At 37.5% G+C, this 72,089-nt stretch overlaps 1 protein-coding gene across 1 annotated transcript; it reads right to left on the bottom strand.

Moving 5' to 3' along the window:
* Positions 1-1,163: 1,163 nt before the first annotated feature.
* Positions 1,164-28,313, bottom strand: LOC145979455 (neither inactivation nor afterpotential protein G-like). The gene is made up of 9 exons (XM_083112401.1): positions 28,283-28,313; positions 24,512-24,714; positions 21,110-21,544; positions 17,023-17,199; positions 15,329-15,479; positions 13,706-13,830; positions 12,701-12,884; positions 7,591-7,819; positions 1,164-1,314 (listed from the first exon to the last, which is right to left on the bottom strand). Exons 1-9 carry the CDS (start codon positions 28,311-28,313, stop codon positions 1,164-1,166), a joined length of 1,686 nt encoding a protein of 561 aa, XP_082968527.1.
* Between the last annotated feature and the right edge of the window lie 43,776 nt (positions 28,314-72,089).

The following is a 72,089-nucleotide window of genomic DNA, read 5'->3' on the forward strand; positions in this document are numbered from 1 at the left end:
TTTTAGAAGTCAGAATATTTCTATTGCAAGAATGAGAACTGCAAGAGAATCCAATGGAAAAGAAACTCTGTTTTCGTTATTTAACTTATACATTAGGCCCAAACTAGAGTACGCATCAATACACAAAGTCCACAACATAATAAACAAATGAATCTCATTGAAAAAGTTCAAAATAACTCTGTTGCGTTAGTATTTTTTGCATGGTAGTGCATTGAAAATCTTAGGTGCCCGCTCACATTGTTTAATATTGTCACGTTATGGTTTGTTTGCGTCAGCACTACAGGCTATATGCACCCAGTGGCGATCCGAAGGCGGTGGTGGTGGGGGTCGGGTCATAATCCTTCAATTTGGCTCCATATCCCTAAAAAAAAGAAAGTCATAGGCAAGAAAGGATAGGAAAATGAAAAAGTACACGTAACCCAACACTTTCGAAAATCATGGGCACGCCATTGAGGAGGATTCTCTTACACAAACACCATGCCTAAGGCTAAACACATTAATAAGTGCAAGAATGAATAGGGATTAGCACGGAACGAACACAAACACATTAAGAATGCATTGCAAAGTATACACTGCTTACATACGGTGCAAAACACCTGTCAGAAGTACAAGGCGAAACTCGTTTTAAATCGTAGAGTATTTTATGGTAAGATGGTAGAATCGTCAAATAGCATGTAATACTTATCATTGAAGATAGGAGTATAAAATGAACACATTCGAGTAAGTTATGTTTCACACTTAAATTGGCACCCCACGGGAAATACAACATAGGATCCATCCATGCTATGGAATACAAGGGAATGGGTTATATTGGACGTGGAGTAGAAACCATAGTGGTTAGCTTTACAGTTTCCTGCATGCAATTTATTCCTTTCTTCGAGGTCTGATACCACGAACAGGAGTCATCTGGAAACAGCGAACATAATTGTCGACCATCTTTTCACAGAAATAATCGAAAACAAAATAAACCAATGCATACCTACATATTACAGTAGCATTACTTGGTGCCACTTGTTTAATCACCACGTTATCAACGCGAAAGAACTACCACTTAATCGAGACAAACTTAAGGTTTCTTTCACATACACTACAATCTTGACCTGTGGAAGAGTGGACAGTTTCTCAATGTGAAAGCAGAACAGTCTGCTACTCTTTGCAAACGATCATTTGGAGTCTCCTTTTCTTGCATAGAATGTGTTGATGAGGTGTGCAGCCTTCTCTGCAAATGCAACCACGACAGAATTAGGCGCTCCTGACACTGGCGTTGGCATGATGCTTGCATCCACCACTCGTAGATTGCTAACAGTCTTCACTCTGAAAATATATACAATAAAATAAATACAGGGTGCCCAGGCTAGAGGTATACAAAAATACACACATATATTTTAGCATCTGTAAAGTTTAGTCACTTTCTTGTCCCGATTCTGTACAAAGTAACTCAGACAATGTTTATGTACGCTGGCACACCTCAATTTGGTCACCATTTGTAGCTCGACGGATATCCAAACTACTCACGCTCGTGCCTAATGTTGACCAGCATTTGAGGCGTTATTAGCGCAAATTATCCAAATCGTGAACTTTCCTCTTGTACACAACATCTCTAATGAAGCCCCATGCAAGAAGGTCTAATGGTGACAAATCTGGCGATCTCGGTGGCCAGGAAGTTTCTGCGCATGCATGACTCAACAGCACCATTGATCGTACAAGTGAACTCTGAAATCTTGGAAAGATGGTCTATCGACTGAGCTTCTCTACGAGACAATATAAGGAGTAGTTTTCGCATTATAAGCAGTTATTTTTGTATACCTCTAGCCCGGACTCCCTGTATATGCTTAACTGATGTGAAGTGGTTCTATAAGAAATATATATACATATACATACATATATACATACTACATACATATATTTATGGGTCAAACTTATTTTCTGATTTAAGGGTATTATGGGACGCACACCATTAAATTGTTTCACTTGTGCTGATACTTAAGTGTATGTTGATGAATTTAAGAGATGTCCCAAAGACAATAAAGTTTATGAATGTAATACTCCATTTATGCGGCATATCACACTTTGTCGATGTCAGCCAAAAGGATAACATTTAATTGCCCTACATCAGCCAAAACATTTTTTATTGCTTGTTGTCATGGAGATTTTGTCTTAAAATTCAAAGTATTACAACTAATAATTGAAACAATATGACAAGAAGATAATATCGAATATGATTAGAAACACAGGAATCTCCTGAGCTAATCAGTTCATTGAAAGGAAATTTTACATTAACTTCACTTGAACGATAGTAATTTACTACCTGTAAAAAGAGCTGCTTTTGTCCTTATTCCTTAGTCAAGGAATTACTGCGTTTCTTTATTAATTTTGCACCACGCTTTGCTGCATCAATCGCGGAAAGACATGATGGCTGGGTGTATGTGTGTGTTTCCTGCTATCAGGATAACAATTTAAATGTAAGCTGAACCTTAGCATGTCGAGGAAAATTTATAGCAAGTAACGAATTGACTTCCCACCACAGGAGCTCCTCATGAGCTTCTAACCAACAGATAGGGAACGGTCACAGATATGGTGGTTACGGTTAGCCAAATAAGCAGCTCCGGAGCATGAAAGATGGATCCTTGGCCAGACCATGCAAAAACAATCCAGTGGCGGCGCTGTGGTATGGCGAAGAATTGCCACCATTAAATAACTACTCCTCCCGATACCTTATAGGTAGAGGATGGACCCTTAAAGGCTGAGTCCGGGTTCGAATCCTGGCCTGGGCATGGATGTTTGTGAGTGTCCATTCATCAATTTCATCATATCATCCCTCGTTCCCATCTTCGGAAATTAACCAAAAGTGGCACAAAAAGCGAAGTAAAATAAAGCAAATCAAATCAAAGGCTGAGGCCCGCTTTAGACAGAAGCATTTCCTTTAACATTTTTGCTAGCATAAATGATACGTAAATGCTTCCAAAAAAACTTATAGTACTTTACACGAAAGTATTTCATGGAAGATTTCGGTGCTTTTGCGATTACAGTGTATAATATACAGCACGAAAGGCACGTCGAGTTACACCATCTATGGTGAGTGCACGGTGTTTACAATTGAAACAACTAACATATTCTTCCATGGGTGTGCAGTAAATGCTATAAAGTATGTATTTAAGCAGCGCCATTGATTTATATACCTGATACCAGTGGCGGCGATTAGGGAGCCGGGGGGGGGGGCTGCCCCACTTTTTTTGCCACTTCTGTCCCTGCACTATGCTAAACCTTATATACCAAGGGAAAGTAAACTGTCCTTGCCCCCCCCCCCACCGCCAAGTTTTGGAACCCAATCGCCGCCACTGCCTGATACCTTTTCATAGAAAACGTTATTCCTCTCGGTTGAATGGTTATCGGCTTTTAAAAATGCGAAGTGATACATTGTTTACAACTTACGTACGTACATCTGCACTCGTGGCCTCCCCGATGGCGCAGTGATAGCGTCTTGGCATTGTAATCAAGGGGTCCCGGGTTCGATACCCGGTGGAGGCACATAGTGGTTCGGATCCCACTTTAAACTGCAGGTTAAGACCCAATTTGCCTTTCTGTGCATAAAGCGGTCTTAAAACACCAACTCAATAAATTTGCACTCGTGACTTAGAGGTCGCTTCTGATTGGTTATGCTACGAAAAATGCTACAGAAATATGACCGATCCTATCCTTGAGAAATACCATGATATTTGGAATGCCATAAGATTTTTCACTTTACACGGTAGCATTTTGGTCGTGGCGTAAATGTTAAGAAAAGTGCTAAGGAAAATGTTTCCACCTAAAGGGGGTCTAAGAGAAGGAAACCCAGACAGAAAAATAATGCGTTAGCAGAGGCAACGAGAGGCAGCCCTTCCACTGGTATAGGGTGCTGCGGGCTTATCATCTTCACACTTGAAAGTGTGGGAATAAAAGCATGTTAAGAGAGCAAACCAGATGCATGATAAACAGGACGAACTGTCGAGGTCATGGTATACTGAGTTTTGGAACTTGGAATGTAAGAGTTCTAACATAAGATAATTGTGAGTTAGTTACGAAGATCAAGGAAACGCAAGTAAAATGTTTAGCAGCAGAAACTGAAAAGAAGACCTCAACTATGACACCTGGTCTTAGACTATGGAGGAAGGGAGAAGACTAGGCTCACTTTTGACGTCTTCACGTTCCGATCCCAACGATAGTCAGGTTGCAAACTTATAGAAATTCAAGTTGCCAACTTCTAAGAATCCAGGTTGCCAACTCCTAAGAATTCAGGTTGCCAACTCCTAAAAATTCAGGTTGCCAACTCCTAAGAATTCAGGTTGCCAACTTCAGAATCACAATTATCTTCTTTTTGAAATCAGGTTAATTCACTGTTTCTAATCGATTTTTCTTCATTATTTTACTTTCTAGGCTTTAGGCTTCGCGTAGGTAGCCTGGAATATACGCTCCTGAGTGAAGAAGATACGAAAGAACGTGGAGAAGCAGGTGTAGCATGCATGATACATGACGACAGAAAATAAAATGTATGGGTTCGAAAGTTTTCAGCTAAAGAATATTGTTCGTAAATATAGCCGAACAAAACGAACAGATAACATTACTAATTACAGATTACAAGAAAATAACAGGTTTATGAAACATTACAAAGAAAAGAATAGAAATAGTAGATGAACAAATCAATTTGTTAGGAGATGTGAATTTTGGAGTTGGAAATAAAGTGAAGGATGCCAAGAAATAATAGGACAATATGGGGAAGATATTATCAAAAATAATAAAGTTTGTTAGAATTTCGCTTAACGAATGAGTTAGTCATTGTAAACACTATGTTTCTACATAAATGTACACATAGTTACACAATAGCCTCTCTGTGCATAAAATGGACTTAAAATAGGGTGACCAGACATACTCTTTTTAAGAGTATTATACTCTTTTAGAGGTTCATATACTTTATACTCTTTTCAATTTGCAAAAATTTTCAAATATACTCTTTTCAATTTGCAAAAATTCTCAAATATACTCTTTTCCTTGCTATTTAATTTCATTCATTAATTTACGCGTAAAAATGCGTTAAAACCCACAGAACGGAAAACGACAAGATGTCAAGAAACTGAGGTATTTACTCCTTGACTCAAGAATTTCCTATGAACAATTTCAAGAGTCATTTTCATATTCCATCAACAAGCAAAACATATTTCAAATTCATTGAAATTTAATGATAATTATATTTTTGACACTTACTGTGCAATTTCAAAATCTGTTGAAAAACCTGAAGATTGGGGGGGGGGGGGAAAGAAAAGAAACAATGTTTGGTAAGTGGAGGTCAGTGTACAAAGATTTAGTACAGGCTGGGTCAATTTTAAAAGTGATTATGCCTCTTATAAAATTCTTGTTTACTCTGCCTGGTATAAATGTTGATTGTGTGTTATGAAAACTTATTGGCGAGAGGAAAAAAGTACACTCCTGGTGTCAACACTCGAACAAGTAATGAAAGCGAAATTCAATGTGGACATGTATAGACTATACTCTTTTTGGTCAACAAGTATCTGGTCACCCTACTTAAAACAACAAATCAACAACATAGTTACACAAGAGAAGAGCCACGTAGGAATTATAATTCCATTACAAATTATATAATAGTGTAAAGAAATTTGTGACAGATGCAAGAGTTAAGAGAGGACCGGAAATAAATAGTAACCACAATGAAGGAAGTGTTCACAGAGAATAAAGAAGAAACGTGTAGAATTAAGAACGAGATAAGAAGAAAGAGGGAGGATGAACAGAATAAAGGAACTCATATGGAAAGGAGGAACAAAGGATACAACTAAAAGAATAAGATACGTATTTAAACAAGTGGAAAAATACTAGAAGATGAATTCGAGAAGTAAAAGCTTGCGAGACGGAAGGGAATTTGGTTAATGCAGATATCCAAACTTCATAAACGGCTACTATTCCTTGTAGAATGTTCTTGTGGTACAGGTCAGGTAACGTCATTGGAAGTAGGACATCAAATTTCAATACTAGCAGCATCTAGAAGAACCACAAGAAACTTGGAAGGATAGTATAGAAGACGTCCTCAGAGAAAGAAATGCCAATTTCGAACAGGCACAGAGGATGGCAAAATAGCGAAGAATAGAACTCCCTGGAACAAATTCACTTCAATCTTATTATGACACTACGTATTTCACATTCTGCCCCTGAGAAACATTTCTTATTATTGTTGTTTGAGTCATGAGAATTTCAAGGAGTAAAAAGTGCCTTGACCCCGGGTCCATGACTTCTTGAATCAGAAGTGGTAGAGTGCACTAACAAGCAGACCAGATGTCCTCTTTAACCCGGACATGTCCTCTTCTGTGTGTCTTAAAAATGGTTCGAAAAATGAGGAAATGTCATCTTTTTCTTTAGGTAGGCTATAGACAACTGCTTCAATTTCAAGATCCGTAACAAAATTTTATATTTGTAAATGCTTGTTAATATTGTTTCCGTGTTCAATTTCAACGTAAGGAAATACAACACTCTCAGTTGCAAGCGCAAAGACAAACTTTCCTTCCAACAAAGAAAAATTGTTCGATGTTTACAATGTTATTTAATAATTTACATATAAAAACCACATTAGATATTTTGATGTATGATATGTTTGTAACATGTATATGCAATAGCCTAAGTGTAAGTTTAAGAATTAATATTTGGAGAATATTGATACACCACACAACAATTCAGAGTCTAGTCTTGTGTTCTTATTTTAATAATTATTGAAATACCAAATGTTTAAATAAAAGGTGATGGAAAAACTACATATATAAATTTGAATTGCAAATTATGCAATACAGGGTGTCTCATAAGTAATAGCGCAAACTGACACAGGTGAAAGTACACGATAATAGAAGCAAAAAAGTCTCAGTAAACATGGGTCTGCAATCGAGCCGTTTTCGAGATAATCGCGAATGTGTGATTACAAGCAGCCATTGACTTCATTGTTTGTAAACGTCGTCCTAGTTGGAAAAATACTAAAAACGTCTGCGAATGTGTGGTAACAAGCCGTCACTGATTGCATTTTGTAAACACCGCTTGCTTTACTCCTTGCGCGTTCCGAGGTTTGCTCTTTTTTACAAAACAGAACATTTCCGAGAGGTGGTGTTTGTAATCAAACAGGATGGATACAATCAGTACAGATAATTATAGTACATGCTTGTGAGCAATTCCGAAATGAACCGGGGGTGTTCGAAAGCATTTTACCAACTAGGACGACGTTTACAAACAATGAAATCAGTGGCGGTTTGTAATCACACATTCGCGATTATCTCGAAAACGGCTCGTTTGGAGACCCATGTTTACTGAGACTTTTTGCTTCTATTATCCTGTACTTTCACCTGTGTCAGTTTGCGCTATTACTTTTGAGACACCCTATATATGTTGAGCCGAAACACTGCACTAATATTTCGTATTATTTTCTCGCTATGCAATTAAGAGAGTTGTCGAGTAGTGTTAGTAGCATTCATGTAAGATATTTTTGTGAGATATAAAAATATCCTCTTCTTTAAAGTTTGTTATCGGTAACCTTATCTTAAGGTAATCCTTAAAATGTAGTCGAACCTTAGATCCCAGTCTACCACATTGGTTTCGTCTTCTGGATCCCCCATTTTGCATGTTCCTCCTGGGTGGTAGCCAGTTATGGCAGCTGTTCGGACCAGGCATTCCAGGTCTGAGAAAGTAGAGCCCTTTCCCATCTTTTCCTCACATTCTTTGAACTTCGGGATGTAGAACTCTGCCCCTAGTCGTTTGAATGCTTCCGAAGATCCCAATTTCACTGCTATTTTCAGAGCTGAAATGAAACGAAATCTACAAAAAGCTTTCGATAGTTACATCATAGAGAATATCATCAGAGCCTCTACGCACTGTGCGAATTAAGCTTCTTGCTTTCGGGAGGTGGGGGTGCCCACTCAGTGGTGTATCTGTGATTACATTTTGGGGGAAGGTGCCCACTCAGTGGTGTATTTACGATTACATTTTGGGAGGGGGGTTGCAAATTTGTATACATATTAGCAGTCAGTAAACTAAACTGTTACCTTGCGGTTCTAACCTAGGTTATTAAATTGCATGATGACATTTCCACATAACTTAGAAACAAACACATGCTACATATATTTATTTTCTAAGAAAACCCAAACTCATGCACAAAAAGAGCCATCGAACTAATAACACCGAAAACTTGAACAAGTTGCCAAGTTCAAACGTAACGCCTGTCTAATTTACATACATGTTTTCTTGTGAACACTTTAATACTTGTAAAACACCAGCACTATGCCACGAAAACTTAATTTGAAAACCAGGGTTGTTAAAGGTCCAGGAATTTTAAATAAATTCAATTCCGGTCCAGGAGGGAAGATCAGCAAGCGTAAATGGGTTCTGGACCGTAAAGAACCTTTTTATCTGTAAGGTATTTCAATTCGGTCCAGGAACCTTTTTACCAAATCAATTTAAATACGATCTAGGAACATTTTTACTGGCTGAATTTAAATACGGTCCAGGAACCCTTTTTCAATGAAACAAGACGCAAATTGGACCGAATTTAAATTGTGTGAGAAAAAAGGTTCAGGTCCCGCAACGGAACCCAATAGAACCCATTGGAATTTATGGGTTCGTGGACCTTTAACAATCCTGTGAACCTCCTGTGTCTTGGCTCGGTGAGTTGTACAGTTGCAGAATGGTGTACCTCTTTTATCCACAAGGCTGAATCATTTTCGGCAGAAAAATCTTTTATGACTGGATCATTAATGAACACGAATGATTTTTCCATTGTGTTTGTTAAATAGTTAAGAAATGGTATCCTATATGCTTTCAATTTTCTTTGAAGGGGATGAAAACATCCCGTCAGGGATAAAAATAATTATCTTTTACAGGGGAAAAATTCTTCTGGGGGGGGGGTAAATCCCGCCATCCACCCGTTAATTCTTACACTGCCTCAACGTCACAACAAAATGTCGTAAATGGACCGAACAGTTGCTGTCAATCGGAGGAATCTTGTTTAGAAAGATGCTTGAATAGAACATCGTAAAACGTAGACTATCAGATCTTCTCTGGATATTGACACGGCTAGTTCTGGAAGAGTTTCAGAGCAATCCCTGAAGTTGGGAGTGAGACGTTAGCTCTCGAAAGCTCGGAAGCCTACCCGGAAATCATCTGGTTGATATCCTGAGAAAACTTCTTCATCATGTTTCTTGGTAGTCAAGGTTAATGCCAAAGTGCGAGAGAAAAAAGTGGCAAAGAGTGGGGCATCCCAAATCGTCACTATTCATTATCATAAACCTTCACCACCTCCTTCGGGAACGCCACTGTACTGGGTAACATATTTTTTTTATATAAAATTGTTAGTACAGAAATTATTTTAATCGTGACACATACACTATCACCACTCATCTAGACATATGATTGATTGATTAATTTGCTTTATTTTACTTCACTTTTGTGCCACTATTGACTAATTTGCGAAGATGGGGATGAGTGATGATATGATGAAATTGATGAATGCACACTCACAGACATCCCGGATTCGAACCCGGAACCCTTGCGTCGTAGTACGCTGTGCTAACCGCTCCGCCACGGTGGCCGGCCTCTAGACATTGAATCTTCGGATAATGTAAGAATAAAGAGTGACCAACCCCATCGTTTGACATCTATAACCAAATCTTCAATGAACATATGGCGTAGAAAAAAAGGTAACCGGCCTACACACACGACTTTTATTTGACAGTAACCGCCGTTTGGCTTCTCCGGGGCTCACCTAGCCTCAAATCAATTACATTACCTCTGGGTAACCCTGGAGGATAAAGGCAACCGGAGTGTGGTGCTGATCACATCGCCTCTAAAATGGCAGAGATAGAGAATGTGTGGGGCCCTACCCCCCACACCCCCTAAATGTACCTTCATGGGACGGTCCTATATGCACAGGGAACTTTATCTTTACCTTTTTTAAAGAACAAGACCCACAATCGCAAAAGACTGTGGGAAAAAACGTAAACAAAAATTTTAATATACGTAGTTATGCTAAGAAAGTCACTGAAACTAACTTTAGTTTCTGAATTGAATTCTCAAATTACGATTGAAATTCAAATTTCGAATAACTTTTATTACTTCCTTGTTTCATATAACCTTCGGGGAATTAAATGTTACGAATTTATTTTACTGCATTGAACGTCTAATTCATGGCATGAATTTCATGCTTTCAATATAACAGAGTTTGCGTTCATTTTATTTTATGCTTCCGAAGAATGCTATGTAATTTGAAGGGAAACAACAGAGGGTGTGCCGTATGTAAGTTCAGTGCTGCCATCTCTTATGAATTAGCGTTACTATTTGCTCCCTGAAGAGGAAGTCGATTGTAACTGCCATGCAGCGATAAAATACAGGAAACGCTTGCGTCACGGAAATCACAATAATAACTGATCACAGAAAACAGATACATTACACTTTCCCGGTTATCTGTCCGGATTGAAATTACACCAACCACAGTTGAGCAACTCATCGTAGAATTTCACAGTTCGCAACTTCACAAAGACGGATCCGTGTATGCATTGCTTCGTGCGAATGGCATCCTAGTCTCCGCTATGCGTTGAACTTCAACAGTTGAAGTTTGACATATATAAATGTATTTATGAAGTAAGGAGAAATAAAGAAAATACTTAATCAGCGATATCTGGAGATCATTCACTAAACATATCAACTGAGTAATAATATGCAAACGAAAGTTTTCCTCTGAAACATTCACAAGATAAACAACGCTGATGACATAATTTTTGGCATTTCTTACAGACTAATATGATATTTAACAGACTTTTCGCTAATATCCACTGGAGGGAAAATATCTCTCAAATCGGAAGTACACCTTGAATCAAAAGCAAGTAGGATTTAGAGGGAATTCAAAGTGTTCTGGTATGATACGTGCAGAGGCGTGCACAGGCTAGTTAATTTGGGGTGCCTTAAGGGGAGTTTCAATTGTCTATCTGAGCAATAACAGCTCTGTGCTCTGGGACACCCTGTAGTTTTCGACCTACATGACCAAGCACCAAGAAGGTGTGATACATGTAACACATGTAACAAAGCAATAACAATCACAGAACTCAAAGAAACTTGCTCTTCCTACAATACAAATAACAATCATAAAAAAATCACATAAAATCACAGTTCAAAAGGGCTGAGACTAGCAAGAAGTAATCACAGTTTAACCTACAGTCACAAAATAACAGTTTTTCGATCAATATTTTAATGTTAAAGGATCTATTCATTTACTTCGCTTTTCTGCAATTTTTGGAGGCAGATAGAATTTGAATTTGAATTTGAATTAAAATATTTGGGTGCGTCAGCACTTTGGCTCTTTCGCACCCGTCACACTATACGGGGTCCAGCCCCTTATCATAACAAAAATAAAAGCGTGTCTGAAAACTAAAATTTCCTTACCTTGGTTAAAAGCTGAGGCTAAAAAGGGCGCTCTGCACAAATAAGGACAAAACACAGGACGACACAGAATTATACTGGCCATGGGGCCAGTCGCCAGAGCCTCGTTAGTCTGCAGTCCAGGGTGTACTACGTGAAAGTGAGGTTGACTATTGGGTGCACTACGTGGAAGGAACAGCCCTTACACCCCGAGGCAGATAGGATGAAATATATGGACAATCACAAACACACGGGGACAGAACACAAATCTCAGAGAGGATTAGTCTGGTTAGTATACAAAATGCAGTCCAGGTTCTACTACATGGAAGACAGGTTGGCATTTGCGTGTCTTTGGACACCACAACCCGTAATGCAAGAGCATGATAGCGTCTAATATGACATTTTTTACATTAGTGTTTTTTTGCGAACATGTGTATTAGATATACAAAAAAGAACATCGAATTGGGAGAAATCATTTTGAGGTTTGATGTTACAAATAGACAAAAGTATCAACAGACTAATTTTGAAAATTGTTTTAAGGTTTAGCCGGCCTCTTTGGAGGAGTGGTTAGCACGTCGCGCTACGACGCCAGGGGTCCCGGGTTCGAATCCCGACTTTGGCATGGATGCTTGTGAGCAGGGTTACCCATCCCTCCCAGGGCCGTGGACGCATCCCCCCCCAAAAAATTGTTCATCACAACCTCCCCTTCATACACACATAAATATAGTTTGAAAAAAAAAACACAGAGATTGCTTTTTGTTTTAACGTCGATAATTTGATTTTTTAATTAAATTTTCGAAATTCGTAAGCTTTACACCAGAGGCGGCAACTTGAAATACATTTGGGGGGCAAGGTTGGCATAAACAATATTATATATATGTAAATATACATAATATCTGTCCCTCTCGGTGAATTTTTTGGGGGGGGGCAGAAGGTCCCATCTAATAACCAGAACTATAAATAAATAACAAGTCAATCAAACGAAACGATCCCCCTATTTTTGTGTGAAGATATGGTAACTAAACTATAAAATTTTGTCCCCTCTAAAAATTCCCATGACGCGAGCGCGTCATGAATCCCCCCCTCCCTGTGGGCGGGCACCCCCGTTCGTGAGTGTCCATTCATCTTTTTCATCACATCATCCCCATCTCGCAAATTAGCCAAAAGTGGCACAAAAAGCGAAGTAAAATAAAGCAAATTAATCAATGTCTTAAGGTTTACAGAAAAGTGACATTTTCTTATTCTGCTTGCAACATATACCTATTTATCCTACCTTCTATCATGCAAGAAATGTCATCAGGATGGGCGAGATACTGTGGATCAATGACTGGAATCCCCTGTGCATCATTGTTAATGAGCTTAATGGAACCTCTGCTTTTGGGTTTCAAGCATGATGACAGCAGAACAAACCCATGTTCCGAGTTGGTGTTGTAATTTGGAAATATGGAACGAAATACCTAAAAAGCGAAGAGCAAAGAGACATATTTTTTAGCTATTACAATTAATTAGGAATTCTTAGTATAGTATTCACATAATACATACTTCCAATTAAATCTTTAAATATGCTTGGTAATGTAACCCGTTTGTCGAACTTGTGCTTACTCTCGGATTAGAAATTATAGATACTCGAGTTTAGACTGTAATGAAAAAGTAACCAGTAGACCTACAAAAATAAGAGTTACATCAAAATTTAACTAATTTAATTCTGCGATAATCTATGCTAACCAAATTGCAAACGATCGCTCTTCTTTAAATTCTATAAATCCAAACACTGTTTGTCCGATCGTGATGAAATTTTAGTATGTTGCAGGAACAAAGGTTCTAAATCCAAATCTTAATTTTCAGATTTTTAAAATTTGTCAAAAAACCGTTATCATTAATTTTGCGAAACACCATTTTCTTAGATTTATATTAAGTAACTGTTGATCCCTTGTACAGTCACGGACACTGCTGGGTTGTAACGATTCCACTGAAAGTCAATGCATTCATTACAACACGGCAGTGTCCATGACTGTACATACGTACATAATTCTGCTGATGACCTACATTGTGTTATAGTAACATTAACGTGTTCTTTATTGCAGCATATTCATGTTTTCTCTCACCTCTTGCGGGCTTCCCAGATGGCATGGTTGCCTTGTAATCAAGGGTTTCCGGGTTCGATACCCGGTGGAAGCTCATAGTGGTTCGGATCCAACTTTAAACTGTCCAGTGCCGATTAGCATTACTGTGCATAAAGTGGATTTGAAGCAGCAAATCAATCAACCAACCAACTCACCTCCTGCTTGAAATTTGCAATTGCACTGAAGGCATCCTCGTCCGTGGAGCCCATTCCGAACAGCAAGAGACCAGTGGCAGGAGCAACATGTCCCAGTCCAAGCACACCGGATGATGATAAAGGGCCTGAAAATATTGGCATATTAAAACCCTCCGCAATCCAGTTTAATATATTAACTCGACGAACGAACCGTATTGGTTCGTCTCTGTGCGTGGAAGCTAAACAATTAAATTCAACAATCGATATATTTTCAACTTTCAAATACGTCATAAATTAATCAAGCAGTCAATTATAAATTTGATGAGGTGAATGATTTTCAATTTTGCGATATAATATTATCGATTAACTCAACAATTTGTGTTTGTAGAGAACAATTGAAAAAAATTGTTATGTAAGGTAGGTGAACAGAAAAGGGACCTAGTTAAGCTTCTAGGGCAATTTACAAATCTCTAATGATAGATAAATTTCTGGAATTAAAAGAAATAACTTCTGTAACTAATTAACAACGTGCACCAAATGGATAGCTATTTTGTAACATTGCTTGTAACTTTTTTTTTTAAAAAAGGAAGAATTACAAAACTGTTACATCTGTTCCCAAGGTGGCCCATGGGTCCCAAAAGTGGCCTGTCCGAAAGGTGCCTGACCGTACTTGAAGAGAGCATCCTCCGAGTATGATCTTATTTTTCACCTCCTCTCTCCCCCATGCCGATACGTGATGAACGGCATTGGGAGTGTCACTATTCATCTTAGCGACTCCGAAAACTATAGATTCCACAATAATATCGGTCGTTTTCGATTATTTTTACATGGCACACTCTTCTCACCCCACCCCCACTCCTAGGGGTGCCAGGGGTGTCTTACCGCCACAGTATTTCTTTCCAGATTGCAAGTGATATGTGTACCATGTTTCGTTGAAATCGCTCCAGGCATTCGAGAGTTATGCCGGAACAAACACACACACATACATTTTTTATATATTAGAATAAATCGCATAACGAGTAGGCTACTAATCTGTGTTATAAGAGTTGTTCAAAGTTGTTCAAGCGCTATCTCGGCCCAGAGCCAAAACGAACGCACTGTATTATTAGAAATACATATTAAGCCGGCCTCAGTGGTTCGAATGTCGGCCTAGGGATCGGTGTTTATGAGTGTTCCTTCATTGATTCCATTATATCGTCACTCGTCTTTATAGTCGCGATTACTCAAACGTGGTAGAGAAGCGAAGAGGATTAACAAAAATCAAATCAAATCATATCAATCCATTAATAGGTCAATCAACAAGGGAAAAAATCAGTGAAAGCTTGAACAAATTTCATTATCTTTCTAAAATGGTTCTTAACATATTCATTTTAAACCCAGGAATAATGGCGCCCAAAATAAGTTTTTTGCAAATTATCTTCCTTGGAAAGCATTTTACAGCAAAAGAGGTTTAGATAAAAAATAATGCACATAAAATACTCTACAAAAAATGTTCTGTACATTTGTCTTCTAGGATGCGTCGTTTTGGTGCTAGATGAGCGAGAAATTTAACGTTTCTTGCCGTACCGTTTTGCAAGAGCAGAACTCACGTCTTTTACATGTACATGATGTTTTGTAGTATTTCTCTTATAAGAGGAATCTTACCTTCGCTCAGAACCAAATAATCCAAAATCGTGCGGAAGCTCTTCAGTTGATTCATAGTGAAGCTAGCTGGTTCTTTGATGGTGAAATACAGAGGCACATTGAGATGATCGTGGAGGTTCTTCCCCACGGGCAGGTCAGCCACTACAGGGATCTTAAAAAAATAATTAAAGTTCATGGAAGTTGAGTTTTTGTAAAGAACACACGATTTATTGAACCAATTTGTAACATGTATTCTGAATGCCGCAGAATAAACTTTCGAAAGTGTAAATTTTTGTACTTTGTTTTCGAAGTGTCGCTTCATCAATTTCATCATAGTATCAATCATCCTCATCTTCACGATTGGCTAAAAGTGGAAAAAGGCAGAGTAAAATAAACCAAGTCAAACCAAAGTACAAATGTTGGCAGCTGTGGTAGGTTAGATATAATGTGGGGGTTGAAGAATACAGGACATAGGCAAATAGGGAATTTGAATTTGAATTTGAATTTTATTTTTCTTCCGTTGACCCTTGTTTAAAAGGGCATGGAAAACGTCAAGATACATAATGAAATAATAATTAGTTAAGTACATTATAACAAAAAGAAGAAACATTGTGTAATACATTACATCACTACACCAAAGCAAAAATGAAAAAATACACTTCATTACACTACAATAAAAATAAGAAACACATTATCATTGTTGCATGATTGAAATAACAATACAATTAAAATACATATTTTTTAGTACATTGGCCTTGTACGTATTGTCTTGTTCCATGAATTCTCCGATACTGTAGAGAGCTCTATCTGTCAAATATTTTTTTATTGTTTGTATTTGTTTATCTTTTGGAGATATCAGTTTTATGTCATGAGGCAGCTGGTTGTAGAATATTTTTCCGGCATTCATTGGTGATTGTTTTGAGATATTGAGTCTGTGTTGGTTCTGGTAATAATTATCTTTCCCCCTTGTATTGTTGTTGTGTAATTGGTTATTTTTAGTCATGCTTCCAGTATTTCAGTGGCACTGAAAACATTAGGCTTAAACCTGTAGTCTGTAGCTAAATGGTGTAGAAAATTTGAAGGAACTTGGATGACAAGAGATGTGTGGAACTTATTTGATCCAGCTTCATTGTGAATTTAACCTACCAGTAGAACAACTACAGAAGGTTCTCACATTGTCCGACAGCAATGTTTGGGGTATTAAGTGGATGGGTGCACAGAAACTATTTAGTTAACAAGCAAGAAAAAATGCTTCAATTTGTAGGGTAGGCTACTTTAAATATGCATAAAAAGTTTGGTTTAAGCCGTTAACATGGTTACTTACTTATATTTGGTATTTTGATTCTTCCAAGCTAAAAGGTTCAAAGAAGCTGAAGTTTATGTTGATTTGCCATACTTTGGTACACAGGAATTTATTGAGCTTGACAAATCTTCCTGTCTCTAAATTGATAAGCTTCAGTAAAGTAGAAATGGACTATCATAACATATTTTCTCTGCAAGGTATCTGTCTACAACAAGATCAAATTTTAAATAGCCTAAGTAAGCAAGTAGCCTAAAGTGATTCGTTTGCCAGCCCACTATTTTTTTATTGCACGACCAGTCACTACTGGTTCTCATGGATTGTTCACGATTTTTTTTGTTTTTAGAACGACAGAAATACTAAAACGGTGTGTCTCGCAATACTTCAATTGCACAAGAAAAGTTGAAGAACTTACACCGAGCTCTTGGAGATGTTCACGAGGTCCAATTCCTGATAATAGCAGCAACTTTGCAGACTCCACTGCCCCTGCACAAACCACCACTTCCTTCCTTCCTATTACCAAACGTCTTTGTGCCTCATGCAGTATCTCTACTCCGACAGATCTCATTGGAATGCCTTCTGAAAATACAATCTGAGGAGCAGGACAAAGTGACGTTCCTACCATTAGTATATAATCTATTAAATACAGTTACATTTCTTTTAAGGCACGCACACATTCAAATATGGATCAAATGTACTCTGCTGTTGATGATCTTCCCTTGAGATTCATGTACAGTTATCAGTTCTTTGTTATTTAACTTCAGCGCAGAACATCCGTACTGCTTATGTCAACTTTATGTTTAAGTTGAGCTTAACTCACGAATGGTTTATGTGATTTTGCAAAATAATAATATTAATAATGTATAAGTTTATGCTATGTATAAACTTAATGAAAAACTATAATATATACAGCGTGTTTGAAAAAGAACTCCCTAGTTTTAATGTGTCCTAGAATCTGTACAAAGTGACATACAGTATTCTAGTTTGTGGTGTTTGATTCATCAACTCTCCAAGTTTGGCACCCTTGCAGTTGGTAGGTCTGCTTGACCTTGAGACGGCACCAGTGCTGTGTTTTTCCTTTGTTCCCTCAGTTCAGTTCCGGCGTTTGTGTAGTGCAGAGCAACTCAGCAACAATGTGTACTCCGCAACAGAAAGCGCAGTGTGTTATTTGGTTTGTGAAAACTGAGTCAGTCAGTGCAACGTAATTTTAGACGTCAGTATGGTGGTGAACCACCTACAGCAAAAACTATCCGTCATTGCCTAAAGTCTTTCAAGGAAACCGGTATTGTTTTAAAAGGTAAATCACCAGGTAGACCGAGAACTTCCGAAGATGTTGTTGAACAGATCCGTGTTTCGTGTGTTCGGAGCCCGAAGAAGTCATTGGCCAGACGTAGTCTACAATTAGGAGTGCCTAAAGGTACAGTGTATGATGTTCGTAAAAGACTAAAGTTGCGCGCCTACAAATTGCAACTGTTACATGAAGTGAAACCTACTGATAAAATCCAAAGGTATGAGTTTGCTGTTGACTTTCTACACAGAATTGATGATGATGACAATTTTTTACCAAACATTCTCTTTTCTGACGAGGCTACATTTCATGTCAGTGGAACAGTTAATCGTCATAATTGTAGAATTTGGGGGGCAGAGCATCCACATGAAGTTATTCAGCATCAACGTGACTCTCCCAAACTTAATGTCTGGTGCGGTTTGATGGAAGATCGTGTGGTTGGTTCTTTCATTTTTGTAGAAAACACAATAAACGGGGACGTTTACCATGACATGTTGGCAGAGTAGGTCTTTCCCCAAATGGACGATATTGAGGCGGAAAAGGGGCTTGTGTTTTTCCAACAAGATGGCGCCCCACCTCATGACAGTAAACAGGTGCGTGCGGTTCTTAACACTCGCTTTCCAGGAAGGTGAATAGGCAGGGCTGGCCCAATAACTTGGCCACCACGAAGCCCAGACTTAACCCCACTGGACTTTTTCTTTTGGGGCCACATAAAAAATGTTGTGTACAGTGATAGGATCAGAGACATCAATCATTTACGGGAAAGAATCGTCGCTGCGGTTGGGACAGTTACACCTGAAATGTTGGTGAATACGTGGCGAGAAGTGGAATATCGTCTCGACGTGTGCAGGGCAACAAATGGATCCCACGTTGAGGTGTACTAACATTGAACAAAACTTTAAGGAATCCTCTTTCATGATATGTACTCATTGATGTAAGTTTTCATTAGTTTCCCTATTAAATTTATACTTAAAACTAGGAAGTTCTTTTTCAAACACCCTGTATTTTGGGCCTCCGCTATGGCGCAGTGGTAGTGTCCTCACTTTGTAATCAAGGAGTCCCGGGTTCATTGAGTGATTGATTGAGTTAGTGTTTAAAGTCCACTTTATGCACAGTAAGGCTAATCGGGACTGGATCTACAGTTTAAAGTGAGATCCGAACCACTGTGTGCATCAAACTGGGGACCCCTTGATTACAAGGCGACGACACTACCACTGCGCCATTGGGGAGGCAGGGTCCCGGGTTCAATACCTTATGGAGGCACATAGTGGTTTGGATCAAACTTTAAACTATACGTCCAGTCCCGATTAGCCTATATGTGCATAAAGTGGACTTAAAACAACAATTCAATCCAATCCAATATAATATAGCCTACCTTTGAATTAGCTAATAGGAATCGTCTCATTTTATTTAGACGTAGTTTTATTGTATCTATAGGTATTTTTACTATATAGGGTAGCAAGCCCTTACTTGTATTAATAATTAACTAAATGAAATATTGCATGGTTTAAGCCGGACCCTGTGGCCGAGTGGTTAGCACATCGCGATGCGACGGCAAGGGTCCCGGGTTCGAATCCCGCTCGGACTTGGTTGCTTGTGAATGTCTATTCATCAATTTCACCATTTCATCACTCATCCCCATCTTCGCAAATTAGCCAACAGGCACAAAACGCGAAGTAAAATAAACTAAATCAATCAATCAATCATGGTTTAAATGTAACCCTATTAAGACAATAAGTAATAATGATAATAATAATAATAATAATAATAATAATAAATGCTTGACATTGAGATAGGAATAAACACTTCATCGCGTTTGAGATTCAAGACATGAATATATATTTACTCTAATGGTATATACGTGTAAAGAGTTACAATATCATTAATTAGGCTTAGGTACTGTGTACTACCAGACTGCAACCAACAAAACAACAATTCTCTAAACCATTTACATTAAATAATAAGTCTAATTTAATTTACCCCAAACACATTAAAAGGAAATTACACAAAATGTATGGTTCGTATTTTTATCTGTCTATAGCCAATAGACGTGGGTTGGCAACACGCACAGATGAAGTATTATCGAAAATCAAATCCAAACTTATTGAACAAAGATAGAGTTATGTAATTTTCACCCTTTCGAATCTGCCACAACTTTCAATAATTAAATGCCTGACATATGATCAGCGAGCATAGCAAAGTTCAACGCTTGGTCAACGAACGCTTCGAAAATTTACTGAAGGATCAAACTACTAGTTTATGTTTTTACATTTAATTAAGTCATTATTTGGGTTATTCTCAAAAAGAGGGGTAGAAACCTTGTCCGGCAGTCATAAAAAATGTTTCAAAAATATTTACACTTTTTTTCAGTAGGAGTTAATTTAGTTTTAGTTGCAAGATTCATCAGCTGTTTTTCGTCCAGAAATAATTTTTCCTTTTTTCAGAATTTTACACAGAACATGTAGATTTTCTAATCCGTGGACTAATCCGTCCGCAATCAAAATTTATGGATGTAGATTATTTTAATAGCTTTTCCTTTACACAAGTTAAGTTTTTATATATTGCAATTCACTAATTAATTATCTTAGAACCTCCTATGGACATCAAAAAATAATTTTATGAAAATTCTAGTTGGGTAAAATATGAAAATATAATATCCCAGGGAAAATGTGCACTCCGTGGAAGCTGGTGAAAAGGTCCTATAAAAATGCATAGAGTGCAACACTGTCCACTCCACATCGGGAAATTGGAGGGAATAGAAGCATTTGTGATTTCAAGGGACAGTTGGAGGAGCTTGTCTCGCTCTTGTATGAGATTTTTGGAATTAAGTTTTGATATCCGAACTTTGTCGAGATCACATGTTCACTCCGTGGACAAGCTTCTTGGTATCATGTCAAGAAAGGGACCTAGGAAGGGAAAAAGAGGAATGTTGGCTGAAAAACTAGTCAATAAAGGGTCCAGAAAGGATAATGTTTTTAAAAAAGGGAATGTGGGCTGAAAATGGTAAAAAAGGGAAAACAGAAGCATACGATTTTGTTTGGTGGCACCGGTGTTATTTATTTATACTGTTGTTGAAAAATAATAATAATAAAAATCCCTTTAAAATCCGGGCTCTGCTTATCACTATTTATCCTCATCTTCGCAATTAACCAAAAGTGGCATAAAAGCGAAGTAAAATAAATCAACAAATCAAATCCATTGCTAAAGTCCTTACCTTTGTCACAAGCGTGTTTGGAAGCACGTGAAGATTCGAGCGTCCGATGGCTTCTGATAAATAACCATGGAATGTACTCCAGCGTTGGCCGTTGTGAATTGTGCTCTCAGCCTCCTGGAAACTAGAGTTTTTATGTGTGAAGCCTATCTCCATTCCTGCTTCAATGAAGGCGCGCGCGAGTTTATATTCTGCAGAGTTGATTCTGGTTATTCTTAGTCGAGGAGCGGAATGTTGCTTGTTTGCAAAATCTTCGTCAGCCTCAGAAGTAACTTCTAAACCGCGCATTGCTTTGTTCAAGAAGAACTCCAAGTCTTTGAAGCTCCATGCTTCACCCTTCTCCCACGATTCAAAATCCGAAGGCATTCCAACTTGGTGCACCATATAGTTCATCATTCCACTGCCACCTAATCCACGCCCTCGTGGCCAGAAGGATATCTGAAACAATCTAAGAGTAAGGCTGTGTCCGAAAGGTACGAAGTACAGACTTGAAGTATGGTCTTGACGGAAGTGACGTCACCTAGTGCAGTTCAAATGCGCCAAGTACACAAGCAATCGAGACCATAGCTCGGAGCACGGAACGTTGCAGACTTGATCACGTGATTTCTGCCCTCGTTGTTCATTTGTTTAAAATCACGGAGGTAGAAAGCCAGCGACACAGGTTAAATATACGTTATAGGCCAGCAAGTTGTTGGTTGAAGTTTTTCTAAGGTGTGGAAATGCATGTACAAGAACATATGAAAATGCTCTGTGATTTGTATGGTGAAAAACAAGTGTTTCAAACGCGGGGAAAACAACGTGTCCTCAGTTTGGCCTACTGAGGCTGGTATTTGGCGCTGCAGTCGAAATGCATTTCGAAAGACTTTCACTTCCATTCCACGACTTCAAGACCGCACTGCAAGACCATTTTCGGAGGATGCTTGCTACAAATACGGTCTTGCACCAGGGGCGTAACGACACTCATGGGGGGTCCCGAAGCAGACTACTCTAGCGAGGCTTCCCTCAGTTTAGTTACTACTATTATAGTGGCTGGATCTACAAATACGAAAAATGTGTAATTTTAGCATATGTGGTGTAAGCAAATATAATTATCTTTATTAAGATTAAAGATGTGTTTGCTAGATACGAATAGTACAAAATAACTAATAAAATAGATGCTGTGAAATAATTCTTTACTCATTAACAAATTAAGATTGATTAATTATAATGCTTACAATAGATGAATTTATTATCATTTACGCAAAAGCATCGGTTACTTTGTTAAATTTGATATTTTAGCTCTGTCATTTTCAGTTGAAAGTAAAGCCATATCGACCACTAAGACGTTCCTCGCCCAGGGTATTGAATAAATTAGTCTTCTTATAATTTTAAATTTAGGAGACGATCTCTCTGCCCTTGCTACTGTGAGAGAAACAGTAAGGTAATAGATTGATTGAATTGGTGTTTTAAGTCCACTTTATGCACAGTAAGGCTAATCGGGACTGGACCTACAGTTTAAAGTGGGATCCGAACCACTATGTGCCTCCATCGGGTATCGAACCCGGGATCCCTAGATTACAAGGCAACGACGCTACCACTACGCCATCGGGGAGGCCCCAGTACGGTAATAGAACAAGCTGCGCGTACATCAGGGAAACTGGAAGTCAATGAACTATGTTGATTCACAAATAGATGAGCAAGCTCTTTCACATCATTCATGACTTTTATCTTTAGTTTGAAAGAACTTTTGATAATATTTGTGACTCAAATAAAGGTTGGGAAATGTTTCTGCAATTTTCTCAGGTTCTTTTGCGAAGTTCAGTTTCTATAGATATTGACAAAAATAAGGTTGCAGAGGCGTGCCAAAGGGATGCTTGATGGGGGGTTATAACACCCCCCTTTGGCCAAGTATTTCTAAAAAAGAATAACACCCAAGGCAGAAAAAGAAGGTAAAATGAGGGTTGAATACGGAAAAAGTATACGTAACCACGCCAATGGAAGGTTGTATCACTTTATATGTGCCTACAACCGCTTTCATGCATTTAAGACGATTGTCCAGTTGTGAGCAAATTGTGTCGTGTCAATCATCAAGTAAAATATTGATACGTTGAACCAACTCTCTCGGTCGGCAAGTAAGTCTTTCGACAGAGTTTGTCATAATAGGTCGTTATCTTTTTGATTGTTTTGTCAGAAAATTCACTTGAAATCCTCCTAATTGGCTCATATTTTCATCGTTTCAACAAGTGATTCAAATGATCCCCGAAGCTCAGTCATTTCTCAGAGACCCTTCCGTAAGAGGTCATATGCAGCCATATCAAGAGTGTCTGCTTGTAATGACTAATGGCTTACAAGTGATTTTCATCTACTCTAAGACTTTACATTGAACGGTCAATAATAAAATCAAAGTTTAGATTCCATTTTCACCTCAAGGCCAATAACACCAGTTCTTTCATTTGGCTTCCAGCTTGTTACTATTATATAAGAAATAATTCTCCAAACATCAAAAAGCATATCATTAGGAGTATCCACATAACTTCTGAACTTCCTGCCCGCCGTGTTGTATTAAGTGTTTTGAGACTTGGGTTGGACTTATTTCTTATTCAAGATTTTAACTCTTGCCATCGCAAAATACAGTTACCTTAAAATTATAGACATTCTGAACTCTTACAAACAAAACAGTGTTCTTTTCCTGTTACCTTCAACAGCATTAAGAACCAAATTTAAATTACGACTAACGTAATTATGATGTGCAAGTTGTTCGGTTCTTTTTATAACGTACACCGATTTCCCGGCCAGAGTTATCATTCTTACTTAATTATTTTAAAATTTTACCCCACTGACATTTTTTGCTTAGCATAGTAGGAAATCGTAGTATAATTACTGCAGACCTGAAACTATACGTAAGCGCCATATTAGGACCTCCTACGTCACTATATTCTGCCTGCAGCACCCTGTCTAACAAAACCATAAGTCAGGGAAATCCATTACAGTCTCCTGGCTTTTTGGGGCCCCTTTTCCTCGGGGAACCCAGCGTATTACGCCCCTGTCTTGCACCTTTCGGACGAGGCCTAAGTTTGTCAACGACATTTAACATACGTACCTAACAGAGTTCACTGAGTGGTGATGTATATGAACATAAAGTGGACTTAAAACAAGAATTCAAATCTCAAAAACAAAGAAACAGACTGGTAACAGACCCCGGAAACCTTTGGGTCTTTGCTAACCACGGAGTTGACCAAAACTTATCTGAGTAAGAAAGTAAATGTATGATTATGCTCCGAGAAAAATTTATTAAAATTGATAAAAATATATTATGTGCAGAGAATAGAATACCACATGCTATGCGTCCTGAAGAAATTCAAGAAAATTATCCAGTCATAAAAAATGAAAATTCCACCATAGGTAGTTAAGATGAGAGTTACTTACTCCATTCTTTAACCCCCACGATGAGTTGGTCTGAGGGACCGTGCGGTACTGCCAATCATTTTCGGTCCCTTGCAGGATTGGAGCGGCCATGGGTACTCTGGACAACCAACCGAAGTCTCCCCCAGCTTCGATCAAGATAACTTTGTTTGAAGTATTTTCACTCAGCCTGTGAGCCAGAACACATCCAGCAGTGCCCGCTCCAACTGAAACGAAAGAAAAAACTAATTCTAACTTTTAGATTATATTGATGTTAAGAATTTTATTAAAAAGACATGCACACATATTGGAAATTAATATTAACCGCGAGGAAATGCTGTCAGCCTATTTGTCACTTCAGTATTTGCTTCAGGAGAGATTCAGGTGTTAACAGAAAATTGATCTGTTTTCTGAATTCCCCATCACCCCATAAGACTGGTCGACATTAGGAAAAAAATCGGATGTTTTCAAAGCAATAGGTGATTTTGAAAGTATTATGAATATTGATCACGAAAATTGCATCCACGTTTTCCAATCACATCGGAATTTTTAACAATTTCACAATCAAGATTCTCATATTCGCTATCACATTACATGAATTACAGAACTCCCTTCCTCCCAAAAATAAATAAATTTATACAAGGAAAAATTCGGTTGTTTCCCAACCAATACGTGATTCTGGAAGCATTATGAATATTAATCACGGAAATGGCAATCTTTTTTCCCCTTCACGTCAGGATTTTTCACAATTTCACAATCAAAATTCTCATATTCGCCATTACGTTACATTTATTACATGGCACAACATAATAAATTTATGCAAGGAAAATTCAGTTTATTTTAAACCAATATGTGATTCTATAAAGTATTTCGAATGCTGATCACGTAAATGACATCCATTTCTTCCCATCACATCAGGATTTTTCCTTAGGTCAGGAGTTTACCCCCACGTCACCAATCCACCATATTAGCTATAACATTGAGTTTTGAACATTTTGTGAAGGAAAATGTTATGAGAGATTTCGAAAATAAAACTTACATAACCAAACTGTTAAGTGAACGTGGATTAAATGTTTACAATTAAATGTTTATTTAACAGTTAAAAATTGGAGAACTTGTATTTTAAAAAATCAATCTATAACCACCATCTAAACAGAGCAATCTATTGGCGAAACAATGGATATTCAAATTTTATTGTGAAATTAAGGTGATTAATACATTGCTGTTAACTAAAAAAAATAGACATGTTGGATAAAAATTGATTCAATTTTTGGAATCAGCATGCCAGGGGTGCCCATCTCCCCTCAAGGTCAATGGCGAATCCACCCCAAAATCATGTCATTCGTTTTCCCCAAATCATATTATTCGCGCCCTCAAATCATATCGTAATCCCCACAAAGAATTTAATTACGACAGCGTGTCTACCGAAAGTAACTTTTTCTTAGCTTTACTGCACACTATACTTGATCTGCCCCTTCTCCCTGTACAGAGATACCCATCACTCAAGACCGCCCCTAAAATCGTTCACCATAACCGAGAATATCGTTTGTCTTGTAATGCAGCTACTTCACATTCACCTCAGTAAAGCACCAAACATGCATTCTCGCAACACGCGAAGCGAGCAAGAACATTTTTACATCCATTTCAAAAATATTAATTTAATGGGGTGTCAATACTTTCTTAAGATCCTGAGATATTTAGTCTTTTCCAGCCTCTCTTTTAGCACGTTCTGTGTAGAAAACGTGTGGATACCATATCCCTAAATACAGTCTACAAAATTTAATGTTCGAACTCTCCCTCCACTACAGAAATCCCTATTTAACACTTTATAAAGAGCTTCCTATCGCCCCTTTAAATGTAATACTCAATCCTACCACCAAAATTTCCATTACTGTTGATTTTGAAGACTGGATATTGCCTCCTCCAAAAAATTAATTCTCAGTATCCACACAAGAATTTCTGCAACAGTCTAAGAAAATAGTAATACACAAGAATTGAATATCCCCCTCAATTTAATATAAGACCTAGAATTGGATACTGCCCCCCCCCCCAAAGTTTAATTCAGAATCCCCCATAGAACTCATGTGTCAATTATGGCCTAATATGTAAGAGTTGGATTAAATATGGTACATTTAAGGTGTAAAATTTTTACATATATTTTGGATAAATGTATAAATGTTGAATTTTATATTATTTGAAGGGAAAAAATTCCCCTAAAAATCTCGATGGCGCAGCCTGCGCCATAATCCCCTGTGGGCACCCTTGCAGTATTCTGAAATTATTCAGACAACAATCATCTGCGAGACATACAAACCCATAAACCTTCCCTTGTGCAGTCGCAAGTTTCTTGTGATAACCATCATTAGATATTCTTGCCATTGTACCCAATCAACCAATTTCACAGAAACAGGGTCGTTGTATTAGTACTTCACATTGCAGAACCCATGAGTAAACAGTATTGTTTACTTCATCAATGACGTTTTCCGACTCTGAACATCATGATGATGAGAGCGATGCGGGCGACTTGACATTTTCTCACATCACTGAGGTCGAGGCAAAAACCACACAAATATGATTTTAGTAACTGCGATACCAGTTCGTCCTTCTGCTCCACGGTCAAAGTAGTTTACCCCCTTTTTTATCAGGGATTTGTCCTGGCCACTCTGTATTCTTCTTTGGAGATACGAATAAGGAACGCCAAACAGCTCTGCGTCATGTCATTGGTTCCTACCTTCCCTAAATGCCTTAATCTGCATGTCCCCCTAATTTCACAAAGTTGACGATTTGTTTGTATATTTTCTCATTTGTAGGAGACAAATTAAATTTAGAAGCCTCTTTCATGGCAAATGGGCATGTCGTGTGTTGACCCAATTCATCCGATTTTCGTGACCCTATTCGCCCAAAAGTGCAAAATGTTTTGGTTCATAGTTGGATACACTGTATCGACGACAAAGATGATGGTAAATCTTATAATCTCTTCTACGACAACTAAATACCATTATGCACAAATGGTCTTTAAAATATCGCATGTAGTACAGCACAACACTAATAAATACACATAGCCGTTTCTAAACACAGTTTTCCTCGTCTACTTACATTTGCCACGAGTATTATCTGTAGTTTTTAGTAGCTCCAAATACACTACTTCTTGGTAGCTTCTACGTTCAACAGATACTACAAATCCTAAACTTCACTGCCATTTCCTTCAGTGTAGGGAGAGAGAATTTCAAAATTGACCCAATTCACCCTGTGACAAGATTCACCTTAAGTTACCGAATAAGAAGGTAGTAATCTTAAGTTTGTTTAACGTCGCTTTGGACTTCGTCAGTTATTCGTAAGAAATTCACCCAACTCTAATGGTCACACTGGGACATGTAGTTATTGCGCGAATATGGAGTATATTTTGGGAAATGTTATGGAAATAAAAATATGTACAATATAAGTCAAAACGTAATATATGTACAAATATGGAAAATAAAAACGGAATTTTTCGAGTCTACATGCCATGATACGCGAAGATAATACAAAATATAACTGATTTCTGCTTCATACATAAATATGTATTTACTTATAAATCCGTTTCCTGGTCATAAGCAAATAAAAGAACAGCCCGTTTGCAGTTCATACCTACAATATGTTCCACGATTTATAGATAATTATCTATAACTATAGCTTATTACCTAATTTACAGTTATTTTAAAGTAACATATACTGTAACTTAGTTACTTTCAAGCAGAGTAACCGTAACTTTAACTCAGTTACTTTTGAAAGTAACTCTACATAGACTGCGCTTACCTATAATGAAGTCATACGAGGCGTTTGGCATGTGAATAATTCCTGGTCTGAAAAGAAACCATTCGAAAAGCAGGGCGAGTATTGCACCAGAAACAGCGAAGAGCCCTAGTGAAAATATGGCAACTGAAAAACAAATTTAAAAATTAGTTAAGCCAAATCAATATAGCTATTAATATTTATTAAACTGCAGAGAAGTTGCTGAAAATCCTTAATACAGCATCCAGCAGCGATTTCGTAAATAAAACATTGTATACACAGAAAAGTAAACAATAAGAAATAAAGAAATAAAATCTACATAAAAAAGTCTGTATGCATATATGCACTAGAATGCATTTAATTTTATCAACATTAATTTCGTTATATCTCAGTAAAATTTGACTTTTTATCCATGAGATATGGAATAAAATTGAAACAAACACGACTTTTAACAAAAAAAAGTCACACAATATGACATATTCCACAGATTATATAATTCGTAACTTAAAGGGTGTCTCACTAGCGATGATTTGAATGTGGTTATTGGTTATAAAACATTACGAGCGTATTTGTGGTGAGAAGAAATGAGAAAACCTAAGTTGAGATCAAGACCCTACCACTACTCTGGGGGAATATTTATTGATTGATTGAGTTGGTGTTTTAAGTCTACTTTATGCACAGTAAGGCTAATTGGAACTGCACCTACAGTTTAAAGTAGGATCCGTACCACTATGTGCCTGCACCGGGTATCGAACCCGGGACCCCTTGATTACAAGACGACGACGCTACCACTGCGCCATCGGGGAGGCCTCTGGGAAAATATATTCAATCGAATTAATGCTTTGAGTGGTTAAAAATTTAGATTGATTTCCGAGTCAAGTAATTGGATATTTTAATATAACTGGGTTACGAGGCCCAAATTTTTGACAGCTAATAGTAATTGGTAATACATTGTACAATTTTAATTGCCGTATTCAGTGCGCGCTGCTGCAAACTGTTGGTGTTCCATTCGCTTCTCCTCTCACGCGTTCATTGGTCGAGCCTTCTAGTCACCACTTGTGTAGAGACTTGTTTTTGTTCTCTAGCTTCACAGTTTCCCGAAACAGAGCATGTGTCCAAACTTGCTCCACACACACTTCTGAGTAAATATAATTTCATTTTCCAAATGAAATTTGAAAATTGAGTGTGTTGTATGGTGTTGGAAGATCGATTTGAACAATGATTTGTTCACACAGTTTGCTGCCACTTTTACTGTTCGTACTTCTTAATTTATATTTACGCTAAGATGATCAATTCTTCGTTCATCCGAATCATCCAACATGTAATGGATTAAGAACCATCTGCACCGTCTGTTGATCAGTGTTTATTTGCAAGATCTTTGGTTGATATTTTTCCATGATATTAGAAAGTGGAAGCTAGGCTTAGTTTTTATCCTCATAATTCATCATGCAAATACCAACCAAAAGAGCATTCTACTCGATAAAATTAAGCTGTTATAAATATATATATATCAATAGTCTGAGTCAGGCCCGTACCCAGGGGAGGGCTCATGGCGGCCAAGCCCCTCGAACCCCCCACCCTCGAACAATGAAATATTTAAATGTGAACCTATCAAAAGCTACGAAAATGACATCGACGATTTTTCAAATTTGTAAAAAATTCAATTTTGTTCTTGCATAAATGAATGTGTTTGTTGTGTAGAAGTCTGCAGTCTGTACTACTGCGTAGTTTTAGTTTTATAATCATTGATGCAAGGCTACGAGACGTCCGATTCACTGATTTAGTCAGGGCAATATGTTACTTCTAATCCCTGTCCCGACTTGTTTCGAAATGATGCTAACGTGATGCGAATACGTCTTTTTACTATTTTCTTGTTAACTCACATTTATACATGTTCGTTATTGTAATAATAATTGCTAATACGCAACATTTAATTTATAAATATATTATTTTCTAAACATAGAATTATCATTACTTTTCAATGGCGCTGGTATAAGAAAATTAGAAAAAAAATGAAAACGTTGTTAATTTGTGGAACACCTAGTATTTGAACTATTTTGTAATCTCTCTCTCTCTCTCTCTCTCTCTCTCTCTCTCTCTCTCTCTATCTCTATACATATATATATCAACATTTTCGGGTCTGGCCCTTCCCTCAAAAAATCCTGGGTGCGTGCCTGGTCTGAGTTATAAGTTATAATTTGAGATAAATGATCAAACTTGATCAAAATTAAATTTGATTCCATATTGCACCACACTTATTTAAATAATTATTATATTTAATATCTAATTGAATATTAGCGTTGTTCTATGAAGGTTAAAGTAAAGATGAACCTTGAGTGATGAGATTGATACAAAGTTCGGGGCATTATGGCCGCCTTGACAATACAAGTCTATATCGTAACCGCTATTGCGGATGCTCATTGTGCAATTCATCACATGTTTTTGTTTGGTTATCTAACGCCACTTTTTTATATTTTTCAATTAATTCCATGATGAGGTTGAATGGTTATTAGAAAAATACACAATGCCCATGTCCAACACTCTAGCTCAGATTTACATGATCCTTAGTTTGTAACATTGGCTTGCGGGATTAGATTTTGTAACGAACCTGAGTGTTTAAGGTTTTATATTTATAAAATGTTAAGATTTTTAATATGTGTGTTATTTCAAATAATGTTCAGATTATCACCGACTGGTAAAGTTGTTATTGAAACTTGTTCATATGTTTTCAAATACGTCATAATCTGTTCATGTTGACGTCATTCTTCCATCTCGGCAGAGGAAGTTTATGAACCCGCCTGGATATTTTCAACTAACAACGGGTTGTGTCGTTGGACAAAAGAAGGGGAGGAATAAACAAAAACTTGGTAACGGTGAGAATTTAAGAACAGTTTTCGGTTTACGAGTTATGTTCTTGCCGATAAGTTGAAAGTAAGAAACTAATTATGTAATTGGACTTTCGCGACTTGTGAGTGAATTGCACAAAGTTAGTTTGAAAGTTCTAGTGCTTTAATTGTTAGTTTTATGAGAAACGGACTATCTATATGTATACGGTTTGTAACCTTATACAATAGAAAAATGCATATGCATGTGTGAGCCTACAACAGTGAATATTTTCAGATATTGGTGTTGTTATACTTGTTAACCAGCAAGCCCTGATGAGTTACTAAGATCCTCACGTTCCCGAAAAAAGGAGTAGTGGACTAACTTTGTGACGACTGGTGTCCAACCGGAGGACGTTGCAATTTGAAAACATATTTTACAGTATATGTGTGTATTCATTCATGTCAACGTACCAAATGATTTCGAAAGAATTTTCAATTTCGGAAGAATTAGATGAATCCTTTAAAACTTCACCAAACATTTTCTGTTGTCTTGATAAGAATGTTTTTATCACTAATTAAGGTAGTATTAAAGGCACTTATAGGCATGGAAATAGGCACCAAAATGATGAAACTAGGCACTTAAAAAGGCACTATGAAATAAAAAAGATACCAAAAATATGTCCTGAACATGAACTTGCTATAATTGTCTTTCCTATTGCACAATTATTAAATTAAACCTTTGGTGTTCTATATTCCTTGTTTTGGTTCACTTTTCTACTACTTTTGGCAGTCTCGACAATGATGATGGTTAGATGAAATTGATGAAGGAACACAAACAAGATATTTCCTTCCAGAGTTTGCTGTGCAGAGAGGTGGACACAAACAAAAAATACCCGTAAAGTCATTTTGTAGGCATGATTGTGCAAAACTGGCAGTAAACCTCAAAATAAATATTTATAGGAACTACAACAATGGCTTATCAGGCTCCAAAGAACATGAAACAAATATGAAACCTTATGTTTCACTACAAAGTATTAAAAAATGAAAGGGCAAAAAATCCGTCTCCTACTAATAATAAATGAGACAAATAAACATGAAAGATTCTTACCTTTCCACATATTCTTGTAGGAACTGAATACGTTGCACAAAGCTTCCGTCGCTTCTACCATTGTGAGGCTTCGCAAGGGTTGATGCGATGTTGTCCGTCAGGTGAACTGAATTCGAGAAAGATCGATTGATTTTAATCCACAGGTACCAATGCGGACAAGCACCTGTTTCCTTTTAACTCAGACTACAGGACTAAACAAGGGAGGTGATGCGTGGGTAGGGTGGGGAAACAAGGAATGGCACAGTCTCTGAAAATTAGTTGAGTCACCACATGAAAATTGAAGATCAATTTTCTGTTATCATTTGAAGAATTGATGTGGTCTGAAATCAATGCATCCGTAATATATGTGCACAAGGCACGGAAAGAAAAAAAACACATTATATTTATGTAGCACCACAGATATCTAGAATATAAGTCGCCTCTGTGGTCGAGCACTGAGTGCACGATCTCTTTCTAGATACGAATCGTAGTATGGGCATGAGTGTTCCTATATGAATGTCCCTTAATCAGCTTGGTGTACTTGCCGATGATCCTCATCGTCGCGATTAGCGTAAAGAGGTAGAAAGCGACATAAGAGGCCTATAACAAAAAAAAATAAAAAAATAAAACAATTACATCTGGAATCCAAACCCCTTTTAGTACCACGGAATTTATTACCTATTTCGCACCCATGAGACATATTTTTTTTTCTACCCCCATTTCGGAAAGGTGTTCAAGTACGAGGGCTCGTCTAAAATACGTCATTTATTTGTAATTTTAAAAAAATCCTTTGTACGTGAGCCAAGTAAAAATACAAATTACGGTATTATGAACCATTTATATGTGAATTTTATGTAACATATTTTTACATTTTTTGAGATTTATTACATATTTACTTTACATATTTTAACATAAAATGCGGTATTTGGGCAATTTTCTAGTTTTTCATTGAGTAAGGACAAGTGTCGGACGAACATTCAAACTTTGATTTCTTCATTTATATATAAAAAAAAAATCTCCCAAAATGTATTTAGTGGTTCATTGTACATTACAATGACATGGTATGTACTGAAACAGAAGCACTTTTCATTTCTTTAAAAAATAATGTATTGTTACATTTTTAAATGTACATTTCATTTCTTGCCTGACAAACCATTTTGTTTATTCAATAAGAAGATTCCTCTACATTGTACAAATTTTAATCTATCTTTCGCGGTGAAAAACATCTGGAAACAATCCTCAAAACTGTTGTCATTCACGATATGAGTTTATGAATTTTTAAATATAATTTAGCACTTCTCTAAAATATCATTATTTGAAGACTAAAATCGGTAAACGCTGTAAGTGCCACAATAATTCAAACACCGTTTTCCACGTTAAACTGTGAAATGTGCCATGCTTTATAATGTGGTAAACGTGAAATGCGAGTAGTAGCCCTCTAAGTAGTTCAAAGGGTGTGTAAAGATGTCACTAGTGTGAACGTTCTTGCGGGCTGATGTGCTGAAAGATGCGATTTCCCAACACTTTCGCTTTTGGCACTTACAACGTTTACCACTTTTAGTCCTCATTTTCAAGATAACTTTTAAAAACCTATAAATAATGAGAAATTAATTTAGTATAATTACATTTTTCCTTCCACGAACCAAGAAATAATTTCAGAAATGAGAAATAAAACGTACATTACATATTTTAATATACCGGGTGTACTTAAAGTGTCTGACACGTTTCGGTTATCAATAAATTAGAAATTAATGAAGATACAAATAAACTGTTGGCAAATATAGAAAGATAAACTCAAAACGTTTTAGGTACTGTATCAGTAAACTTCTATACGTGCTTCTTTTGTCGAGCTTTTTCCTTAAGACAATGTCTGCCACATATTCCCACAGAAAAAAAATCCAATGGGATTGTACCGGGTGACCTTTGGGGTTAAGGAATCGGACCACCAAGTAAAATCCATCTTCCCGGAAAGTATTCGTTCAAAACACGACGAACAATGATGACGAACCTTACAAAAGTTATGAACATTGATGAACTCAAAGCCGGAATAAACAACGAGATAGCCAACGTGGATGTCGGCATGCTGACCCGAACGTGCGGAAGAAATCGATTATCGTCTTGACATTTTCCGCGTGACAAAAGAAGCACTTATAGAAGTGTACTGACATAGGACGTAAAACGTTTTGAGTTTATATATATATCATTGCCAACAATTTATTTGTATCTTCATCAATTTCTAATTTATTGATAACCGAAACGTGTCAGAAACTTTGTGTACACCGTGTACTTATATATTTTTACACATTTCAGTATATTTACATATTTCAAAGAATTTATCTACATATTTATGTACGTATTTCGCATGCTTTGCCTACAGTGGCGGCAATTAAGGGGAGGCCCCCAAATTTTCGCCAGTTTTGCCCCCGCACTATGCTAAACTTCATCTACAATGGGAATATATATTGTCTTTGCCCCCCCGGTTTTGGAACCCAATCGCCGCCACTGTTTGCCTACATAAAAATACGGGTCTTATTGATTATACACACACAAACGCACACATGCTCATATTAGTATATATATATATATATATATATATATATATTTATATACATACACACACACACATAATTGATTGTACAAAAGCCGTAAAAGTTGAGGACAGGAATTTCACAGAGGAGGAAACTAGAAATCTCTCTCCAGAACTTTTGCAACTTGTGACTAACTTACGCGTTGGCAACACTGGTAAATGCATTTTCTCTTTCTCCAATTCCCATCCCGTTGCCATGGCGACGTCCTGATGCATCCGCGGCGCAAGTCCTCCCGAGCCGGTCCAGCACTCTGCCGGATGATACGGCGTGTCTCGTAGTAGCAATTCGGCAGTCACCCACTCGCGCAGATTTTCTCCGCGTCGCGGGAAAATTGCCAGGAGTACGCGCCGTAAATGAAGTTCCGCTTCTGTTAGGAGGGAGAGAAAAAAACGTTATCCGCGTTTCGTCGCAAACTTTTAAAGCTAATAACCGCACGTTGTAAACAGAAAATGAAGAACGTAAAAATCGTCAGTGTCTGTTCAGTGATCTTGACCTTCCTTGCCTCCCTTAACCCGTTGTGTGCGGACAGCGAGAACAACCTCACCGTTTACAATGTGGGTGTGCTCATGGCCTCCAGGCTGGACTCGCCCTTTGACCTTGAACGTTGCGGCCCTGCGGTCGACCTTGCCCTCGAAGAAGTTAACGAACACTTCTTGAGACATCACAACATTCAGCTAAGAAAAGTACAGGCAAGGTAAGTCATAATTGCTTATAATTTCGTTCGATAATCATTTTTACAACTTAAATTTGGAAACTCCCTGTCATTTTGTCTTTCTCCCAGCGCTGACGAGAAAGTTCAACGTTAACGACGCTGTGGCGACTGAAAGCGTGGCCAGAATAATTACCAATGGCATTTTATTTTATTCTGTGTGTCAGTTCGTCCCTCATTCACTTCTTAAACTGAATTTATAAGTACAGAATGTTCCAGTGGAAAGTAACCGAAAGTGTTGTTATTAAAGTATATTTCGGTCACGTGTTTGGGTCACCCTATATAAATTATATTTTGATCATACATCTACTTATCGAATAAATATGAGTGAATGGTTATCGTGATAGACTTGAGCTCGCAAGTTCAAATCCCGATATGTCTCAGTAGTTGTCATCACCAACTCTTGAGAAATACTGGGATGGTACCTTGATGAGGACCACGTATGATTCCACTACATCTCTTCTTCCATCACCATACCCCATCGCGATTAATTTAACCATGCAAGTAAGTTGTGCCAATTAATTAACAAATCAAAATGAAATACCAGTAAAATACTTGGTACAATTGAAAGCGATATAAACAGCGTAATTTCGATACCTCCATTGATGGAGTGATGAGCTTAGCACACTACCATGCTAAAGGATTTAGGTCCGAATTCTCTGCAAGGAATGTTTTTCTGTGTACTTTAATGTATTTCATCAAATTACTGGGCATCTTCTTCTTGTAATCAAGGGATCCTGTTCCAACCATGGTTGTGGAATATTTCACAGTGGTTCGGATTCCACTTTAATCAGTTTCTCAACTCCCGGTACTGTACTTTAAACAAACTTTGTCATCAAATAAGTACTCATCCTCACCCCATGAATAACCTAAAGAGGTAGAAAAGTGACATACAATAATCACAATACTAAATACCGATATACATGTCAATAATGAGTAACGATCTTGTTACATCAAATTCAATAATAACCTTATTGTCTGCACAGTTTCCATATACAGTAGTATAAAAGTATATAGGATGAGGATACTTATAGCGTAGAAAAGAAGAGCTCATATGATTAAACAGCCCGATTTGCCCACACTTAAAATTATGCCAAGATGCCTATAAGCCCCAATTCTTCAAGTGTGATATGCTCTTAATCCTAAGAATTTTGAATCCTAGTGTAGAAAAGAAGAACCCCCCTCAGACAGATTTGCCCACACTTAAAATTATGTCAAGTACCCATATGATTTTATTGTTTATAGTGTGTTTTTCTGTCAAAATCCCAAGAATCTTGAATTCTACTGTAGAAATAAAGAACCCCCCTCAGACAGACTTGCATATGTGTGTAAAAGCTGCATCTGCCAGATTGTTGTCTATAAACTTGTCAAAAATATGCCCCCCCCTTGATTTTGTTTTGGTTACACTTAAAGTTAAGGCAAAAAGCCACTCTCACCCACCCACACCCATTTATATTTACTTCCGGTCCGGTAATATGCAAAAATCTTCTAGAATTGTTCTGTGACTCTCTCATTTCTTACATCATAATCATATGATTTTTCACCTATGAGAATAACACTACATATGGTGTCATCAGGGAGTGTATCATGGAATTCACAGATAATTTTAATGTTTGTCCTGTCATTAACCACAACTTGTTTCCTTTTTGAAGTGTTGATGACAAACATGGGTCTCTGTGCTTTGAATTCATCTGGTGTGTAATACATGTCGGTATTGCCAGTAGTGACCCTTTTGTATGCTGTAAATGCTTCATATGATTTGAGGAAATCATCCTTGGACATGTTAAAATTAAAATTTTCTCTAGGAAACACCTCATTTCTGCCATTTTTAAGATATATGTTCTTGATGTTGCAGCTATCAAATTTACTTGAATTTTTTTCCTGATTATTGTGTCTTCCAGTCTGAAACAGTACCACCACAAAATCCGGCATGTCATATTGTATACTGGAGAATGAATTTGTAGCATCAAACTCATAATAAGTACCAGCGGCAGGCTTCTGTACACATTCATATGTATAAAATTGTAAAGGAATCTGTGGATTTTTTATTATATCTGCTTTGTATTTAAGAGCATAACTGGCTTCATATTCAACAACCGGGATTCTTAGCTCCATAGTCTGAATAAGGCACTTGCCCTCATCAGGTAGGGTATTAGGCAGAGCTTCCCCTGTAGAGTTTAATGTACTGTACCTCATCAAAGCATTATTATCATTGGCAGCTCTTCTAAATGTGATTCTTAAACCACCCTTCCACATAATATCTTTGTAATCTGAGAAGAATCCTGGCAACAGGCGCATGGGGAACAGCATTGTGTGGCTCTTAGATATAATTTTATCACCAGCCTCAAATCCACCTATTTTGTAGTAAGAAGCCTCGGTTTTGGATAATTTTAGTGTGGCCAAAGCTGTGGAGGTAATGCCGGGATAATCCACTCTGTTTATAACAACACCATGTTTTCTGATCTCAATTTCAGACAACAGATGCGGCACAAAATAGTCTACCAATCTTATATTTGAATTTGCCGGATAATCTGTTCCATCGAGCTTTACAACATCAAATTTGATGTATAGATCTGCTCTGTGGGGGTGTATAAAGCCATCCCCTACATCAAGATCAACCTCAATTTCTGTGTTGGGTTGATTTAAATTTGCAAATGTCCTCCTGTTTGGGGGGAATGATTGTAGCTCATAACTCTCAATATTTTCCATTTTTTTGTATGTATTTTTATTTAAATATTAATCTCTATGATAGCAGTTGTTGTGGCTCCAGCAAAATCAACTATTTCTTCTTTTTCATTAGTGACCATCAACTCAATATAATCTATTCTATTATGGCACAAAGGAAAATATAATGTTGGGGATGGAGTGTACATGATTGGCTCCATAAATTCAGAATTAGGTTTAAATGTTGCAATGATGCCAGTTTGTTTGTGAGTGCCTATGCCATTTGATTTGGTGATCATACCCTCGGCCACATTACAGTGAATATTCAGAGTCTCTATTGCTAAGAATTTAGGTATATTAATAGTAGTGTGTTTGATGGCTGGTTCAAGTTTTGTGTTGTTCTCAAAGCCTAACAGCTCTCCTATAGTACCCAGATCCACTGTTTCTGTAGCAGATACAATCTCTACTCTGTGAGTGACAGAATTTTGAGTTAATACTATACCTCTGGGTAATTGAGCATTTAGAGTGGACAGATTATATTGCCCTGGAGTGATGACAATTTTTTGATCCCCTACTGCAATTTTGTTGTTGTGGTGTGTAATATTAGGGATCAAGTACATGCCATAAAATGCTCTGAGAGCTATTGTTTTGGGATACACTATATCATCATGTAATTTGAGTTTCAATATTGAATTTTGGCTGGTGAGATGGAATACCCCCATGATGTTTCAGATACCTCAGGGCTTTTTGAAAATTTTCAATTGATGGTTTATTTATTTGAGACATATATCTAAGAACAGATAAACACAAATGTCCACAATTAACATCTTTGAAATTTTGAACACGGGCATTATTGTAATAAAGATTAGTGGATTTTAGATATTTTACTAAATTTTCAGGTGGAACACCTCCAAATGAATCAAACACAAATGCCTCATCTTTTAAATATTTAAGATAACAAATCCAGTGAGTGCCCTGATTTTTGTACTTATCCAAATTAACAATGCCACACTCTTTGTTGAGTGGTTGTTCTGGTAAAGAATCAGACATGTACACACCTCTAAAATTTTTGATGCCCAGTGGCTTGATTAAAGCTTCAATATCTTGGTTTGTAAGCGGCTCTTGTTTTTCTTAAACTTATTCATGGCTCTCTTAACACCTTTGCCTTGTTTCTCCATGGCCAGGTTATGGCGCTTCAATTCATCTAATTCTGCCCTATTTTTCTTGGCATCTATTACTGTTTTTGCTATGGCAGCTGATCCCCCAGCCAAGCTCCCAACAGCCCCAAGTGCTGCTAAGATGGCCGGGATAGTAAATATGAAACCCCCACATGTGATTTTTTCCTGGATTGTTGTAATTTTTTTAATTGGGGGGTACTAAGCAACAATTTCATACCATGGCCCTTGGCAATACAAGAATTTTTTTTCTTGCGCTGCTTTTTGGTTAAAAGACTATCAATAGTTTTAAGAGATTTAAGACCTGCATAAGGTATTTGATACATAACACCCTTGGCCTTCATCCTAGGTTTATTATATATATATATTCACAACCCCCACCCCAGTTTTTGTTTGGTGTTCATAGCTATGGTGGTTCCCAATGCTGCTATTCTCTCACTCAAAGAAGCATCTTTGCTTACAAATCTACCAAATGCAGCCTCTTCTAATTTTTTGTCTGCAACATGTCTCTTGTCAAGATCAGAATGTGTGTTGTATGCTATGTCATGGTCTCTACAAGCAGCATCTAGGGGATTAACACCAGGATCACCTCTGTTTAATCTATGCTCCAATTTTGTGCCTGGACCACAATACTGATAGCCTGGAATGTATAGTTCAAATGGCAGCTTGTTTATAATGTCATTAACCAGTCCCCGGCCCTCAGAAATATTCAAAAATTTAGGTGGTAGAGTATTAATAATTTTTATAAGATATCCAATCCCCTTAGTGTCATTCACTATAAAATTAGACAATTTGGTGCTTATCATGTCCATAATTCCAACCTTTTCATTGTAAAAATTGTGGTTGCCAGCATTTTCCTCCCCAGCTATCACCAATAACCTATCTACAAGTTTCCTGACATCATCAACCCAGACAAATTCTTTAGGCAGGGTGTTGTATTGTTTGATTCCACTGCCAGTCTTGATCTGTGACCATATGGGCTTGATTAAATTGTTATATTTTGCTCCACTGCTAGACTTGACTCTTTTTTGTGTGGGATCATTGTTCTGGTATAGAGCATCTGATTTTATTAATATTTCTTTGTAATGCTCATAATCTTGATCTGTATAGTTGCCAGGTCTCTTCCTAGTCATCAGTTCCCACAACGCAGGTGTGCCGGGATATTTAACAAAAGCACCTCTTTCTCCAAGATGAGATTCTGAATATACAATTATATCATCTCCCATAAATGTTACTCTGAAATTGCCAATTCTATGTATGATGCTACCATCACGCTCTGTGTCAGCATATAAGCCAAAGACCTCATCTTTGTTGTCTTTAGGTGTACTTAAATATTTTTGAGCAAGAAGACCCAATTCAATAGGATCCTGACTAGCTTCAATTCTTCGAGGAGCAACAGGACTAGGTGTATGAATACTAGAAAGTGGGGTGATTGGATAATCTAATATGTTCCTTGCAGCTACAGGTACAAGCTCTGTGATCAAATTTTGATTTTGCTCTGTAACAGTTTTGATATTTTTACCTAATTCACTAATAGCATCAATAATAGGCTGTTCTGTTTGCTTGTGTTGTTCATAGATTCCTCGGTTCTCTGATTTCCATCCCTTAAATCTTTTTACAAGATAATCTCTTAATTTAAGATCGTCAATGATTGGCCTTTTCATGGTTATTTATATATGTTTCAATGTCTAGAAAATTGTTGATTTTATTTCTGTATTTGCCACTATTGGGTTTTCTTGTCATATCAATTGTGACAAACCCATAACTGTTTTGATTCCAGCACCTACTGCAAAACTTGGAAAAATCATTGTAGCTCAAGTCCCCACCTACATATTCATCATGTATGTGTTTGAGGTTGGTATGATCTTGATGAAACACACATATAAAATTGCTGTTGTCTCGGATCAGCTGCTTCGGTATTTTTGAAAAAGTCTGTGCCAGGTAGAAGCAATCAATGTTTTTGTGTCGGCCCTGTGTAAAGAAATTTCTAACCTTGTTTTGATTATCCAGTATAATGTCATCAAACACAACAACAGAATTATCGAGACATTCATGAAGTGGCTTAACATCTGATTCAAAAGTGGCAATATCCAGTCCATCATATAGCTTCATCAGCTGCTGATATTTTAATTGTTCCAAGCTCTTAGAGAAAACATACAAGTGCCTGTTTTTCCAGTCTAACCAGTTGGGTGCCAATAAAAAATTATCAATCATTAGTGTAGTTTTACCACAAGCTGATGGCCCAACAATAAGACATCTAATATTATCAGGCAGCAATTTGCCATTTCTCTTAATCTGCTGTTCAGGTTCTGGCAGCCTTTTTATAACATCCCAGGTGCTCATATTATCACTTTGTCTGCATCGATCCAGCTGTGTTCTGGAAGTCCTAGCCATTTGACAAATAACTTGTTGCCTTTTCTGCGGATGATTTTTTCTATGAGATATGTGTCAGGCTGTTTAGTTTTGCTGAGTTCTTCTTCATAGAATCTGCCTCTGAGAATTTCTCCTCGGTGATCTTTTATTATATATGTGTTAAGGATCCCAGGTTTAATTTGAACCACTGTAAATAATTCAGTGCTCCAGTTTCTTGTAAAGCCTCTTTTGAATAAGTCCTTATATTTGCTGATTCTTACTTGATCACCCACCTTGTATTTGGCTTTTCTTGTTGATGGCTGGTATCTAGGATAATAAACAGTCCTGATCAATTTTTGCTCATCAGATGAAGTTACTTCAGAGGGTTTCATGTTGATTGTGGAATGGACCGAGTTGTTATATTTATGTAGAAGTTCTGGAAGAATATTAAGCCATTTATAATTACCTTGAAGTGTAAATTGTTTATACATAAGATTTTTTAGGGTTTTGTTGAATCACTCTACAATTGAGGCCTTGAGATCACTGTAACTCGAATAATGTTGTATTGACTGGCTTTTAATAAATTGTTGGAACACAGAATTATAAAATTCTTTGCCATTATCTGTTTGCAAATCTTCCACTCTGATTGATGATTGTCCTGAAGGCTTCTGTAACACATTTTCCAGTCTTGGATTTGAGTGGCACAGCCCAGGCAAATTTTGAAAATGTGTCTATTACAGTAAGTAGATACTTGTAGCCCTTGTTGATTTTGTCTAAGTTTTTCAGCTGTCCACTTGCCATCTCAATCAAGTCGCTCTGCCATAAATCATCTATGCCTTTTGTAATTACTGGCAGTCTCTTATAATTATGTCTGGCTTGTCTGTGTAATTCATCAACAATAATTTGTCTAGACATAATATGTAAACAGGAATATTGCAACTATGGGGTGTTCAGCAGCTGATACTGCAGGATTTTCTAAATATAATTTGTCTCCTATTTGAATATGAAATTCCAGAGAGCCATCATCTTCAGCATAAGATGTTTCTAATGTATTGGGATCTGTAAAATCCTCTAACTCTACACTGGTGATTTTTGCTTTGTTATCAGCATTTGTTATTGATAAGGTAGGGTAGTGGTGTGCCTGTGGTTGTAGCCATTATTTGATCTTGATAGGTCTCAGTGTGCCCCCAACAAAAAACTGGTAATAAAATTGTGCAGGGGACAGCATATATATTTTGCCACCTGGTGTAAATGGTGAATCATATTCTTTGTTGGGGATGCTGTACAATTCAAGAATTACTGTATGTTTAGGATTCTCGATTATGCCTGTTATTTCTTTTTCTGCTGTAAGCAATCTGCTTGTTACAGATTCAAGGTGCTCATTGATGGTCCTAACAACATCATCATGGCCTGGCTTGATTTTTATGTCCACAACAAGTTTCTTGTATTGTTGGACAATCTCTTGAAGCTGGGTGGCAAAAACAGACAGAGCATTTGCTTGATTGGATTCCATGATCCCTAGCTGTTGCTTGATATTAGCTACAATTTGTTGCAAATTTTCAATAACTGCCAATTTTGAATTTTGAGCAGTAAGATCATGGACCTGTCTTCTGATATCCTCAAACAGGGCATGCAGTTCATTAATATGTTGATTAGTTGGTAGAGTGGCCACTGTCTGAGTAAGTTGTTTGATCTCTGTCTGGATATTCTTGATATCTTCTGATTTCAATATGCGATTCACTGCTCTCTTAATATTTTTAAGTTCCTGTGATGTAGGCAGATTTGTTACAGTATTTTGCAAAGATTCAAGTGCCAATTTCACATTATTTAATTCAGAAGCATCAGCCACATTTTGCATAGCATTTTGGAGCAGGGCTATATCTGCCTGAGTGGGTGTTGATTGTTGTAAAATTTCAAGTTTTGTTTGGATATCATCGATCAAGTGATGAAAATGAGATGGCTCAGATTCAGTGTTGCGGTTTTCAAGCTTTGTGATCTGTTGCTGGACACTGACAAGTGTGTCTACAATACCAGGCAGGCGGGATTCTAGAGATTCTTGTACATTTGTCAAATCACTTTGCACTGCTGCTATTGTACCCTCAAGATGGGTTATGGTACTTTGAATTTTTCCAAAATCTTCATATGTTTCAAGTTGCAGCTTAATGTTGGCAACACTCCGAGTTATTGCACTCAAAGCATCAGAAGATGGCAAGTTGTTCATAAAATTTTCAAGTGTCTCAATTTTTTCTTTAACCTCGGCTATGGCATTGTTAAAGGGGTCCAGATTAGGTATCTGGAGTGATTGAATCTGTTCCTTTAGAGTGGAAATCACTAGATCAAAATCTTCTTGTGATTTTATGCTTTTGACAATTGTTTGGAGCTGTGTCTGGACATTATTTATCTGCTCTTCCAATTGCTGTTTCAATTGCTCAGAGTTGGTGGCCTGGGTCTTAAATTTGGCTTGAAGAGCTGCTACAGCTTCTTCTAAACTTTGAAAATTATCCAATGTGGCCAAGTCAGTATATTTTTGAAGCAGCAATTTGAGTTCAGAATCAATTTTAAGAAGAGGGTCCATGCATTGTGATTGCAAATTTGTAATTTCTAGTTGAAGACTGGCATTCAGTGTGGTTTGTAAAGCTTGTAAATCACTTCTTAATTTTTTGACTCTGACATCAAGCATCAGAATCTCATCACTGTGATCTTCATGTCTTGTATGTCCAAATATATCATTAGGCATTTTTGTTTTAGTGGTTATTTATTATTGAGTATCTAATTCTTAATTCTATAAAAAAAAGGTATAAGCTTGTCATAGGATCCAGGGACCTCAATATATAAGCAGTCACCAGCAGAAACAGTATATACAGTGCCAGAAATCATGTTTGAGTGCTTAATTCTATAAATATTTCTCCCTACTGAAATCTTGACATTACCCTCAGGGGTTGTAATAAATTGCAATTGACCACCTACAGGTAATTGGTAATGATTTAAATTATTGTTAAATATGTACAATGTTTTACCTGTTTCATCATCAACATCTGTAAGTATGCTGTTCAGATGAATAATTAACAAAGCACTTAGTTTAGATATCATATCAGAAGAGGGTTGTGGTGTTGGCAGGTCCATAATAGCCTGTTTTTTGAACCCAAATAAGTTCATAGGCATGTTTATTTATTTCAAATCATGCTCTGTAATTGGGCATTGATTACCACTTTTCAAATCACAATGACCCCATGGTAGAGTATGTATGCCACATGAGAAAATTCATCTCTTATCATCATGTGGATCCAGAGCCACTTTTCTTACAATATTTGTAGTCAACAAGTGATCCACACTCTGAATTCTGGATTCTGATGTTCTGATTGTGTTACATAATTTGAGGCAATTTTTGTAATCTTCAAATTCAAGCTCTTTGTCTACAGTCACTCTGCCAATGCCCTTGGCCTTTTTGGCAACAGCGCCACTACATGTTTCAAAACTGTACATCTTGGCCCTTAACCCAGCAAATGCCACAATAACATCACCAAGTGTCTCATCTTTTAACTTGCCAGGCACCTTTTTGTTGTGGTGTTTAATTTTTGAATGTTCAGTGGTATCAAAATATTTAAACAATTCAGGCTGTGCTATATCTTGATAAACATCTTCTGTTTGAATATCAAGAACAAAACTATCTGTGTCCATGTACATCAGTTTTACACGATCCTTATAAAAAGGCTTCAACACATTATAAAACAAATTTAACATGTGTAATTTGGCCAATTCCAATATCACAGTTCCTACATAAATAGGGTTATCAAACTTAATCTTTGTTTTTTTCATGTTGAAAAGTGCCATATTCTCATCATAAATTCTTCTGTAATTGAAGTTGGGCTTTGCTATCAATTTTTTGCTCCGGCTGGGGTCAGTAATTAATTTAACATCAGTATATTTTCTGACATTTTCTATTGTTTTGCCATACACAGAATTGACCATCAATTTAAACAAGGTCTTATCAAATTGGCTCATTGCAGATGTTCGAAGCTCTGTGTTTGTATCAATATATGGTTTCAACCATCTTGAGTGCCTGAACCTCAAAACTTTTCCAACTTTGGTCACTTGGACACCATGATTTATTAGGAACTGGAGGTTTTTGTAATATAAGACATAACCCTGTTTTGGCTCTAGAGTCATCATCAATTTCTTTTGTTTAGAGCCAGGTGAGCACTCAACCTCAGGAATTGGGGGCAGATCAGAAAATGTGTTGTGTAAATCATCAGGAATTGTCAGATCAACCTCTAAGAACAGGCCATAGTTACTGTCATCATAATCCTTAAGATCTTCAATATTGAAATCTTCGACCCACTCAAGCCCTGCATATGGCAGTTTTTTCATCATAGCATAACCATAGAGGCTATTGGCATCTACATACAGTATATAATTTGATGGCAGTGCTGGATCATAATCAGGAATATATTTGTTATTTGCTCTGGCATATCTCTGAGAACATTGCACCATGCCTCCTCTTATACATTGTTCCATAAACAGATACATATCTTGATCCTGGATCAGATCCAATTGCATTTTAGTGTTTAAAAACATTGCAGACCATGCTAGGCCCGGAGTACTGTAAAAATACATTGGATCCAGCTTATAATTTTGCATGGAAGATTTTCTAAATGCCTGAAGTATATCAGCTAAGAGGGTCACATCAAGTTTTAAATATGCCTTGTGATAATCACCAAATGTCTGGCATTTTAAATTGTTCCACATCAACTGGGCATGGTGATAATCATCATAAGTAATTCCAGGTGCTCTGATTTTGCTGTAAAACTCTTGTTGTGGTGGCAGAGAACACTCATCAAATTTAGAAAAATCTGTAACATAATCATATGGATATACACCCTTCCGCTTAATTAATTTCAGGTCCTGATTTGGAAACAAAGCACATGTGATTTTGAATTGATCATCAGATAATTGAGTGGCCAGTGTAGCCAGGCTAGCAGACAGAATTCTGTATGAATCAAGAAATTCTAAGTGAATAGGAACACCATTAACTTTAATTATTTTGCTAATGGCAATATATTTCTCATTATTTTCAGCTAAAATATTTAAATTCTGCTTGTCAAACCCCTCGTACCTGATCAAATGATGAAAATCATAATTGGATGCACCATGGCAAAATATGGGGACAAATTTTGGTCTCTGGATCTTAATATTACAGCTATTACACAGGGCCATTAAGAATTTACCATCTGTATGAGAATGGTGATGTACCTTGATATTTGTATCTGAAAATTCAGAATCACATACCGGGCATTTTTCTGCATTGTTGAAATCTTTAATCTGTTTCTCTGTTAAAGGCAACATGGGTTTTGATTTTAATAAGATATTAGATGCTATGTCATGGCACTCATTTTCTATTCTATGTGCAAATTCTTTGATGGCATCTGCTCCCATGTATAAATATTCTTTACTAACAACACCATCCTGTACAACAACATAATAAAAACTAGAAGGTTCATGTAACTGGTATGGTGTAATTGAAGATTCCTCAGGATCTGGGCTACAGAATGCAAGAGGTTTGAGATTTGATTCAAAATCACAGACTATATATGCTGGGTGTTCCAACAAGGCTTCAAATTTTTTGAATTTGGCATTTTCACTTGGATTAGGCATCACCATATGAACAGATTTATGGTTGCCACAGTATTTCAGATGCTCAATTAACTTGTTTTTAGCAATTTCTGCATTCACTTCACAAACCCCATTTATTATTTTTTTACCATCAAATACAGTTAAACATCTTCTGCACAACTTGAATATTGTATTGGATTTGTCTAGTTGTTTTCTGACTAAAGCTTCAAGACTGCGTATCAGAGTATAATGGTGTGTATCATCCCCTTCAATTAAGTGCAGATCAATCGGAACAGCAGAATCATCATCAAATGTACTGATTCTGAGAGGTGCTATCAAGCAATTGCCACGGCCAGTAGAACAAATAAATACATTAATAGATAATTGTTTACCATTGATATTCCTGGCCTTTTTTTCAAATTTATCAATATTCTGAACAGACATTGGATATTCTAAACCCTCCATTGCTTCATCAAAATTATTTTCATGTTGTTTATAATAACTTATTCGCTCAGGATGCCTTGAAACTGGATACAAAGCAGCTAAAATACACCACAAAAAGCATTTCTCATCATTATTTTTTATATTATCCACGGCTTGTTTGTTTTTAATATTGGCAGGTAATGGCAAATATGTAGATCCTTGTAATTGGCTGAATTCAGAAATATTAACATAGAGCTTGTGTGGAGATCCGCATAGGCTCCATCCAGACTCTTTTCCAGCAAATTCAGAGTGTTTAATATTCAATTGATCTATCAAACTGCTTATTATTTTGTCTGAATTTGCATTTGAATATACAGCTACAGTTTCTGTTATGTGGGGCTGTGTAAATTTTGTGCCATTTGGCTTCTTATATTGTGTAAACAATTTGAGGGACAGCTTATAAGAGCCATTTTGTGCATTTAGAATTGCCTGCACATCAGAATTTATACTGTTCAAAAAATTCTTAATCTCACATTTTGGCTCTGATACAAACCGGTAATTCCTAAGTTGGCCATTAAAACTGCTATGGATAGGTGGTGCATAGCGTGGCTGCTTTGCCGGTCCAGCATTAACAGGTGTTTCATGCTTCCTTTTCAGACCAGATGTTGATGGTTGTGGGGGCAATGTTGATGACTGTTCATAACAAATACACTTATGCCATTTGTAATATGCCTTGCTTAATATTTTATGGCATCTTGGACACATTTTTGTGGCCTTTCTGCATTTCTTAGGGTCACAAATATGCCGGTGTCTAGACCAATTAGAACTAGATATATTTTTATTACACTGATTGCAATATTTTTAATTTGGCATTTTTATTGTTTATTTATATAAAATTTCCTGGTCCAAAAAAACAGAACTATGGATAATATGCCAAAACAATTATAACAGCAATTAGTGGCTGAACTGGTGCTTTTATACCCAAACAACAGCAATAACTAGGCTCTGGTGATCCCCAATATAAAATAATTTTGCTCTATTATGCTGTTGTATAACACACTTTACCAGGTTTCAAACCTCAGCTGTATATCAGCTAGCAGTAAATATTCTCAAAATCTCACGTGTGGAGATATTATTTTGCCACATGTATTTCAATCTTACATATTTTATCAGGACTCAAACCCAGAGCTCTTGTTTACAAGGCAACAATATTAACACTTTGCCATCAGAGGAGACCTCACATTTTACCAGGGCTCAAACCCAGAGCTCTTGTTTACAAGGCAACAATATTAACACTTTGCCATCAGAGGAGACCTCACATTTTACCAGGGCTCAAACCCAGAGCTCTTGTTTACAAGGCAACAATATTAACACTTTGCAATCAGAGGAGACCTCACATTTTACCAGGGCTCAAACCCAGAGCTCTTGTTTACAAGGCAACAATATTAACACTTTGCCATCAGAGGAGACCTCACATTTTACCAGGGCTCAAACCCAGAGCTCTTGTTTACAAGGCAACAATATTAACACTTTGCCATCAGAGGAGACCTCACATTTTACCAGGCCTCAAACCCAGGAATTATAAGCTATATATCAGCTAAATACAGCCAAAATTGGATTTTAACTGTGCAATAAATATTCTCAATATCTGACTCGTGTATATATTAACAGAACAAGGCAAAACCTGAATTGGGTTCGGGCATGCAACATGCAAGAGGCTAATACAGAATTGGAGTCAATGGCATGAAAGCCCATACATGCACAATAATTTCCCCTTTTAGCTGTGTAGATTATATCTCTTGCATGCTAGCATATAAAATCTCCCAGGCATGCATAATTTATTGCTGGCCGGGACATGAAACTGATCAAAGATTAGAAAGAACATGAAACATTGTATTGATCTGTAAGTTGCAGAGCATGAGAATATAAGCTTTTTGCCTTAGTTTTAAGTGTAGCCAAAACAAAATCAAGGGGGGGCATATTTTTGACAAGTTTATAGACAACAATCTGGCAGATGCAGCTTTTACACACATATGCAAATCTGTCTGAGGGGGGTTCTTCATTTCTACACTAGAATTCAAGATTCTTGGGATTTTGACAGAATAACACACTATAAACAATAAAATCATATGGGTACTTGACATAATTTTAAGTGTGGGCAAATCTGTCTGAGGGGGGTTCTTCTTTTCTACACTAGGATTCAAAATTCTTAGGATTAAGAGCATATCACACTTGAAGAATTGGGGCTTATAGGCATCTTGGCATAATTTTAAGTGTGGGCAAATCGGGCTGTTTAATCATATGAGCTCTTCTTTTCTACGCTATAAGTGTCCTCATCCTATATACTTTTATACTACTATATACATTATCCATGTAACGTCAATGCAAGGCACGTATCTAAGGAAGGCTTAGGGGGCTCAAGCCCACCCCCCGAAAGTTTACGGTTTACACTAGATAAAATGAAGTTTTTTGTTTCTTGTGGTGTGAAATAAGATAATGTGACGATAATTTAAGGGTAAATAATTATCGAAGCAAGACGGAAAATATTCTATAACCCTGTTATTATTAATATCGCGTATCCAAGGTGGGAATCAAGGGGTTCGAGCTCCTTCAGGAAATTTTTCTGTTTACATTAGATAAAATTAGGATTTTGGCTTCTTGAATAATGTGACTATAATTTAAGGAGAGAAATACTTATCAAGGCAAGACGGAGAAGGTTCTATAAACCTGTTGTTGATAATATTGCAAGTAAACTTTGAGCTTTCAGTATTGTCGCAGCAAACGTGAGCACTATGTCGAGACTTGTCAGCATTTTGAAGCTGCACAGCAAAGGTATCGCCACACGTACAGCGATTCGTTGTAATTTTTAATCTCTGGAAGGCGCGAGAGGGAATGTTCTTGAATAACAGGAGTCGAACTACTGGCAATATTTATAAATCGTTTATCTGCGCAACGTTCTAGAGTATAATGAGGATATAAATACGCGTTAATCAGAACCATTTCTAAATAGAGATTCTTTGATCGAACCTTGGATCCAATGAAAAAAATGGCGTTGTCTCTGACATCATTTCCTCCTAAGCGTTCAATTCAAGGACTTGTTCATCATTTATTTGATCGTGTACAAGGCGCTTTACTTCAGTCTCCAATATGAAATGATAAAAACTTCTGGTGAGTTGATTTTTAAAAATGTGTCCGAGATAAAGAGTGGCGTGGCCAACATTTTCGGAAGGGAGAGGGGCAAGCATACTATTTTTGGTGGCCAGTCCACATTTTGCCATCTTTTCCTGTCTTTGACGTCCTTTTTAAGGAATACTGTGTCAAATGGGGTTATGGCCCCACCAACCCTTCCTTGAACACATAACTGGAGATAAATGAGTAAGCATTTGATCATATTGGGAGAAGAAGCATTAGATGTGTTGGGAACGGAAGGGTTTTCACTGTGCATTAATTGTTTCGCGATCCAGCTGTATTCGAGAAGACTTCCTTTGTTTCGTGCCGATATACGACAACACTGAGGAAGCTGTGACTGACAATATTGAACACTTGCGAGTGCTTTGGCCTGAATATGAACAATTTGGTGGGTTTCGGCTTTCACAAGAACTGCAAACATGAGAGGACAAGACACATTAGTGGTGTTCAGGCTCGAATCAGGGAGAAATACGAGGGTTGCTGGAAAAGTTTCTGCAAACTACCACCGATAGTGGCGCTAGTGTTCCGCTATTATAAAAATCGGAAAAATAGATCTCTTTTATGTTTAAATTATCTTTGATTGTTTGTTTAAGCCTATTCGTTTATTTTTCACAGCAGTTTGAAGAAGTAGTTTCGTGTGAGAAATGGAAATTTCTCGTGAACACTTTCGGGCAGTGATTTTTTATGATTTCAAATTTAGTTTAACACCGAAACAATGCATCGAGCGACTTCATTTAGCTTTTGTGGATAAAGAACCATCCAATAGGACTGTGTACAATTAGTTTTCCGAATTCCAGCATGGTCGCACATTTCTCAGTGATGAATTTCGTGAAGATCGTCCATCCACGTCTGTTGTTGCCAGTAATGTTGATGCTGTGCGTGAAATGATTAAGGGAGATCGATATGTGACATACCGTGAGATTCATGCATCCTTGAACATTGACATGAAAGCAATACGTACGATTTTGCATGGTCAGTACGTTCGTACGGAAACTTTCAAACCGTTGGATCTCACACAACTTGACCGAAGCTCAAAAACAGGCTCGTGTAAATTTGGTGTAAAGTAATGCTCAAAACATTCAACCGAGGCAAATTTGGTGTAATACATCGTTACAGGGGACGAAACTTGTATCTATTCATACGAAACCCGAAACTAAACAGCAATCCACTGTTTGGGTGTTTCAAAGTGAGCCGAAACCAACAAAAGTTGTTAGTTCGAGGAGTGCTGCCAAATAAATGATTGCTAGTTTCTTGGGTTATACCGGACATGTGGCAACAATAGCTTTAGAAGATCGAAGGACTGTAAACGCTGAGTGGTATTCAACAATTTGTTTGCCAGAGGTCATCAATGAATTGCGTAAAACAAACCCAAATCGTCGCATTATTCTTTATCACGACAACGCCAGTTCCACTCAGCACACCAAACTGTTGATTTTTTGTCCAGTAAAAATGTCGAATTAATGACTCATTGTCCGTACTCACCTGATTTATCACCTAATGACTTCTTTTTGTTCCCGCACATGAATAATAAGATGCGTGGTGAGCGATTTGTGTCACCTGAAAAAGCTGTTGACGCATTCCGAACAGCGGTTTCTGAGGTATCAGCTTCAGAGTGGAAAAAATGTTTTCAAAATTGGTTTGAGCGTATGCAAAAGAGTACCGATCTTAAGGGTGAATACTTTGAAAAACAATAAAGCCATTCCCAGAATTTCACATGTCTTTTTTAATATTGATTGCAGAAACTTTCTCAGCAGCCCTCGTATTCGAGAACTGTCTGTGTCCAGTTCGCAGCCCACAGTTTGAATCTCGCGTTGTCGAATGGATTGTTCATCCCGTGCATGTGTAACAGCTTCGTAAAAACACTCAAAGACAGCATAGATGTTTTGATGCCTGATGAGAAGAAATGGACGAACACACATATTAAGATGGTTCCGGCATACAAAGTTAATGGAAGCAGAGGAGTTGAGTGGTAAAAAATGTTCCAATTTCACGTTCTGATTAAAATGGCAGCCTTAAACAGTGGTGACGATTTAGGGGATAGTTGCTCCCCATTTTTTTGCATGAGATAGTAAACTTTCCTTGCACCCCCGGTTTTGGAACCAAATTGCCACCACTGGCCTTAAACATAAAACTGTGAGGTTCTATCTATACCCCTTAAAAATGGTGTTCAGCCCACCCCGAACGGAATTCCTGGATACGTGCCTGGTCAATGCCATCAATATCACGTTTTGATGTAAATGTTCAGACGATATTCTTCAATCGATATCTTAAACTCTATGTCACATTGTTCCATATTGCTAATTGACTCATTGATGAAAAGTGAATAGGCTACATGTTGCCTCTGATAAGGATTTCTTTAAACGATAGGTTAAATCAATTCTTACGGGTATAATGTTTAGAGTTTTCTGTTCCAATTAGATAAGTAAGGAGTATTATTTAAGTTTTCTACATTTATATACTTCAAACTTTGAAGTCATGGCGACGTTTAGACATCTTCTAAGGTAGACATCTTGGGTTTGAATTGCACTTTTCCATTATTTATCCTGCGATCTGATTCAAGTTTCTCAGTCATTCATCCTTACAGTCTCTTTGAACTTTATTGGTTGCAATAAATACTGTAAAGTTACGAATATTATTTATTGTGGCTTCCTCTTGAAATACGCAAAATAGCTGTTCTTTTTTTCTAAAAATATTGGCAGAAGTTGAAATTGGAGATACAATTTTTGACAGAACTTATTAGAAAATATAAAAAATATATACATTTTTTGAAAATATGGAAAAATAAAACTATTCCCAAGTTTAACGAAATATCTAGGTTTGGTTCAAAGGAAACACTAGAGATCATGGATGCAAACCTTTCAAATTTCAAATGTGAATTTAAACTTTCTGAACAAATATTTCCTTTAAAATCATTTGTATTACTATATCTAGGTACATAAAAGTCTATCATATTGTAGAACATATTCAAGTAGTCTGATGATATAGATTTAATCGAAATTTTAAATTTTATTCAAGGATCACATGGTGAATTTTAGAATTGAAACTGGAAAGAAAACAAACTAATGAACTTCAAACAATGTAGGTGGAACATTTTACTACATTCTAGATACTTGGAAAATGTACAAGATTTTCCATTAAAGAAACTATATAATTATTTTATTTCTTTGAAATCTGGTTGACAACAGTATCACAGTAAATACTACGTTTGCTTCAACATTAGGCTAATTACTAACGAGTAAGTACACTGTGGAAGATCCGCGAAAGTTCAAGGGTTCGAGTCACGGTTTCGGTAATTGTTACTTAGTGAGATTACCTTAATCAAATCCATCTGATCACTAAACTTTTCGGCGTTGACACAGCTGGACAATGAAGAGCCACTTAAAGGAAATGGTGGATTCCGGGCCAAGAGACGGGACTTGAAGTGACGACCACTCGTTAGGCCCACTCAACGGAAAACCACTTAGCAGGCTTTGAGTCCCTAAAATCAGTTGTACCGAGGTGCTTAGTATATATAATAAGTACAAATATAGAAATATAACTTATCAAAATCAGTGTAATTACAAGCTCTTTTCATTACAATACCAGCACATCTTTCCTACATGATGCTTTCATCGTTCTTGTAATCAAGGAGTCCCGGGTTCAATACGGTGGAGGCACATAGTGGCTCGGATTCATATTTTAAACTGCAGATCCAGTTCCGATTAGCCTTACTGTGCATAAAATAGACTTAAAACTAAAACTCCAGCATATCTTGTTTACCGCGGTATAAGGGGTGACTCTTCATCAAGACTTCCAAATATCAACCTCGCCTCCACGTAGTACATACACTCTGGGCTACGTTTTGCAGACTAACGAGCCTCTGGCGTATGGACAGTAGAACTCTCTATGGGACTTGTGTTGGGTGCCGTCCACATGTGTGTGTGATTGCCCTTTCATCTACTTCACCTCATCGTATCACCTTTCATCCCCATCTTCGCAATTATCCAAAAGTCGTAGAAACGCGATGTACAAATCAATTCAATCGATCGATCAAAATCAATATCTTGTTTCCTCACAAATTATGATGTTTTATGCAGTTATCAGTAAGAAACGGATGGCAACCTATGGCTTATTTAGGAACGTTGTTAGCATTGTGTCTAATTTATAAATGAAAGAAATTGTCTCTCAAAGACAGACCAAATCTTTGTTTATCTAATATACACGAATAAATACGAGGTGTAATGCTTTACGGTGGCAACAAGTTTAGCTAAGAGAGTTTGTTTAGTAAGATTACTTTCTTCAAAAAATCAATAGCATATTAGACGAGCCTACGATGTGTAGACGACTTTCAGGTTCAAAGATGTTCAACGTTCTACAAACTACAAAAGAAGTGGGAATACGACGTGCACGTAAGAAATGTAAGACAATTTTTCTCTCATAATTGTGTGCGCTTATAAACTCTTATCCTAGTCAAACCCCACACCGCTTAGGAGAGGGTTATACGTCCATCACCCAGAACCAAGGCGTGTTAATCAAGCGGAGGCGCTTTTAAATGGTTGCCTTCATTCGTTCCTGCGTAATTTCTCAGTCCTCCCAAGCTCCTTAATCCCGTTTGGGATTTTCTTCCCATCCCCCTCTCCACCCGCTCGTAATTCAATCGTCCCTTAATCAGTTTCCGAGGCTTGACTTAAAACACCATCGGCGACCACTTGTTGTGCAGTGACATTCGGGGTGTCTCATCTTCCTCCACGTATTCCTCGGTCTCCTACTCTCGGATTGCATGCGTTTCGTCTTGGAGTATGAAGGGTTTTGGTTATTTTCAGAATTTCATATGGATGAAAGTCAATTGTTTCCAGTAATACAACTCCATCAGCAGAGTTCAATTTAAACCTCGAGTTTACAATCATTGCCTATAAAAATACGTACTCTAATATATCCATATCAATAGCATACACACAATAAATATAGACATTCGTGCAATATATAAACACAATATATCAAGTGTGAAACACACAGAACATTACAATACAATATATCAAATCACAATTTAGAAATATTGTAATAATAATTCCGTTTTAGACAAAGACACTCACTAATTACACAATACACTATTTCAAACATAAACTATTTTTGACAACAAAGTAATATATATATATATATATATATATATATATATATATATATATATATATATATATATATATATATATGTAGTAGACCCAGTGTCCGGGTACTGAATCATCATTTGGAGCTCGAACCATCATTTGGAGCTCGGTGGGGCAGAGCACAGTTTGGTTGCACATATTCACTTTCCCGGCACACAAGTACGACAGTGTCTTTGAAAATGTTGTAGTACAAGTGGCCTGGTACTGAATTTTCATTTGGGGCTCGTGGGGCTTGTCGTAGCCTTTTATGATGTATATTTTGAGGGGCACAGAGTTGGCGATACTGTGGGTTTTTACTGTAGCCTTTTATGAGAGGGGTTTATTGCTTTTTGTTTACATCTGGTAATACTGCCGTAGTTTGACAGTGTTGTTAACCTACTGGGTTTTTTCACTGAGGCTCGAATCATCATGTGGGGCTCATCGTAGCCTTTTATGATGTATATTTTGAGGGGCACAGAGTTGGCGACCTGTGGGTTTTTACTGTAGCTTTTTATGAGGGGGGTTTATTGCCCTCTGTTTACATCTGGCAATTTTATTGGATGTTTCTTTTTTGAGGCTCGAAATTATTATTTGAGGCTTGAAATTATTATTTGAGGCTCGTCGGTGTTACCAACCCACTCTACAAAAATTCTACTATATGATCTTTCACTGGCTAAGCTAACCTACAAATAGGAGTTATATATAGCACTGACTTATAAACCCACTGGGTTCTCTTGGCATGTTTTTTTCATGATGTGTTGCTAGACTATTGAGCATCTTGGCGTATACAATGTATATATTTTGAGAGTAGGTAAACCTACATCCAGGAACTGGCAACACTAGTTTCTGACAGTGAATTTGAAATAAAATATTAAACAAAATACATGAGTAAGCACTGTGATTACAAATAGTACCAGTGTTATGCCCCCAACTCCAACTGGGCAACTGGGGAAAATAATTGTACAACAATTTGTACCTAATTGTACAATACTTGTACCTAATTGTACAACATATACACAGACATAAAAGAGAGAACCTTCCCGCAACTTACTTCGTGTACAATTTATATGATTTTACAACTGTGAAAAGAAAGCATATGTGTTCTGTATGCACACATTCATTCTTATTTTTCGAAGTTGAATGGAAGCACATGTTTTTTTTACGCTCTCGTAATACTGACCTTGCCCCAGTGATTTTAAATTGCTTCCATCCGGTTTTTTTTCTGTGTTATTTCCGCATGCACGCAACATTCGCTTTCAATAGTTTAATGAAATACAGAAGGAGTGTTAGTTTAGCAGGTTTTGAGTTTACAATTTATTAAATTAAACAATAATTTATGTAAGATTATACTTGTACTTACCGAACACAAAATAATAAAAGCACATGTGAATGTTTGCGTGTGTTTATGTTATATGACGACTGAGTAAGAAATAATGTTGACTCCTCGAAAGATAAAGTACTCCATGTCACCAAAAAAAATATCTCCTTTTGTCGATAAGTTGTTATGTTGTAATCAAAGGGTCCTGGGTTCGATACCTACTGGATTCCGATTCTATTTTAAACTGTATGCCCAGTCCTCTGATTAATCTATTTGTACATAGAGTAAACTTAAAAAGTCGGTTAATTATTGTTGCGATTAAAAATTAAAAAAAAAAAAGGGGTGGGTGAAGTCAGATTCAAAAAATGCCACGTGATTATTTTGATTCAATAGCTTTGTCTAGTTTGCTGCATTTTTTGACTGCACTCACGCGTCTAGTTGGTTACACGGTGCAACCTACCTTGTTGATTTGGTGTCATGTAGTGTATTTGGTGTCTGCACCACGTCTTGGAGAGGTGTAATATGTGGTGTGGTGTATGACCACGTGGTGAGTGGTTAACTAATCAAATGAATGTTTAAAGCAGCAGACAGGTATTTGTTGAATCTTCTGAACTTGAATACTGCTATTCGTCTACTTGGTTGAATGTTATTTTTTTTCACCAGCCTGACACCGGGATACACCTGCACTGCAAAGAAGTGCAGCGTACTAGACGAGGATATTAAATTGCATACTGATCTATTGCATGCTAACCAAACCTCTTGGGAGGTGGGCCACGGGTCCTATGTATGTATGTATGTATGAAATGCGATTTGGGGGAGGCCAAATTTTAAATTTACAGCTTAATTAATCTGCATGCATGCTTAATGTTTGATTTTTTTGTTTCTAGTTTGACATGAGATACACACAATTTTATTTTTTGAAGTACCTAGGTTAATCTGTGACATACAACTAGCGATCGACACGACCGCCTGATGACACACAGACACAGAGAGAGTGAGCAAATTTAAAATGTGATCTATTGTGAATTAAACTAAGCTCCCTCACCTACCCACATATAGCCTTACAGGTGACTCAAAAGCAGAAATTGGTCATAGCGTGACAGGTCGATCTATCGTGAACTAAACTAACCTCCCCTACTCATACATACACACTATGTCTTACAATAAGTAAGGCTGCTATATCACATGTAAGGGCTGACGGTTGCCAACACACAAAATCTATTGCAAATTTTATTAACCTACGACATAAGCCATGGACACACACACACCAAGCCTTCCAGATAGGCTATAAGCAACTCACCTCTTGCAATTGTATAACGGGGAAAATTAACCTACAGCTAGCAACACTGTTTGAGCTGCTTTCGACGAGTAGTGTTACCAAACTTATTTTTTTTTTGCAAATAGGCTCTACAGCTAGAGGCTTTGTCTAACAATTGATTAAATTAAGTACCGAATATTATCGAAAAGCAATTCTGAAAACATTATACTGAAATGACAACTTACCTCATGTAAAAATATTACCTAGTACGGGTTAAGCTGTGACATACAACTAGTGAACGACACGACCACCTGACACACAGACAGCTTATATGCAGTTTTTCCTACACACGTACTGGGTTTAAAAGATAACTTGCAACAACCATTTCACTCACCTCCTATCATATAATAAAATTACCACAAGTTTTTGATACTTGCTGCCAGAACATGGTGGTTTTAGACTGGAAATTCAGCCCGATTATTCTATTTGTGCAAGAGAAAAATGATGATGCCTGCATTTGGAATATATAATACTTCTTACGGTATTTTGCGTGCCCCAGTAACCTTGCTTTCGATTCACGGAAGCTATGACGTGTATTTCCTGTTTCGCGAACATACGAGAACTTTTCACAATGTTGCGTCAGATAATATATTGCAAGAGCGAGTTGGTTGTGTATATAAATCTACGTAGTCTTGGGGAATGGACATGAATATAATGTCAAAATTATTGCATAACTTAAAAAGAATATTTATTGCACTGTGTTTTCTAGCAAAGGTAAATGCGGAATGCCCCGGCCCCTCAGAGATTCGAATACTGTTAGTTAAACAGCAAGCATTGTCATATGGACTGACGATTATTATTTTTTTAAAAAACAGACCTTGTAGTAAGTTATAACCTGAGCTGTCTTGCAAGTCTCTCGAGTTTGATATCTGGTGAAGGAATATGATGCTACTATAAACTGTACACAAGATATACCCAGTCCCTGGCATGAGATGGACGAGAACCTATACAGTTGTACAATGGTTGTTTTTTTTTATTAAAGCATAGCGCTTATTTACATGTCAGCGCAACATGCATGCAAAGAAGGGAGGGAGACCATAACGGATAATTCTTATTTCGATTTCAATATTTTTGCTAGTCACGCTATCTAGACGAACACTGGAAGATGGGCAAAAGCGAGGGGAAGAGAGAAATGTTATTTTTTTTGCTCCTCTGCCTGTGTGTGATATACTAGTTTTACATGCATACGGCTGTATCGTGAAGCGAGGCCGAAAATAATTTTTGAAAGCAGTCTCGAGCATCTTCGCGTTCAGCCAACAAGAGAAATAAAATATTACACATGGGTGTGGGGCGCAACAGCCACAGTACGGTAATGTGCATGGATGTTAAAATTTTTGGGTTTTTCTGAATAGACATACATATCAGTTTTGCAGTCTCCAGATGGGACCGGAGCTTACTCTTCATTTGGACAAGGGGTTCAGATCAACTATAATTTTTGTTCACATCAAAATGAAACAAAGGATTTTACTCCACTGCTTACTTATTCAATATTTTTATTATTGTAAAGAATGGGGCGGTGTGTCTTATTGTATATAGTCTTCCAACAACCACATCAAGAGGCGTAAATTTATGTTTCTGCATGTATGCAAAATGCACTTAACTTTTGTTGTGAAGCGAATGGAGAGTTTGTTTTGCTGTTGTGATTAAATACTAAACCAAAATCTCACTACATAACTTTGAATTATATTTGTTAAAATCGATCTATATTATATTATTGCTATAGGTGGTCTATGTTATGCGCAGGAGAATTTTTAAAAAATGTCTTGTTTCTCGAACCTGTGGCCTGTAGATTTGCTTTGTTGGCAAACAGAAACAGAAAAATGGCACTATTTAGGTTATTGCAACAGTATGGAGAGTTCAAACTTCAGACGATTTTTGTTAATCTACGAAAAGCCAAGGGGCGAACGAAGATCACTACGAAAATTGTAACGCGAGGCTATTTTGGCTAATGGCAACGATGAGGATGAATAATGGTTGTTTTTGATGAAATTGAAAAAGTGGGGCACGTCTGCTTCGAAGTGCATTACACCAACAACTACAATTGTCCCTCTTCCCCACACGAGGCGATTAACAGAGGTGTATTTTTGCCGGTCTACGACTCTGAGGGCTCAAGTTACAATGTTTATCTATAGCTGTACATATTTAAAAATGACCTGAGCAATTAAATGTTACAATACAGATTCTGATTTTTGTCGGATGACGTAGGTTGCAATCCCACCTCCGATGGCGTATAGACTTAAATGTTTCCATAACATGAAATACTGTTAATGGAAATCTGTTGTTTCTAATGTAAAAATCATATAACAAGAAAAAAGAAGAAAATAAATGTTGCGAGCAAATACGGAGCCTCAACCCAAACACATAAATAATCAGACAAGATGTCAACGGTGCGTTCATAACTAACAAGTGATTATTCAAAAATTGAAAAGGTGCAGGGGGGAAACAACCAACTAAGTAACTAGGCTTCTTAAACCCGAGGACAGCAAATACAAGGCTATTCTGATCTGAGAAAGATTTCTATCTATTTTTTTTTCCATCCCAACTGATTTTTTTAGGTCTATTCAACCCCTCATGGTACACGAGCTCCCACTGCCCTGATGGTGGAGGAAGCGAATCTATTTGGACATGAAAGAGTATTATGTGTGGGAGACTATAATTTATACATGTGGTTGCTTGGATGCTTACAGAGGATGCCATAGCTCGTGCGATTGAGGCATTTTATTAAGCACATATTTTGATGAGTGTAAAAAATTAAATAAGACACAAGGGGCTGAGGCATGGTTTGAATTTCTCAATCTAGGTATGGATGCAGACAGACACGAAGTTTTGTGTATGGACACAAATGATAATGGAAAAATGCTGTTCACCCCGATAGCATAGTGGTAATGTTGTTCTTGCCTCGTTTCCATTGACAACATAGTGGTTACACTGTCTAATATTAAGAAGTTCTCAAAATTATTCAATCACTCTCTCTCTTCTTCTTCTATTATCTTGGTAACCAAAAAAAGGTTTTCTCAAATGTTTAGACGGCTACGAAAACGTTGAAATGTAAAATATTGTTGCATTGTAATCAAAAAAGAATTTGTTGAATATGCCTAACCTAAAATAAAATTCAAGAATTAATAGAGTTAAACATTTGCCACTCTGAAATGGCGACGGCTATCATAACATTATTTTCAGCAGGATAATAATAACAATATTATATATATTAAGGATTAGGTCCGAGGGATTCTTATTCACTACACTTGCTTCTAACCTGTCCACACTGGAAACCGAAAACACAAGTACGAGACACTAACTTGGGAGAGGACATGCAAAAAACTCTGCGGGGCTCATCTTAAAAACTTCAGTAGATGTTTGTCATGGAACTCCCTCCTTAAATTCGATTCGAAAGGCACAAATATTCCGGTTCTTGAATAAGAAGCGCGTATGCCTTCGGAAAGAGAGAAGAAGAAATAAATAAATCAACTCATGCATATTCTTCATGTACGTACGCTTGGTAACAAGAAACAGTATTTTTTTTTCTCTTCAAGAAATTGTTTTCAACTTTTTGCTAGGTGACCCTACAGGAGTGGACGAAATAGCTTATTTATTCAAACTGGAAGCTTGCTTTTTTTTCAACAATGGAAAACACATTATTTCCAGTAAAATATCGACTCAACTACCTAGAATGGCTACCACGGGCTTGGTGACTGAATACTAAAAACTATCGAGCGACTTACTTCACAGCAGTGTCACTTAGTTTCAACAAGAACAGTTCAAGGCTTCCCGGGTGTCCTGCAAGGTTCGGCATTTATTTTTTTAATAGCAAGCAGATGAACTGGCCTTACAATATGAAGACCCCTCTCACTGTGTCGGTTGCAGTTATTTTCTGGTAATTATGTCTTGCCGATGGCGTTGTCGCTTTGTAATCATACTTGGAAGTTATTTTTTTTATTTTGCTTTTCGCGACATGTTCGACTAATCGTGACAATACGTTTCAACCTTTCTGCATAAACGTTGAAACGTTTCAACAAATAAACGTTGAAACGTTCCAACAAATAAACGTTGAAACGTTTATTTGTTGGAACGTTTCAACGTTTATTTGTTGAAACGTTTCAACGTTTATGCAGAAAGGTTGAAACGTATTGTCACGATTAGTCGAACATGTCGCGAAAAGCAAAATAAAAAAAATAACTTCCAAGTATGATTACAAAGCGACAACGCCATCGGCAAGACATAATTACCAGAAAATAACTGCAACCGACACAGTGAGAGGGGTCTTCATATTGTAAGGCCAGTTCATCTGCTTGCTATTAAAAAAATAAATGCCGAACCTTGCAGGACACCCGGGAAGCCTTGAACTGTTCTTGTTGAAACTAAGTGACACTGCTGTGAAGTAAGTCGCTCGATAGTTTTTAGTATTCAGTCACCAAGCCCGTGGTAGCCATTCTAGGTAGTTGAGTCGATATTTTACTGGAAATAATGTGTTTTCCATTGTTGAAAAAAAAGCAAGCTTCCAGTTTGAATAAATAAGCTATTTCGTCCACTCCTGTAGGGTCACCTAGCAAAAAGTTGAAAACAATTTCTTGAAGAGAAAAAAAAATACTGTTTCTTGTTACCAAGCGTACGTACATGAAGAATATGCATGAGTTGATTTATTTATTTCTTCTTCTCTCTTTCCGAAGGCATACGCGCTTCTTATTCAAGAACCGGAATATTTGTGCCTTTCGAATCGAATTTAAGGAGGGAGTTCCATGACAAACATCTACTGAAGTTTTTAAGATGAGCCCCGCAGAGTTTTTTGCATGTCCTCTCCCAAGTTAGTGTCTCGTACTTGTGTTTTCGGTTTCCAGTGTGGACAGGTTAGAAGCAAGTGTAGTGAATAAGAATCCCTCGGACCTAATCCTTAATATATATAATATTGTTATTATTATCCTGCTGAAAATAATGTTATGATAGCCGTCGCCATTTCAGAGTGGCAAATGTTTAACTCTATTAATTCTTGAATTTTATTTTAGGTTAGGCATATTCAACAAATTCTTTTTTGATTACAATGCAACAATATTTTACATTTCAACGTTTTCGTAGCCGTCTAAACATTTGAGAAAACCTTTTTTTGGTTACCAAGATAATAGAAGAAGAAGAGAGAGAGTGATTGAATAATTTTGAGAACTTCTTAATATTAGACAGTGTAACCACTATGTTGTCAATGGAAACGAGGCAAGAACAACATTACCACTATGCTATCGGGGTGAACAGCATTTTTCCATTATCATTTGTGTCCATACACAAAACTTCGTGTCTGTCTGCATCCATACCTAGATTGAGAAATTCAAACCATGCCTCAGCCCCTTGTGTCTTATTTAATTTTTTACACTCATCAAAATATGTGCTTAATAAAATGCCTCAATCGCACGAGCTATGGCATCCTCTGTAAGCATCCAAGCAACCACATGTATAAATTATAGTCTCCCACACATAATACTCTTTCATGTCCAAATAGATTCGCTTCCTCCACCATCAGGGCAGTGGGAGCTCGTGTACCATGAGGGGTTGAATAGACCTAAAAAAATCAGTTGGGATGGAAAAAAAAATAGATAGAAATCTTTCTCAGATCAGAATAGCCTTGTATTTGCTGTCCTCGGGTTTAAGAAGCCTAGTTACTTAGTTGGTTGTTTCCCCCCTGCACCTTTTCAATTTTTGAATAATCACTTGTTAGTTATGAACGCACCGTTGACATCTTGTCTGATTATTTATGTGTTTGGGTTGAGGCTCCGTATTTGCTCGCAACATTTATTTTCTTCTTTTTTCTTGTTATATGATTTTTACATTAGAAACAACAGATTTCCATTAACAGTATTTCATGTTATGGAAACATTTAAGTCTATACGCCATCGGAGGTGGGATTGCAACCTACGTCATCCGACAAAAATCAGAATCTGTATTGTAACATTTAATTGCTCAGGTCATTTTTAAATATGTACAGCTATAGATAAACATTGTAACTTGAGCCCTCAGAGTCGTAGACCGGCAAAAATACACCTCTGTTAATCGCCTCGTGTGGGGAAGAGGGACAATTGTAGTTGTTGGTGTAATGCACTTCGAAGCAGACGTGCCCCACTTTTTCAATTTCATCAAAAACAACCATTATTCATCCTCATCGTTGCCATTAGCCAAAATAGCCTCGCGTTACAATTTTCGTAGTGATCTTCGTTCGCCCCTTGGCTTTTCGTAGATTAACAAAAATCGTCTGAAGTTTGAACTCTCCATACTGTTGCAATAACCTAAATAGTGCCATTTTTCTGTTTCTGTTTGCCAACAAAGCAAATCTACAGGCCACAGGTTCGAGAAACAAGACATTTTTTAAAAATTCTCCTGCGCATAACATAGACCACCTATAGCAATAATATAATATAGATCGATTTTAACAAATATAATTCAAAGTTATGTAGTGAGATTTTGGTTTAGTATTTAATCACAACAGCAAAACAAACTCTCCATTCGCTTCACAACAAAAGTTAAGTGCATTTTGCATACATGCAGAAACATAAATTTACGCCTCTTGATGTGGTTGTTGGAAGACTATATACAATAAGACACACCGCCCCATTCTTTACAATAATAAAAATATTGAATAAGTAAGCAGTGGAGTAAAATCCTTTGTTTCATTTTGATGTGAACAAAAATTATAGTTGATCTGAACCCCTTGTCCAAATGAAGAGTAAGCTCCGGTCCCATCTGGAGACTGCAAAACTGATATGTATGTCTATTCAGAAAAACCCAAAAATTTTAACATCCATGCACATTACCGTACTGTGGCTGTTGCGCCCCACACCCATGTGTAATATTTTATTTCTCTTGTTGGCTGAACGCGAAGATGCTCGAGACTGCTTTCAAAAATTATTTTCGGCCTCGCTTCACGATACAGCCGTATGCATGTAAAACTAGTATATCACACACAGGCAGAGGAGCAAAAAAAATAACATTTCTCTCTTCCCCTCGCTTTTGCCCATCTTCCAGTGTTCGTCTAGATAGCGTGACTAGCAAAAATATTGAAATCGAAATAAGAATTATCCGTTATGGTCTCCCTCCCTTCTTTGCATGCATGTTGCGCTGACATGTAAATAAGCGCTATGCTTTAATAAAAAAAAACAACCATTGTACAACTGTATAGGTTCTCGTCCATCTCATGCCAGGGACTGGGTATATCTTGTGTACAGTTTATAGTAGCATCATATTCCTTCACCAGATATCAAACTCGAGAGACTTGCAAGACAGCTCAGGTTATAACTTACTACAAGGTCTGTTTTTTAAAAAAATAATAATCGTCAGTCCATATGACAATGCTTGCTGTTTAACTAACAGTATTCGAATCTCTGAGGGGCCGGGGCATTCCGCATTTACCTTTGCTAGAAAACACAGTGCAATAAATATTCTTTTTAAGTTATGCAATAATTTTGACATTATATTCATGTCCATTCCCCAAGACTACGTAGATTTATATACACAACCAACTCGCTCTTGCAATATATTATCTGACGCAACATTGTGAAAAGTTCTCGTATGTTCGCGAAACAGGAAATACACGTCATAGCTTCCGTGAATCGAAAGCAAGGTTACTGGGGCACGCAAAATACCGTAAGAAGTATTATATATTCCAAATGCAGGCATCATCATTTTTCTCTTGCACAAATAGAATAATCGGGCTGAATTTCCAGTCTAAAACCACCATGTTCTGGCAGCAAGTATCAAAAACTTGTGGTAATTTTATTATATGATAGGAGGTGAGTGAAATGGTTGTTGCAAGTTATCTTTTAAACCCAGTACGTGTGTAGGAAAAACTGCATATAAGCTGTCTGTGTGTCAGGTGGTCGTGTCGTTCACTAGTTGTATGTCACAGCTTAACCCGTACTAGGTAATATTTTTACATGAGGTAAGTTGTCATTTCAGTATAATGTTTTCAGAATTGCTTTTCGATAATATTCGGTACTTAATTTAATCAATTGTTAGACAAAGCCTCTAGCTGTAGAGCCTATTTGCAAAAAAAAAATAAGTTTGGTAACACTACTCGTCGAAAGCAGCTCAAACAGTGTTGCTAGCTGTAGGTTAATTTTCCCCGTTATACAATTGCAAGAGGTGAGTTGCTTATAGCCTATCTGGAAGGCTTGGTGTGTGTGTGTCCATGGCTTATGTCGTAGGTTAATAAAATTTGCAATAGATTTTGTGTGTTGGCAACCGTCAGCCCTTACATGTGATATAGCAGCCTTACTTATTGTAAGACATAGTGTGTATGTATGAGTAGGGGAGGTTAGTTTAGTTCACGATAGATCGACCTGTCACGCTATGACCAATTTCTGCTTTTGAGTCACCTGTAAGGCTATATGTGGGTAGGTGAGGGAGCTTAGTTTAATTCACAATAGATCACATTTTAAATTTGCTCACTCTCTCTGTGTCTGTGTGTCATCAGGCGGTCGTGTCGATCGCTAGTTGTATGTCACAGATTAACCTAGGTACTTCAAAAAATAAAATTGTGTGTATCTCATGTCAAACTAGAAACAAAAAAATCAAACATTAAGCATGCATGCAGATTAATTAAGCTGTAAATTTAAAATTTGGCCTCCCCCAAATCGCATTTCATACATACATACATACATAGGACCCGTGGCCCACCTCCCAAGAGGTTTGGTTAGCATGCAATAGATCAGTATGCAATTTAATATCCTCGTCTAGTACGCTGCACTTCTTTGCAGTGCAGGTGTATCCCGGTGTCAGGCTGGTGAAAAAAAATAACATTCAACCAAGTAGACGAATAGCAGTATTCAAGTTCAGAAGATTCAACAAATACCTGTCTGCTGCTTTAAACATTCATTTGATTAGTTAACCACTCACCACGTGGTCATACACCACACCACATATTACACCTCTCCAAGACGTGGTGCAGACACCAAATACACTACATGACACCAAATCAACAAGGTAGGTTGCACCGTGTAACCAACTAGACGCGTGAGTGCAGTCAAAAAATGCAGCAAACTAGACAAAGCTATTGAATCAAAATAATCACGTGGCATTTTTTGAATCTGACTTCACCCACCCCTTTTTTTTTTAATTTTTAATCGCAACAATAATTAACCGACTTTTTAAGTTTACTCTATGTACAAATAGATTAATCAGAGGACTGGGCATACAGTTTAAAATAGAATCGGAATCCAGTAGGTATCGAACCCAGGACCCTTTGATTACAACATAACAACTTATCGACAAAAGGAGATATTTTTTTTGGTGACATGGAGTACTTTATCTTTCGAGGAGTCAACATTATTTCTTACTCAGTCGTCATATAACATAAACACACGCAAACATTCACATGTGCTTTTATTATTTTGTGTTCGGTAAGTACAAGTATAATCTTACATAAATTATTGTTTAATTTAATAAATTGTAAACTCAAAACCTGCTAAACTAACACTCCTTCTGTATTTCATTAAACTATTGAAAGCGAATGTTGCGTGCATGCGGAAATAACACAGAAAAAAAACCGGATGGAAGCAATTTAAAATCACTGGGGCAAGGTCAGTATTACGAGAGCGTAAAAAAAACATGTGCTTCCATTCAACTTCGAAAAATAAGAATGAATGTGTGCATACAGAACACATATGCTTTCTTTTCACAGTTGTAAAATCATATAAATTGTACACGAAGTAAGTTGCGGGAAGGTTCTCTCTTTTATGTCTGTGTATATGTTGTACAATTAGGTACAAGTATTGTACAATTAGGTACAAATTGTTGTACAATTATTTTCCCCAGTTGCCCAGTTGGAGTTGGGGGCATAACACTGGTACTATTTGTAATCACAGTGCTTACTCATGTATTTTGTTTAATATTTTATTTCAAATTCACTGTCAGAAACTAGTGTTGCCAGTTCCTGGATGTAGGTTTACCTACTCTCAAAATATATACATTGTATACGCCAAGATGCTCAATAGTCTAGCAACACATCATGAAAAAAACATGCCAAGAGAACCCAGTGGGTTTATAAGTCAGTGCTATATATAACTCCTATTTGTAGGTTAGCTTAGCCAGTGAAAGATCATATAGTAGAATTTTTGTAGAGTGGGTTGGTAACACCGACGAGCCTCAAATAATAATTTCAAGCCTCAAATAATAATTTCGAGCCTCAAAAAAGAAACATCCAATAAAATTGCCAGATGTAAACAGAGGGCAATAAACCCCCCTCATAAAAAGCTACAGTAAAAACCCACAGGTCGCCAACTCTGTGCCCCTCAAAATATACATCATAAAAGGCTACGATGAGCCCCACATGATGATTCGAGCCTCAGTGAAAAAACCCAGTAGGTTAACAACACTGTCAAACTACGGCAGTATTACCAGATGTAAACAAAAAGCAATAAACCCCTCTCATAAAAGGCTACAGTAAAAACCCACAGTATCGCCAACTCTGTGCCCCTCAAAATATACATCATAAAAGGCTACGACAAGCCCCACGAGCCCCAAATGAAAATTCAGTACCAGGCCACTTGTACTACAACATTTTCAAAGACACTGTCGTACTTGTGTGCCGGGAAAGTGAATATGTGCAACCAAACTGTGCTCTGCCCCACCGAGCTCCAAATGATGGTTCGAGCTCCAAATGATGATTCAGTACCCGGACACTGGGTCTACTATATATATATATTTGAAGAGTGATACCGAGCGAAATATGGAAAAGCTCTACTTATCCCCCTCTCCACGCTGACCAACGACCCGACCATTCAACGACAATGCTGCATACAAAGATAATATGATTATTCTTTTTGCTGCATAACGCTGAGTATGTAATCCTGGCCTCACATCCGCTGGGCACTTTCCGTGGAGGATAGAGGCTAACCTCTCGATGAGGAGTCAGAGACTCGGGATCGTAAGAAAAGTATAAAACGTCCCGAGCAGTAAAACAGGCTCTCAGTTTTGAATCAGAATTCATCGAGTGTAGTGGGCACTACGGCGTGGCAGTTCGAGGCGGCGTATAACCTAAGGCGCGAGACGCCTCAGTAAGTTGCAGCACCTGTAACCCAGGACATTACACTGAGCGTCATCACGGTCGGGTCAAGGTAAGTGTGGAGAGAACTTCGCTCTGGCATCCCACTTCTTTCCTCTTCCTGACAGAGTAGGCCAATTAAGTAATAAAATGAAAACCTCTCGATTTTCGTAATTTGCTAAATCCCTTGTGACTCGACGATAACCAAGCTGATAACCGAGTCATACTTCAATATATACAGGGTGTCTATAAAGTTATTAACATTTACCATTTACACAAACTATATTTCAAAAAGGTGAAGCATAGTGAATTGTGCATTTGGTGGGAACATGAATCAGTACGTTTGAACATAGTAGCCATGTAAAACTAACACTAACAACTACAGAAAAACTAAAACTCAAACCAAATCAGTAAATTTCAACATGATGGCCTTGTAACTTTACACATGTGTCCCAGCGCTGTTGTGTAGCTCGAAACACTCGTTCAAGCATAGCTGGCATCGTCTCATACCCCTACGGATCGTTACGGCATTATCTCTGATGCAGTCGCGTAGATGCGTTGTTTTAACTGTTCCACACTGGTTATTTTGATCTGATACACGCGAGACTTAATGAAGCCCCACACAAAAAAGTCAATTGTGGTCAAGTCAGGTGACCGGATAGCCAAAGACCTTGGTGCCGCACGACCGATCCACTTTCTGGGAAAAAGTGTTATTTAGGAAGTCCCGGACACTGCGAGCAAAATGGCGTCGTGTGCGATCTTGTTCGAAAAGAACCGTATATACGATGCCATCCTAGATCAACTGAGGCATCAGGTAATTTTGCAGCATGTCTAGGTAGATGTCTCCCGTTATTGTTCGCTCGCCAAACATGAAAGGCCCATACACTTTCGTTTTGGTAATACCCATCCACACATTAACCTTGGGTGAGTCCCTTTCCATTCGAACACCGAATTCGGCAGTTCATGAGCCCAAATCCTACAATTATGTCTGGTGACGAACCCACACGTGTTAAATGTAGCTTCCTCACTGAACAGAATGTTGTCCATTAAATATTCAAACCGAACAGCCTCTAAAAAATCATAACACATTGATGCTCTATCGGCGTAGTCCTCTGCCTCCAGCTTATACAAAATTTGCACGTGATAGGCTCGTTTTTTCAATGTGAAGCGTAGAGTTTTCCACACAGTGCTCCTGGGAATGCCAAACTGCCTGCAGAGTTGATGCATGTGGGCTGCGTGTAACAGCTTCTTGAATGCTATCGATGGTTTCCTGTGAAACAGATGGCCTCCCAGATCGCTCTTCATCATGCAACCTGCTGGTTCTCTTAAATTTGTTGACAGTGTTCTTGATTGCTTGTCTTGTTGGTGGCAGTTTTCTGAACTTCCGGGTGATATTTCTTGCACCTGTTCATACATGCTTCCACTCAACCCACCACATACAATGGCTATTCTCTCTTCTATAGAGTATATTTTATCACATCATCTGGAAAAAAGAAAAGATTTGTCATTAGATTATTGAAATGTTAAGTGACTTTATAGACACCCTGTACACACACACACACACACACACACACACACACACACACACACACACACACACACACACACACAGGGTGTATCATAGGTTATGGTCATCAATGAAATGAGAGATACATAGCGTCAAACCCAAACGGAAGTTCCTCTTCCACTTTTCCCAGAGATGCTCAGCTAGACACCACCGGACATGTGGGAAAGTACAGTTCACACCTCTGTAGGACGAGTACAATGGCAGTTAGAAAGGCGGTTCCAAATAAATCATAAAGGAATCATATGCGCTCTATCAGAAACGCACCATGGGAGATCTGTGAGACCTATGAGGAAGGGACTCCCCATTGAAAATGGGGTTCCCCATAGAAAGAATACATTAAAGGCATATCTGAGGAGTTGAACCCTCAACCTACTGAATGTAAGCCGAACTCTTTACGCCCGACCCTGTGGCCGAGCGGTTAGCACATCGCGCTGCGAAGCCAAGGGTCCCGGGTTCGAATCCCGGTCGGGCTTGGTTGTTTGTGAATGTCCATTCATCAATTTCATCATTTCATCACTCATCCCCATCTTCGCAAATTAGCCAAGAGGCACAAAACGCGAAGTAAAATAAACTAAATCAATCAATCAATCAATCAACCGAACTCTTTACCACTTGGGCACTGTGACACAGTAATGTTGTGGTGTGAATGCAGGATGAAGGCACGATACCTACGTACAATGTACGTACATTATTGTTAATCGAAACTAGGGATGGTAGCGAGCGAAACGAGAACGAGACCGCCTCTCTTCAGAGACGAGAACGAGACCACCACCCTGGAGACGTGTTCGAGACGAGACCGAGACGGACACCTAGTATACGAGACGAAACCGAACACGAGATCATCCTTTTGAACTCGAGACGACACC

This window comes from Lepisma saccharinum, chromosome 1 (genome assembly GCF_977018435.1).
Source record: "Lepisma saccharinum chromosome 1, izLepSacc3.1, whole genome shotgun sequence".
Taxonomy (NCBI): Eukaryota; Metazoa; Arthropoda; class Insecta; order Zygentoma; family Lepismatidae; genus Lepisma; species Lepisma saccharinum.

Coding starts and splice junctions, on each gene's coding strand:
- LOC145979455 (XM_083112401.1), bottom strand. CDS start 28,313: ATGCCAAACGCCTCGTATGACTTCATTATAG. Junction 17,200..21,109: donor CAAACACGCTTGTGACAAAG/GTAAGGACTTTA, acceptor CCTGCTCCTCAG/ATTGTATTTTCAGAAGGCAT. Junction 7,820..12,700: donor CATTTCTTGCATGATAGAAG/GTAGGATAAATA, acceptor GTTTCATTTCAG/CTCTGAAAATAGCAGTGAAA.